This window comes from Oryzias latipes, chromosome 13 (genome assembly GCF_002234675.1).
Source record: "Oryzias latipes chromosome 13, ASM223467v1".
NCBI classification, from domain to species: Eukaryota; Metazoa; Chordata; class Actinopteri; order Beloniformes; family Adrianichthyidae; genus Oryzias; species Oryzias latipes.
This window is the reverse complement of record NC_019871.2, coordinates 29081781-29153869: the sequence shown is the minus strand read 5'-3', so window position 1 is coordinate 29153869 and position 72089 is coordinate 29081781.

The following is a 72089-nucleotide window of genomic DNA, read 5'->3' as shown; positions in this document are numbered from 1 at the left end:
ATAATTTTGTGTCAAATGAGAAAATGATAGTAATTTATGACACAGGGTTTCTAAAAAGTGAATTATGTCTTTTTTCATTAGCACAATGTTATCATAGTATCTAAGACATGTTCTTTTGATGAAAAGAACCATCCAGTGACTAATAATAAAATAAGTGGCATAAATGAGCTCACTGTATCTTGTTACTGCCCCAAAACTGCTGGCGGCTCACAGCCATAAACTCCAGCTGGCCTCTGGCCAAATGTGGACACACGTATTATTACCACGAGACTGTTGTAGTAAGTGAAGCTCACTACAAACTGTTTCTGCTGCTCTAAAACAGCAGAGGATCTGTCCTGGTTAGGCAGTTTCTCCCTCCAGCTACAAAGGTAATTGAATTGTAGTAATCTCTCAGTATGCTGACTTGTTTTAATAACTTCACTCGATTATGTTTAATAAGTGTGCCACAAATGCTCTTCTGTCAGACCAGGGAGAATGAAGACGGTCAAAAGGGATAATGAAAATGAGAAAAAAAAGGCATTTTCCTGGTTTTGCTCTAAGGAAACAGGTAATCACTGTAGACGATTACCTTGTCTGCACAGTGTAAAGGTCATCTTTGGGTTATGGGGATGAAAACTGTTAACTTTAGGCAGTTGTGTCGCTGCAAGTTTTTGCCGCTGTGATTGTAGCAGAGGGAGCAGGACAGTCGTGTCCTACAGGACTCAAGATAAGAGGCTTCTGAGTCTCATTAGAACTCCTTCTGGACAGTCAGACAACCACTTCTTCCTGCACAAAGTGCATGAGAAGCGCTATTTTATAAATAAAGTTTGATTTGATTTGATTTGATGTTCTGATCATTGTTTGGGAATTGACTTTGAACAAGTCTGTGGATGAGTGTCCCATGGAGTGTGGGACTGACGGGGGCTAACCGCTGAAACTGAGCAAAGAAGACATCCATGAACTTGGATAGGAGGGCATACTTCATGTCCAGTTCAGCTTTAAGGTGATGATTGTTGGTGATAAACTCTCATCCTGACTTACCTTGCTGCTCCTTCATCCACCATTTTGTTCACCATTCCAGAAAATGCTGTTGCGTTTGCCATCACCTGGCGAAATTACTAAACGAAAGGGCTTTATTGAAGTGTTGAGTATGGTAGCACAGGTAGCCAGAGCTGTCTGGATACACCACAAAAAGGTTGTTCTTAAACCTTCAGCCTTTGATCAGCCTGATACCAGCCACTTAGAGACAAGACAGTCCAGAGAGACCACCACAGAAGGCTTCGCTTCATGTCTGCCACATCTGGCTCAAGAGAGGAAGCAGTTAAGACTCTCAGTATTGCTCACTAAGATACTTTTGCATAATAAAAAGCTAATTAAGATTAGTAACCTTAATTCAAACCTATAATATACAAACTGAACAAGTGAAAAGAATGAAAACAAACATTTTTAAATAAAACAAGTTAACAGAGATTGTGTTAAAAATGTTCCTTACTTTCATATTAGTCTGTCAATCAGAAGGTTGGCACTGCACTGATGTAACCCTTGTGCTATCTTAGGCACTTTAACATTGGGAGTTGGGTCATCTAGACCCACTAGACAGTCCTCTGAACCCTTTTTTCTTCAATGATTTGTGATCTTCACTGGTGTCCATGGATTACATTAAATCTTTCCACCTTTATCCACCTTTGTCATGGTAGGAAGAACCCGTCAATGTAAGGGTGGGGTCATCTAAGATAGCACAAGGGTTACAGTAAATTTATCGTGCAGTCTCTTTACACCAATGATGTTTTTGCTTTAAAAAATGTAGAAATCCCAAGTCATCAGACGCTTGCTACATAATAACTGGGTTTTTGGAAGAAGTTTGTCCTGGGTCCCCTTTTGAGGTTCAGGCTTATCCTGTTCCACAGACATGGCAGTCAGAAAATTACGTTTGATGCGCCGTCCAATACCAGAGAAATTCCAGAAAGTGTAAAAATACCTTATTATCTTAATCGCCAAAACAATTGTTTTTATTATACACAGAAAATTATAGCTACTTTGGTAGAAACAGGCTACATGTTTAAAGCAACTGTTGTCTCTTCGGTCTACTAAAATGTTTCTTCATTTGTGGCTGTTGACTGGATAAGAAGATTATCCCAGAGTTCAAGGGTTTAAAGAGCAGGATGAGGTTAAGTTTAATCAATCTGAGCCAAGAGTTTGGTTTCACTGGCAGCTATGCGTTAGCTTTCACAGCTCAGTCAAGCTTAGCTATAGTGAAACAATTGACGGTGGAAGTGATCCCCACTGGGTCAGGGGTCACTGCTGAACAAACAAAAGATAAAGCAGGTTTACACCCATTATTAAAGTAATCAAAATGAGTGAAAAACTCTAAGAATGAAAAAAAGTGTTTATCATACAGAAAAGACTTGTAAAGGATGTCAAATAAAAAGACAATTTAGATGGTAAAAGAGTGCATATGACAAATTTGCAGTTTAGGAAGCAGATATTGGGAAAGATTGGCTGACAAGCTATAAACAGTGATGCACGAGAAATGAAAGAGTAAACTGATCGACAGTCAAAAGCCCATGTTAGAGACATCTCCAACAGCACCACTGTGAAAGATGTCTATTAGCATAATAGTGTGTTTTGTCAGAAAAATGACAGCTATTCCAGGTATTTACATGGCAGCCGTTGTGAGTGTGCATGCTTGTGTGGGTGCTTCTTTTCTAAGTGTTTTGTTGATGGGGGGGGGGGGGGGTACATGTGTGTATGGGTTCAGGGCACTTTTCTCCATCACCTTACTGGACAGGTGGCCTCCCCTAGCCCTGTGATTAGCATGTCAACATTTTAACGTGTCAATAGGTCCAGTGCCACAAGCATGTGCACTCATATAAATGTAAATTTAGAACCTCCCCTGTCCTTCCACCTTCACACACCTGCACCATGACAAAACTGACAGCTCAGGATTGATGTGGCTGCTGTCAGTCCTCTGAGACAGTTCAGAAACGTGCCAGGATTGCTTTAGACTCTGGCAAACAACCATAAAACGCCCAGAAAGAGCTGGGGGAGAAATGACAGGAACAATTTCAAATCAACAAAACTTTGTACTGAAGTGATCTAAGACATTTTGGAACCTACATTTTCTCTTTCATATTGTAATGATGTATGTCACTAAATGATTACTCAGAAGAAAATGACAAACCTCATTGGGATCCTGAAGGGACGATGCTGTCGGTCCAGAAAATGATTTAGGACAGAGTGAGACAAGTGGGAAACATGCAACACAAATAGAACTGTGTCGATTTTTTTTTGTTCCCCCTTTTTTCCTCTTTTGCTTGTTCCCTCAGCAGAGGGAAAATGTTTCTGATTTGAAATGACTGTAAAGTTTTTAAACGTGTTTTCCATCCATTCAGTTTTAATAACTGCATATTTCTGTTCTGGCTCACAGGTTTATTATAGAGCCTACCTCATTGGGTGAAGGCGGGGTATACTCTGGACATCTCGCCAGTCCATCATAAACTCATGCAGATAGAGACAACCAGACACACTTTTATACCAATGGAACACATTAGAATTACCAATCAACCTCTTAAGAATTTTCTTTTTTTTTTGACTGTAGGAGGAAGCTGGAGTACCTGAAAAAAAAAACCCATGCATGCACAAGGAGAACAAACTCCACGTAGAAATACCCAGCCGGGACTGAAACAAGGGCCTTCTCACTGTCAGGCAACAGTGCAAACCAATATGCCACCATACTCTTCATAGACTTGTTATAAATATGATTTTGTTTGTTACTGTAGAGAGAAATTAATGCCTTTATAGTTAGGCAGAAATGACAACAAAAGGTTTCTTCTGCTCCTAATAGTCATGACTTCATTTCCACAAAGGAACATGATGAAGCATTTTATGATTTTCTATAGATTTGTTAACAAGAGCTTTATTTCTATTATTGCAGTTTTTGTTGCCCTCTTTTGTACAGTGATGTCGTGAATTGATGATTTATTGCCGTAAAAACAAGTAGCATAATTGACACTTTAAAATTTTTCATTAGCATTTTCCATTTTTAAATAGCGGCCTAAAGTGTTTTCCTGCATAGTGAAAAGCTTCTTTTTCCCTTTTAAGTAAATTTTCCTTTTTTTAATCATAGTGCTGTGACATTATATTTAGGAAAAAAAATTGAGCTAACATTTAAGAATGTAGAAACAAAACCCAAAATTCTATGTATGTCTGCGTATGTGTGTGCACGTGTATGTTACTCGTGTCTCTTGCATGCACGTGTGTGTGTGTGTGTTTCTGAGTGTGTCACTCCAATTAAAAAACATGGGCAGGGAAGTAGAAAGTGCAGCTTTTCCCTCAGAGACCACAGTCAATGCAAACATGGAATGACACACTGATGTAGGCAATAGGTTCACTTCACTAATGCACAAACCACACACAAATACATGAAAATACACAAATGTACACACAAACAAAACAGTGAAAAACGACTTAAAACACAGAATCTTTTCAACAAAATTGCAAAAAGCCAATCAAGTCTTTTTTTGTTGATCTTTGAATCAGCTTTATTGAATTGATATTCATCAAAATAAGTAGTTGATTTCAGACTGAGATTTATTAACTAGGAAAATGTGCTGCTGAAAATAGAAATGATGAACAAATGACCTTATCTCCTTATGCTGCGACACTAAAATGTTTTTAAGAGTTAAACATTGAACCAAGTTGAATTCTTTTTGCTTCTCAGCTCCGAGTCAATATTGTTGGGAACAGATGGGATCAGCAAGCTGCATCAGCAGTTAGTGGTCTGTGCCCATGTGCATGTGACAGAGCTAGTTTCAATTCATGCTTGTCCCACACTTTTGAGATTCAAGTGGACTACATCTTCTGTTCAAACAGAAAGGGAGGAAAGAAAAGCAGCAAAACACAAAATGGAATTAAAGAGCTGCTCATAGGCCCTGATTCATTTATTGTTAACTCCTTCCAGTTCATTACCCTTAATCCCTGTTAGGACTGTGAGTAGAAGACCTGAATGGGTCCAGTGTGGCAGAGGAAATGGAGGGGGGCTATTGTGTGAGTATCAGGGATTAATTCTAGTCCCTGTGGCGTGTTTGTGTGTTGTGTGTAAAAGAAATGGAGGAAAGCGCAAGAGTCAGCTGGACACGGGTGTGAACCCTCCTCTCCTGCTGGGTGCCAGAGCTTTACATTGGGTGGGTGTCCCAAGCTTTCATCCTTATGTGTTTTTCTGTATTTATTTTCAGCCCCCACCCTCTGGCAGGCATAAGGCCACCTTTACTTCATGTGAATCAGTCAGGCAACGTGTCTCGCCTGGCCAGACACACACTCACAGGCAACACACAGGAGGGTCATTAATGGTCATGTTAATATAGATGTACATGCCAATAAGTCCTCTTCATCAGTAGACAAGAAGAAGAGATTGATTTTTTTTAAACATGCGCCTGCCTTCTTTAAATCCCAAGAGATTTTTTTCTTCAGAGCTATGCTCACTCCTCCAATTTTTGGATGAGTTTAGCTCTAGTCAATTCAATTCAATTTTATTTGTATGGCCCAAATTCACAACAACAGTCGTCTCAATGGGCTTCGTACCGGTAAACATACAATCAAAAAGGATCATAAATGCATAGAAATCAATAGGATAATACTAAACTTTAACTAAACAGACTAACCTAAACTGGCATCCCTGCCCTTAGACCCCCCTTTGCGGTAAGGAAAAACTCAGAAAAAAACGGATTCCGGAAAAAACAAAGAAACCTTGGCAAGACCTCCACATCCAGCATGTCCACCTCCAAGAGCGTCTGAGACCAGCCACTCGGACAGCTGCTGAAACAACCGGTTTGCATAACCACAGAATTTCTGCACAAACTGTCAGAAACCGTCTCAGGGAAGCTCATCTGCATGCTCTTCATCCTCATTGAGGTCTCGACCTCACTCCAGTTCGTCGTCGTAACCGACTTGAGTGGGCAAATGCTCACATGCAATGGCGTCTGGCACGTTGGAGAGGTGTTCTCTTCACGGATGAATCCCAGTTCACACTGTTCAGGGCAGATGGCAGACAGCGTGTGTGGCGTCGTGTGGGTGAGCGGTTTTCTGATGTCAATGTTGTGGATCGAGTAGCCCATGGTGGTGGTGGGATCATGGTATGGGCAGGCATATGTTATGGGCGAATAACACAGGTGCATTTCATTGATGGCATTTTGAATGCACAGAGATACCGTGACGAGATCCTGGGGCCCATTGTTGTGCCGTACATCCAACAACATCACCTCATGTTGCAGCATGATAATGCATGGCCCCATGTTGCAAGGATCTGTACACAATTATTGGAAGCTGAAAACATCCCAGTTCTTGCATGGCCAGCATACTCACCGCACATGTCACCCATTGAGCATGTTTGGGATGCTCTGGATCGGCGTATACGACAGCGTGTTCCAATTCCTGACGATATCCAGGAACTTCGCACAGTCATTGAAGAAGAGTGGACCAACATTCCACAGGCCACAATAGACAACCTGATCACCCTCTATGCGAAGGAGATGTGTCGTACTTCATGAGGCAAATGGTGGTCACACCAGATACTGACTGGTTGTCTGAGTCCCCTGACCCCCTCAATAAAACAAAAATGAAGATTTCAGAGTGGCCTTTTCTTGAGGCCAGTCTAAGGCACACCTGTGCAATAATCATGCTGTCTAATCAGCATCTTGATATGGCACACCTGCGAGGTGGGATGGATTGTCTTAGCAAAGGAGAAGTGCTCACTATCACAGATTTAGACAGATTTATGAACAATATTTCAGAGAACTGGTTATTTTGTGTATGTGGAAAATGTTTCACATCTTTGAGTTCATACCATAAAAAATGGGAGCAATAACAAAAGCGTTGCATTTATATCTTTGGTCAGTGTAAATGATAAGTAAATGAGAGTAGAAGTAGATGAGAAAAGAGGGCAGAACCCCAGAGCTCCATAGTTTCCCCAGCTTCAACTTCTAGCAGCCTACTAACATTTATTGTTATTGTTAAGTTTAATTTAAACAAATTAACAGTTAGGTAAATATTCTCTAAATACTAACTAGTCTGACAATAAGCCTGTCCAAAGAGGAATGTTTTCAGTCTAACTTTGAATGTAGAAACTGAGTCGGCCTCTCTTACATGATCTGGGAGTTTATTCCATAAAACAGGAGCTTGGTGGCTAAACGCTCTACCTCCAACCGTACTTTTACTAATTCTAGGAACCACAAGCATTCCTGCATTTTGCGAGCGAAGTGTTCTCATTGGATAGTAAGGCACTACGAGGTCTTTAATATAGGACGAGGCCACACCATGTAAGTCCTTATAGTTTAGCAGGAGGATTTTGAACTTGATTCTAGAATCAACTGGGAGCCAGTGAAGTGAAGCTAACACAGGAGTGATGTGATCTCTTCTGCTGGTTCAGCTAACAATCTAGCTGCTGCGTTCTGAACAAGCTGGAGACTTCTTAAGGAACTCTTAGGACACGCTGCTAACAAGGAGTTACAGTAATCCAGCCTCGACGTAACAAATGCATGGATGAGTTTTTCAGCATCACTCTTAGAAAGTATATTTCTGATCTTAGCAATATTCCGCAGGTGAAAAAAGGCAGTTCTGCACGCCTGAGATATGTGAGCCTTAAATGATAAATCCTGGTCAAGTAAAACCCCAAGGTTTCTAACTGTGGAATTGGGGGCTATACTTATGCCATTCAGGGAGACTATCTGAGCAGACAGAGCATCTCTGAGGTTTTTAGGACCAAGTATAATGATCTCAGTTTTTTCTGGGTTCAGGGGAAGGTAATTAATTGTCATCCAGGTCTTGTTGTCTCTGATGCAGGCATTCAGTTTTTCTATTCAACCCACAAAAAATGGCATCACATCAAAACTATTATTAACCAAAGAACCTGTCGTGATTAACTTGCTTTACTCGTCTGATCTTTGCTCTTTGCACCTGGCTCTAATTACTTAACTCCCTTCACCTGTGTGTTCCTTTACTCAAGTGTGTCCTGTTCACTAATCTAGTGTTGATTCTAAGTGCTGTGGGCCTTGATGCCACTGTGGTTCCTTGGCTCCTTTCCTTGATTTCTGACATGTTTTTCTGTCCTGACTTGAAATATTTCGCTTGCTTCAATGACCTCTGCATGGCGGATCTTAGATTTTGTTTTTTAAATTAAATTAAATCAGATTACATTTTTGCACTGGTTGCACTGCTGCGCCCAACTTTTTTCTTAGACCCACTAACTTGAAAGTCTCGACCACATTAAATTTAACTTAGCTCTTTCACATGGTTACTTTCCTGTTTAATTGTTGTCAATATCAACATTAAATGATTAATTTACAATCTGGTAAACAAAGGGCTTTATTTGAAACACAATTCTGCAATAATGATACACTGCATAAAAAGTTTGTGTTTAAAGTCCATCATTGAGCAGAAATTTAAACTTGGGGAAAAAAAATTGTGTAAACGTTTTGTGATTTTATTTGTCTTTTCTTTTTCAGTTTCTGTTTGTCCACGTGTTTAGTTTACACTTGATTATCTTGCAAGAAATAGAAGGAATGTGGAAAACTTCACCTGCACTGCTTAGTACCCGGAGTCACACTAGTGGAAGTTTTGGCTAAAGATGTCCTGGATCCATTTGAGGTCAGTGATTGGATCGTTCAAAATGAACCAAAATCAACTATGAAATGGATCAGCATCCACAAATTAGGATATGAACCGGATTGTTGTTAAATCGAATTGTTACACCACTAATATGTGCAGAAGTTCAATAGTAGTTAACACCTGAGCAGTAACTGTATAAGCGGTGCTCACTCAATATATTTTTTTACTTATTTATACATTTTTCCTCAAGACTAGCATCATAATCTAGTTTCATGTGAACAGAGGCACAAAGGGAAAAAATGGCAATACAAGTGACTGATTGCATCAGAGCTTCAGCTATATTTGCAAAAAACATTTCAATGGAAGGCTGAAAGCTTCCTGTTGTAAAGCAAGAGCGTTCTCAGTTGAAAGAATCAGGAAACGTTTTCACAATGTATTTGACACCAGGTTTATTTGTATTAAAAGTTATCTGATATGTTTTGCTGCCAATTCTATTGTACTTCCATGACTAACAGTTTTTTTTAAACGGGGCCGAGAAAATTTGCAATTATGTGTGTGCTGCTTTTAAAATTAAAAAACGACCATGTATAAATAATTGATCAGTTATTGTCCAAATAACTGTTCATTGGTCGAGTTTTATCAAATGTGACCTTTAAGAATAATAAAGCTTGTTTTACATTTTTAACACTTTGGACATGATAGGGTCACTTTAGTGTTATATTACATTTCAGCAAAGATGCGATAAAACTATTACTAAAACAAAGCACATCTTCATGCAAAATGTTATATGCTAACTTATGTGGGAAAAGTACAACACTAGCTTAAAATAAATAACACAACAAAATAAAAATTATATTTAAAAATTTTGAATGACATAGTTAAATACTAACATGACACTGTTGTAGACATAAATATAACTTTAAGAATTCTAACTTTAGTAAAAGCATAATCAATTTGAGGGGCACTGAGCTCTAAATATTGCTAAATGTGATGAGACAGTTGAACAAAATGGAACACAAGTTCTGTAATCAAAATTCTAAATTTCCTTGGACACCTATAGAAACTGCCCTGAGGCAAACAAAAGTAGTGTATAACTAAGGCCGTATTATTATAAATGTCTTTGAATCGCATTGAATCAAGTTGGATGATGTGACTATAGCCTCCAGATTACTGTCTATTACTTAGATGTTTTAGTGCCTTGTGCCTGTAATAGGAGTCCTCGTTTCCCAGTGTTGAAGGAGCATACCAGAAATCCCCAAGTTTCTAAATTGGAATTTCATCCCTCAGGTCCTTCTGCTCATATAAGAAAAGTTAGAATGCATTTGATCTGTCCTAATTTCAATTAATTAGTGACAATGGTTGCTCGGGGAGTCCCACAAGACAGAAAAAAATGGGTTAAAGAGAAGTTAACATCAGAAAAGTGATGGGAGAAGTGGCATCAATAAACTGTTAGAGGCTCATTAGCAGGCTAAATAGCTCTCCCAAAGTCACTACACTTTAACGTGAGACCAGTTTCCTAATTACTAACCATGGTCTCCATGCCATGGCTACCTCTGCCTCCTCCCTAAGTCGTTCTCTTTTCTCAGCCACAGTGGAATCCCACCGTTGACAACTGCTCTACACTATGAGAATAGAGAATCATAGTAAAAAGCAACTTCATTGTTCTCATGAACGTATAGGTATATGGGTGTGTAAAAACCCCAAAACAATGGCAGTACTTAAATCCCACAATCCATACCTATTGTTTGTCATGAGAACAGGCATGATGTGGTAGAAGTCAGTCTCATACATGTGTTAAAAAAATTCTAATGATATTTAAAAGATTTTGCATGTGGTTAATTTGTACAAAAAGTTAGAAAAATAAAGATAAAATTGAAAATCAATGTTGTTATTTTAGCTCAATGGGAAAAAAAACAAAAAACTTACTGTGTTCAAGATCCCTCTGGAAGTTAAGTTTTATATTTCTTTTTTTATTGCTTTTTTACCCAAATACTTTTATTAAGCACAGTTACATAACTAACATTTGCCACTACTGACAGGGGAGCGAGTGGAAAACAGTGGATTACCATAAACTAGGTAGGTTATTAACTCCAGCAATGCCAAAACAGCATGTAGATGAACAACACATACATTTTTATTATCTGTTTTGAAACAGAAAAGGTAAAATAGTTGTTGCAGTAGTAAGAAACTAGTTATCAGACAAGCACAGCATCACCATAATGTTGTTTTAACAGGAGAGATTTGGTAGTAACTGCAGCAGAGAGAGCATCATGAAGATGATTTAAAAAACCTCTGAAACATCTGTTGAAGCGGTGTTTTTCAACCAATTGTGAGCAAAGGTTCACTTTTTTCTTACCTAAAAAAAACCCAAAAAAAAACAAACACAAATGGCATATCAGTAACGGAAAATCAAGGAGAAAAAAAAGAAAAACTATGTAGTCTGCATTAAAGATCTACTAGGTTTCTTTTGTGCATTTTTGTAATAGTTTTGGCACAAAAGCTTGAAGTTAAAGCCTTTTTTCTTGGGGGGGATACAGGTTCAACAGTCTTTAATAACAATTTTGAACTAAAGCAGTTGTTTTTCCCACCTTATTGAAATGTAACTTCCTATAATCTCAAAAAAACCCAAACAAAATATATTTGTGTATTTTTTTCTCAGTGGATGTTGTGTACACAGGGTTTGTTTTACTTTAAAGATTTAAGGAAAGGAATGCAGTTGTATTGGGGTGATAAACACACTTCATTTTGTATTTTCCACATAATGGACCCACTGTGTAGATCAGTGTTTTTCAACCAGATTGTCAGGTTTTCCATGGTAAATTGTTCATTTTCAAGTATTTAAAAAAAATGTAAATATGCCACATTATAGTTGCAGGATTGTTTCCATCTGGAGTCCTTCAGCAGGTTAAGAAATGAAACAAAGTTTAAGAGACAGACAGTACACATACAATTATAAAACAGATAAAAGACAGTATACAAAATAATAGAAATAAAATACAGAATACAATTTGAACAGATATGTCATTTTAGGAATAAAGAAATTAGACAGAGTGTGGTTTGTGTGGGCATCCTATGGGCACTTATGTATCAGGTGATCATTCTTAGACCTACGAAATGAAAAGGAATAATTCCACATGGCACACCTCACCATCTCTCACAGCATGCTAGTGGCAGCGGCACACTTAGTAAAAAACACTGCTATAGGACAAAAAAACTAAGTTGCCATTAGAGCAACGACAAAACATAATGCAGATGGAGAAAAAAAAGTTAATTATAAAGCTAGGATCTGTTAACTTATTAATTAAACCACCAAATGTGCATTCTTTTTTCCAATTTTTTTCAGAACTAAAACCTAACATTTGTACATTTACTTAGTCTCAAAAAATCAGTGGGAGGAGCTGTTTTTATTAAATACATTTCGTGTCATAAAAACAGAAAAAAAGGTCTAGCCATGTGTGTTATTTTATTATCAGCTTGTAAAAAGGATAAACGGCATTAAAAATAAGATTGAATCAAATAATAACAATGGGGGGGGGGGGGGATCACGATTCCATTTTAAAAAAAATGATGACTCCTTCAGCCAGGGCTACTTAGCTGTTCATCAGTGGAGATAGACAGAAAGGTGGTGTGTGTTTGTAGAGTGGCAGTGGTTTCATGACGTCTTCTCTCATGCTGTCTGAATGGAGTCATAATTGGCAGGACTGTGTGAATAGGCAGCTGGCCAGGGAGCACCTGCACAATGAAGCCCACAGTGAGATAGTACTGAGAATGCTTTACTATTTCCACATTCAGACAAAAAAAAGGTAGAAAAAAGGGTTTCTGAAGCAAGGACATGAGAGTGGGGGCAGAAAGACGTGTCAGTCATGTAAACAAGAAAGTGAAGTGGAGTGGAAATCGACAAAACAGACAGGGATAGGAAAGGAGAGAGCAAGCAGATGAGAGAGAGAAAGTAATCACCAAAAATGATCTTTTTGTGATGGAGACAGAGCTCTAAGGATTGGTAAGCTATATTGAGAATGAACCCAAACCTGTCATTAAAGTGCTTGTCTGGACCACTGATGTGGGTGGATGGGTCAGGGTGAGTGGTTGTTAGGTGAAGTTGTGACAGCAAGAAGACCAAAAGTGGTCATTCCAACCTGTATTGAATTCTTGATAAGGCGGCTGGATGGCTCAGTCGGCTACATGTTGGACTGGCACACGGGAAATAGGGTTCAGTTCACAGGGTGTGCAATAAGGTTCATCCAGTGTGAGTCCTTGGACAAGACCCTTCACCCTACTGCCCCAGTATGGGGCTCAAGTCTGGGTCCCCCTGTATGGGTCCCCAGCCTGGATAAAACAGGATTGTGTCAGGGATTGTGTCAGGAAGGACATCCGGTGTAAAACTCTCTGTGCGAATCAGTGAAAGCTGTGGTGACCCCTGAACAGACATCCTAAAAGGTTGAAGGGTTAAATAAAAAATAAAAGGGTGACCTTTGTACTAATTTATTTGGGTATTTAAAAAACAAACATGGGTGTTTTCGGTTCAGATGTTTTCCTGATTTTCATTCTCATTTTTTTAAGGACTCCAAACAGCCTGGGCACTGACCTCCTCTGCTCATTAAAACTATAGGATGAGCTGCAATCAAAAGTTGAAAAGCCCCAATGTGTCCGTAACATAGACATGATCCGTTTTATTTATGTGCTTTGTCATGATATCGCCAGTCTTTTCTTCCTACTTTATCCACAAACATTACAGAGCAAAACGTTGGGGAAGTATTGAATATTGACCAGTATTCTCTTGTTTTTATTTGTGAGCCAATCCTGATGACAAGTGACATGTCTGGATGTTCCCTGCTTTTGTCCTGATTCAGCTGCAAGCGACCTGAGAAAACGTATTACCCAGTCCAAACTCAACTCAACCCAGTGCTGGATCTAATTATGGTTTGGACATCTTACACATGTTTTTTAAATTCATTTTAGCAAGTTCATAGTCAGGCATTTGCATTATATGTAATAATTACATAAAGTGTTTAAAAAGCAGCTCAATGCTTCTGTATCCCCACCTGAATACAGTTTAGTTTGCATAAAATGTCCTTTCACGTACGTTTAAACGTACTGTTTATACCAATCTGTGATGTTAAAAGAAGCCCAAATCCACAAAGGATTTCTGTTTATTCAGTTCAGCATTTTGAAAAACTTTTTTGGCCACTAGATGTTGCTGTGGTTAAGTGTTGTAAGTGTTCTACAAGGTCAAATCTTTTTTGGAAAAATTGCTGCCAAATGATTTGATCTCCTGATCAATCGAGTTATGCCATCACTACAGTGACCCAATTCCGATTTTTTCCTCTCATGTGGCACAGATCGGATATGACCGGTGAACGTGTAAGCAGGACAAAAGCGCATGGATTCCGATTTTCTCAGATCGGATTCAGGCCTCTTTCGTATGTGGAAATAAATAAGATACGAATCGGATACGTGCATTTGCGTGTGCCATGTAAGCAGACAAATCGGATATTCCCAGTAAATACGAGTCGTACGTCAGTGACGTCAACTCAGGACACCACCAACTGAGATCACATGACTTATTAAGGTGCTTTTGTGCGCTGATTTTGCTGTTCGAGGACAGCTGGAGCCCCTTCAGTGTGTTACCTTTCAGCCTCAGGCTTCAGACCGTAGTCGGAAACCGCTGTTATTTCCGGTCCGGTCCCGATCGGGACGCAAACGGTAACTAATCAAGCTGGACACCGTTGCTCTGGAACAGGCTAGAAGCCGTTTATTTCTTTGCTTGGATCAAACTGTTAGTACAGCACAACGTCTGCAAACACTTCTCGTTCAAAACTCAGAGAGTACATAAGCCGGCCGATCAGTCCTCCTTTTTCCTCTCCCGCGCATCCCCTCTCGTGCACCTGCCTTATCCTGGAGCGCCCAAGGCAACGCCTCTTTCCGTCGCTGCATTGCCTCCATGACAACCGCAGTCACACAAAAGAAACACAACAAAAAGGGGAGGGGGGGGGGGGGGGGGGGGGCAAGCATTGCTTGTATTTTTTTCGAAATGCTAAACGTTTGCCGTTTGGACCAACACGCATATTCTAAATGTGCTTTTATTACTGTTATGATTATTATTAAGGGCCTGCTCGCTCATATTTTTTTAAATCCGTGCGGTCAGTGCTCAGGTCTGCGGAAGGCGGAAATGCTGCTACATAGTCCTCAGACCGTCTACGTTTGATAGTTTCAGCATTGTATAGTGTAAATGCAAAACTCGAATACGGGTCACTTTTAACCCTTTTGCTATCCATGGCACTTTAACATTGGGAGTTGGGTCATCTACACCCACTACACAGTGCGCTGAACCTTTTTTATTCAATGATTTGTGATCTTCACTGGTGTCCATGGACTACATGAAATCTTTCCACCTTTGTCATGGTAGGGACAACACCTCAAAGTAAGGGTGGGGTCATCTAAGATAGCACAAGGATTACAAAATGACGTAAGCGGGTCATAAAAAAAAATCGAATTTAGTCAGAAAATCGGATTTGGGCATCAAGAAATGTAAATGCAGCCAGAGAGGGCATAGAGCATGCCAGACAACCTGCAGATCTCTAAGGTGCCTCTACTAACTCTGAAAGGAACACTTTAGTATTGCGAACCTTGCGACCACTTGGTGTATAAAATCTGGATCTTGCACCATTCAGCATGCCAAACAGCCCAGAGACTTCAGAAACATCTCGATTTAAATGAACTATTTATCAACTTACCACAGGATGTCTGGTCCTGATCAAGCGGTAACTCTAGCAGGCGGGGGGAGAAGCCAAACAGGAAGTAACAAAACGTTGCAGTACCACAACTGACCAGAGAGGCTGGTGCTTAGAGTGAGCACTTTTCCATTGACTCCCATAAACCCCTTTAATGCCTTAAACCGTTTACTTATCTGGTAGTAGTAAACGGTTTTTCTAAGTTTGTCCTTTTTTTTAAAACACAGCATCTATTTTTGCTTAATGAGTAGGCGCAGTGATATGATTGACAGATGATGATCACTATGGATTCTGGGAACAGAACTCCCTTGTTTAACGCGTTTTATCAGTTTTAGCTTTAGCTTCAACGTTGTATTTTGGTTTGTGTTCTGCTGTAAACACGCTCTCCAGGAGTCCTTTGTATAGAAGTTTTTTTGAGTCAAAATTTAAACTAAAATGCAATTCTCAATTAACAATTAAATTTGAAATGTGATCATGCAATTTAAAAATGCATTTTTCTATTCACAATTCAAAATGCAATTCAGGCTTGGATATGAAAATACATGTTGCAATTTCGAATTCATTATTCAAATTTACAATTCAATGACAATTTAAAAAAACAAAATTTTAAATAAAGACAAAATTAATTCTATTTTTTTTGGCATAATTCAAAGAACATTGCATTTTGCAAATTACAATTCAATGTTAAAAAAATGACATTTCAATACATGGTTTGCTTTAAATGCATTTTAAAGTCACTTTAAAGACATTGCATTGTAAAATGCCATGCTGTTTTTCTGTGAAAATTTAAAGGAAATTGCAAAACAACCCTCCCTGGTGTAATGCATTTTTATTTGCATAGCATCACACTTTTCTGTGTCAAAATTCAAATTGAAATGGAAACTGTCAGACTCCCATCATCTAATACCTTCATAAATTCACTAAATCACGCCTCCAACTTCCTATTTGAGATCTGTCTATAGAACAGAGTGTAAATCCAATCGCAGAGGATGGAAGAGCTTTCCTTCTCTCAGCTCCAAACACATCTGTTGTAGAAACCAAACCCTTTTCCTATCTCCTACGCGTCACATCATGACAATTTTTTGTGAATGGTGAATGTCGTATTCACTATCTGGTGAGCAGTCGTGGTGCAGTGAAGATATGAATCATAAATTCTATTTCAATTCATTCCTATTTGATTAAAAATGTTAGTCACAAAACCTTCTCACATGACTAATTACAACATTAGTTATAATAAGTTATAACTAATTACATTTTCATGTAAACATGAATTATAATTCAGCAAAAATACAAATAGCTCTGAAAATCCTAAAGCTACAGTCACCAAACTTCCCACACGACTAATTATTAACTATTTTTACTAGCTAATAGTTGCACTCTTTTGACTTGATTGTTGAAGCTACTTCACAGAATGCTCTGTTTCACTGTTAAATAATAAAAGAAGGTAAAAAAATAGGGACCCACCTACATCTGTTTATAGCATTTGTTTTCCTTTTTTAAAATGTTTTACAAAAGTATTGCATTGGGACTCCGGTTCAGCTGATCTTTAAAATCAAATGACTTGTAATTGAATCAGGGCCAAGAAATTCTCATCGAGACCAACCTAACAACCACCCGCCTGTGACAGGACATTGAGCCTGAAAGAGGGGACTTAAACACATTTCAGATTTCAGGAGGAAAGATGTCCCAAAGGTATTGCGAAATTTAAGTCAAGTAAAGCAAACAGTCTCAGGGGCGTTCATTCCATTGATACTTTGAAGGGTAGTGTAGAGATACTGCTGCTGGAAACGCCGATACAACTGTAAGTTAGTCTGCTTGGATACTTGAGGTAGTCCACTGCATAACTCTTTCAACAGACTGGCGTTCCTGCTTCATTCACTAGTGTAGAGTCACTCACTATTGTCCTGTCAAACAAAAGGATCCCTTTCATCTGGTCATGGTATTTTCTAAAACAAAACAAAAAAAGAAGGCAGAGACCATTTGTGCTAGAGACATTGTGTAGCTGAGAAAGTCAGCTAAAGACGTCCTACATTATAATCTTTTGGGTTCAAGGGGTTCAATATGTAGTTCATCCCCTGTGAACCTGCATGACGTTTCCAACACCACAAGATTTCTCTCCAAGATTTAATAAACATGGAAAAAAATGTGTGACATTAAGTGTGTACTGATAGCAGAAAAAATATTAACCTTTGACCTAACCACTCCTGAAGACATGCAAAATCCCTTTTGGTATCCAAAAAAATTCCATAAAAATGTCATTATCTCTTTAAAACTAAACTTTAAAACTGAATTAAGATACCATTATGCACTCTAAAGAGCAAATTTTTGTCTTGAAAATTACAAGAACGTACTAAATTAAACCAAAAGAAAACATTTTTGCAGCACTCAACACATGACTGGATTTGGCTCTTGATGGTTTCGGTCTTTAAGTCTTCAAGTTTCAAGAGACAGTTGTAGATGGATTAAAGACTGTAGCTCACCATTTCTAGTTTGACTTTTCTAACAAGATGTGTTTCTTTTACACCTGACTCAATCCACACTTTTTCTCTGACTCAGATGTGAACTTAACCGTCCTCAAACAAGTGGTTTGTGACCATCAGGTGGGTGAAATGTGCTGCGGAATCTGGTCCACAACAAAACATTGTAGGGCTAACTTTGTGGATAATAGCAATCAAATGGACTTTTGAATAATATGTCAACTTTTAACTTTTCATTAATTCATACATGACTTCACATGTTTTAAGAATTTGAAACGGGCCAAAAGAGTGGATCCACATTTTCTGTTACTGAGCCCTGAAGTGTGTGCCCTTTGTTGGAAAAGAATGCATTTTGGGCGAAAGAGGTTGGAAAAATGACACTCCATTTCATAGAATGGTCAAAGCCATTATGGAAACTCCAGGAGGTGGAGAGATTGAATTGACACATTAAAGGTTGTACTCATACCGTTTGTGGCCATTGAAGACACGCATCCCAGCTTACACGCATAACGACTGAAATGTACTCTAAAACTTGATGAGAAGAAAGAAAAGCAACGCAGACAGTGGAATTGTTTTATCTTTCACCAAAGCAAACACTTTCAAATCATGTTCTAAATAACATTTTACTTTGAAAACATATTAACTCTCTCATATGAATCTTTACTCTTCAGTGGGTAAAACAGGAAATATCTGGTATAAAAAAAGACATTTTTTTTTAAAATGATCAAACAAAAGCAACATCTCTATTTACAATGATACTTTCTTCTGATGGTTGTAAATAGATGATGAATGCCAGCAAGTGTTGACATCTGTTTCCTGATAGAAAATCTCACCTTATATATCACAGCAGTGCAATAAACCTAATGGAAACAATTGAACATCTGTAAGCTTCATCTGTGCTGTTGATACTAATAGAGACAGCCGGAGAACTACTTTTAACAATTCAAAATATATATTTTTTGTAAATATGTATACATCTGTCAAAAGTTTTTTTTTTTTGCTTTATAGTATTGTTGCATCTTTGTGTGTGTAAAACGTGTGGGAAATAGGTGTGCAGACAGTAAACCATGCCAGCTGCTTCTGTTTATCTCTTGCCATCTGGATAACTGAACAATTACTTTCACAACCAAACAAAAGGACTGAGCATTTATCAGAATGGGCCACTTCCCAAATTTCAGTGCATTTTATCTGCCTGTTTTCTTTGCATTGGAGACCTATCAGCTGTTATGATTATGAAGGGGGTATTGTCAATGTTTTTCAATCTTTTATTGTCCAGTTTTGGTGAGACTGTGTTAATTGTAGCCTCTTTTTGTGTGCAGCCATGTCCTCTGGAAATTGTAGCCTCAGTTTTCCTGTTCTTAGCTGACAGGGGTGGCACCTGGTGTGGTCTACTGCTGCTGTGGTCCGTCTGCCTCAAGGTTGGACGTGTTGTGCGTTCAGAGAAGTTCTCTTTCTCTCTTTCTCTCCAATCACCTTTCTTCCTCAAACTGATGCTGGATCTGAACTGTGGCAGAACGACATGACTATGTCTACGTGCCTGAATGTATTGAGTTGCTGCCATGCAATTGGATGATTACAAATTTGCATTAATGACCAGGTGGACAGGTGTGCCTAATATAGTAACCAGTAAATGTATAAATCTTTTTAAAAAAACAAAAGGAAATATAGCTAAAAAAAAAAGCAAAAGACATCATAAATACTTGTAAGTTTTCAAGAATCACAGGAAACTTAAATTTTTGTTTAAGTAAGAATGTGGAGGCTATTTTGCTGTCCCTAAATAGAGTTCAGTCCTAACTGCTGTTCACGTTAACAGGCGCCAGCTGACAAAATGTTTGTTTGTTTATTTATTTTATTGTGCCCTACACAACAAATGAGCAAACGGATGAGAGTTGAACGCCTCTTGTGTTGGACAGATTTTACTATTAAAACAGTAATACGTCTTCTGATAGCCAATGAGTGTGTTTGTGTAAACCCCCTTATGTATTTTTATTCTTAAATTATTCTTTATTTATTTTTTAATTATATATCTTCTTTTATTATAGAGGGAAGAGAGGGGGGTTGTGTGAAAAGGTGGGTGGGGGGCTGAAATAGAATAAAAAAAGAGAGGGGCTGTGAGTGCATAGCTGCTAATTTGAGTAAGGTTATGATTTTGAACGTCACAACATGTATGCTAGATCAGCTAAAAAAAAGTTACATCCAAGAACGAAATTATGACACTAAGGTAATTTTTTGTAACTGACCATGGGTCATACTGCAAATATCTGATGCCTCCATCAATACACTGTGGGTTAGAAGCGAGGGAAATAGCAGGCGAGAGCAGTGTGACAGTGTGCACTTACAAGTAGGGTTGGAGATGCAAGGACACTGCCGAAGTGTACCACGTGTTCATTAGGGGGACCAGATCCTACCCAGCTTGATCGGCCAGACCAGGAGAGAGGGGAAAGGAGACCCCCCCCGGACCCAGAGCATCCCCGGCGAAAAGACCCACGCAACCCAAGCGAGGGAGATCGCCCACGCCCCCAGCCAGCTGTAGAGGACTCCGGCACCACGGTGCACAGGTATCCCCGAGGTCAGGGCCCCAAGGCGACAAAGGAGGCATGCTCAGCCATACTAGATGGCAGCCATTGGGGCCACTGGACACAGAGACGTGGGCCAATGCGGAAGCGGGGACCCAGAAGCCGCCAAACACCCAGCCGGAATCTCGTCACCTCAGGCCAGAGCAGAACATCTATTCCGTGAAGCTCTCTGCATACTGCATACAAAAACAATTGTGAATAAAATCTGTGACCTCTTTGCTTCAGCATCTGCTCACCCTCTCCGTCAGTTTACGTGGCCTACCAAATATGGGATATCTCCCATAAAGAAAAAAAAACATTTTTGTCAAGTAATAGACAAATTCAATTCAATTTCAATTCAATTTTATTTACATAGCCCAAATTCACAACAGCAGTCGTCTCAGTGGGCTTCGTAAGTCTTGTAAGGTAAACATACAATCAAAAAGGATCATCAATGCATAGAAATCAATAAGAGAATAGTAACCTTTAACTAAACAGACTAACCTAAACTGGCATCCCTGCCCTTAGACCCTCCTTCGCGGTAAGGAAAAACTCCTGAAAGAGACGGAATCCGTAAAAACCGAAGAAACAACTACAATATTACAACTACAACTACATATTAACTGTTTCTGCTCATGGGTTGTAAAGCATCTTTGTGTGCCATTTAAAGCGCTAAACAAATAAAATGTATTATTGTTATTATATTTAAAGTCCAGCAAATGATCTTCATCCAGATAAAGTTGGGGGATGGCTGGTGGCGCGAGACGAGCCGGAGACAGGATCCACAGCCTGGTGTAGGGCCAGTAGTAGTAAAGGCGAGCCAGAGACGAGGTACACGGTCAGGTACAGGAACACGGATGAGCCATCTGGAATCTGGAAGCACTCCCATTCCCCAGGAGGGAAGTACATGAATCGCACTGCACCAAACGGTGGGAACTAAATGATGAATAATGATCAAGAATAGAGAAGAGAGGGAGAGTAGAAGTATATGAGAATAGAGGACAGAACCCCAGTCCACCAGGGTCACCCAAGCTAAAAAATTCTAGCAGCCGAGTAAAAACTTTATTGTTATTGTTGAGTTTAATTTAAACAAATTAACAGTAAGGTAAATATTCTCTAAATACTAACTAGTCTGACAATAAGCCTGTCCAAAGAGGAATGTTTTCAGTCTAACTTTGAATGTAGAAACTGTGTCGGCCTCTCTTACAAGATCTGGGAGTTTATTGCATAAAACAGGGGCTTGGTGGCTAAACGCTCTACCTCCAACTGTGCTTTTACAATTTCTAGGAACCACAAGCAGTCCTGCATTTTGTGAGCGAAGTGTTCTGTTTGGATGGTAAGGTACTATGAGATCTTTAATATAGGACGGGGCCATTCCATGTAAGGCCTTATAGTTTAGCAGGAGGATTTTGAACTTGATTCTAGAATCAACTGGGAGCCAGTGAAGTGAAACTAACACAGGAGTGATGTGATCTCTTCTGCTAGTTCCTGCTAACAATCTAGCTGCTGCGTTCTGAACAAACTGCAAACTTCTCAAAGAACTCTTTGGACACGCTCCTAACAAAGAGTTACAATAATCCAGCCTAGACGTAACAAACGTATGGATGAGTTTTTCAGCATCACTTTTAGTGAGTATTTCTCTGATCTTAGCTATAAGTGTAGGTGAAAATAGGCAGTTCTACACACCTGAGATATGTGAGTCTAAAATGATAAATCCTGGTCAAATAAAACCCCAAGGTTTCTAACTGTAGAATTGGGGGCTATACTTACACCATCCAGGGAGTCTATCTGGTCAGGCAGAGCATCTCTGAGGTTTTTAGGACCTATTATAATGACCACAGTTTTTTCTGGGTTCAAGAGGAGGTAATTAATTGTCATCCAGGTCTTGATGTCTCTGATGAAGGCATTCAGTTTCTCTATATGGTCACTCTGGTAAGGTTTAATAGATAAAAACAACTGTGTATCATCGGCATAACAATGAAAATCAATGCTGTGTTTCCTCATTATTTTTCCTAGGGGTAGCATATAAAGCGTTAACAGGATGGGCCCTAAAACTGAGCCCTGTGGGACTCCGAAGCTATTTGTGAATTCACCAAATTAAGCTCTGATTCGTTATCCTCAATTTACTTCTTTGTCGACTCTGAGTAAAACAACAAATTCACACAAACTCACACTTGAACCACATGTTAAAATGCTTAAAATGGAAGAATTGTTTTTTTTTTCTTTTTGAAGGTGCAAACAATAAAACTAAATGCAGTACTGAGTACAAAGAAATCATGACTGAAGCAGTCATGTACAATTTAATCTTGTCTGTTTAATTTATCCGTTTAATGCATTTGTTTATGCTATGCTTTATTATTCTTCTTTGTGTCCTCCCTCCCCTCCCTCACACACTCTTCTCCCTTTTATATTTTTTTTCAGATGGCTTCCCTTGCCCCTTCTCTCTACATTATGTAGATAACCTGGGGATGCCATGTATTTTGAGCAGGTCAAATGGAGGTCACAATCACCCACGATGACAGAATGTCAATCTCATTTTGTTATAATAGTGTGTATAAGTGTGTGTGTGTGTGTGTGCGTGCATGTGTGTGTGTGTGTGTGTGTGTGTGAGATGGGTGGGAGTTCTCTAAAATAACCTAGTTGTACAAGTGCATATGCTTATGGTTGGTGACAGTGACTGGTCTGTAAAGGATAATGATTCTATGGGAATGTGTGGGGTTAAAGAAACGGTCTGATAGTAAAACTTTGTAGAGAAAGTGACAAGGTTTTGTCATAGAAAAACACTGATCCATGTATTTCTTTAAATGAAATCTTGTATCTCACAAAGACTGTGAAAAAAAATGTCACCTAAAAATAGGTTAAAATGACTCAGCCTGACCTCCAATGACAACAGCAAAGACAGAGCTCAAAGTTCTCCGTTACTTCCTCTGTTTTTCTTACCCAAGTTTGATGAGGTTTTCCCCAATTACTGGTATTTGCTCTCTTGTGACACACTGGATCACATTATCCATCTTTGTTTGTAAAAAAAAAAAAACAAACAACCTTTTTCCTCTTCTTCTTTGACAACAGTCAGACACTTTCTATCAGCACCATGCAGTTTAACAGCAGTTGAGACAGTCATTGTTAACTGGGCCATGACCTATCAAGTATATAGTTCTGCTTGTGATTTGCACAATTGAGTACACGTTGGATGCAATTCCTAACAAAACTCTCTGCATCTATTAGAACTTTTGCCCATAAAAGCGCTGAACTGAAGCTCTCTCCAGTTGAGAGAAACTACAACAGGTAACAGCGAGATGCTAGCAGTCAAATTGGCTCTGGAGGGGTGGTGTCCTTTGTTGGAAGTGGCTAAACAAGCGTTTCTGCTGTGGACTGACCTTAAAAACCTGCAATGCTCGATGGGCTTTTTTCTTTGACAGGTGTAACTTCACCATCTCCTACCGTTGGGGGAGCAAGATTAAGGCTTCGGTTCCTAATGCGGCCACTTATTTGTCTTTTTCCGACCTCGTCCTTGCCTAAATCAATTTCTGCGCAGTGAAATGTGATGAAACATTCAACAAATCCTCCTAGCTATAGCTCACCATGAGTTAACATGCAACACGTACGAATTGTGATACATACAAGGGAATTACCTAGTACAGTTTAGCTCAGAGATGAAGGTAAATGTTTGAAGATCACACATAGAGCCAAAATAGGTTGCTGACGAGAATGTGTTTAAAATTTACATACAATACATATATACAAGATAAAGATTTTTCGAATCCTGGTTGTGTTTTTTTCTTGTTTTTGTCTTTAGTTTTTAAAGACAGAAGATAAGCTAAGCCCAACAAATGAGTCTGTATAAATTCCTATTTACTTTGAAAAAGGCAACTCCGGAAGATTTTACTTGTGTGTATGGGGTTGGAATAATCCTTACGCAATGGTGGTGTGAAAATAGAATCCAATGTGAGATCAGGGCTCCTTTTAGCTCACCATCTATAGAGTTTTTTTCTCTTTTCTTCCAGTAGTTGAAGCCCTGTCAAGCGACGTGGCCTTTACAAACAGGACCAATAATACATTTATAATCTCTCTTTGGTCAAAAGAAAGCAATACATTCACATAACCTCCTAAAAATCATAGGCGTATGTTTCCGTACAGAAACAACAAACAAAGGCATATTCATTGAGAAAATCACAAGAGGCAATTTCTCAATTTCTTAGTTGTACAAAATTGTCTAGTTTGAAATTCATGAACATGATCAATGGTTTATTTTTCTTTTTTCTTTTCTTTTTTGTAATAATTTGTTTTCATTTTTTTTCTTTCTTTTCTTGCGTAGTCAAAATTTTCAAAATCTGAGACACAATTTAGCAAAGTAGTTTACAACCATTGCAACCAGGTTCAGACTTAACAAAACTGCCATTGCAACCAGCATAAGGTTAAACTACTTCATCTAAATGAAATATATTTATTTAATCAATCATTTTTTCAAAGCTCAATAAAACCAGGTTAATGTGCAAAACAAAGTTGGACTCTACATATTGTAATTATATATATATATATATATATATATATATTTTTTTTTTTAGGAGGCTTAGTGGACAAGGGTCACTTTCGACCATACGTACAAGGAAATTGGGATCCGACAAGGTTTTAGGACGGTAAATTACTGTGTGTCCAGTTTCTGATTTTAGTTTTTAAATGTATTTCTCTGATCGCTGATTGCATGTCAACTTTTACTCTCTGTGATCATAACATTTTTTTCCCCGATCTTCACTTTCTTGCTTTATTTAATTATCATTTTATTGCCTTTTTGCTCTTATATGAATGTCTTTCTTGTATTTCAATTCTGCATTTTGACCTGATTTATCCATTTCCTGCTAATGTTTAGTCCTGTGGCAGATTCTGGCCTTCCTATTGAGTCTATTTGTTTCTGTCATGCTTTCTTGCCTCCACTTCATCTAGCTTGGACCAGGTATATTCTCTCACTGTTTTTGTTCGCAAGTCTTTATCTGTCTTAAAGTAGACCTGCTTTTGGACAAAAGAAGCTGTGTGTGAGAATGTGCTGCCCCTGATGGCAGTAATGCCTATTCTTTGTTGTAATTTACTGAAATGAAAAGAACATACAAAAGACTGGCGAGCTAAACCATAAGCCATTGTCACAACCGTCCTTACAGGTAGACATGGGCTGTCTTTGGGTGAAAAATAGTAAAAATCTGTACAGACTGCACGTAGTTGGGTCGCTGGAAATTTCAAGATCAAGGCAACCCGGTAAGCCTCCAAAGTGAAAATGTTCATGCACAGTTTTTCTACCGGCATGTTGTGGCGTCAGGCTGTAGTGAACACTTAAGCAACATGTAAGGGTAAGTAAGAATGAATTAGGTGAGACGCAGGGGTATCGAATATATTTTTCCTCTTTTCAACTTCCCTTAACCGGCGCACTGTGCAGGAAATTTGTTAGTGTCGTTCAAGTGAAAGGTACTTGTCACGGTGCCTGTCAGTCACCTCCCCCCTCCCAGTGCTCCTGCTCTACTGATTGGAACCAGCTGACCTGCATCTCCTCATCATCCTGCTTGCATTCTTAAGGGTTCTACTCACCAGTATCCAGCGCCAGTTTGTTATACTCACTCCGGTGCCTATGTCTGGCCTTTTAGTATTTAATACCAAGCTAAGTTACTTTACTCACCCCGCTTTCTAAGGCAAGGCAAGGCAAGGCAAGGCAAGGCAAGGCAAGGCAAGGCAAGGCAAGGCAAGGCAAGGCAAGGCAAGGCACGTTTGTTTGTATAGCACAATTTGTACACAAAGTAATTCAATGTGCTTCACAAAACAGAAAAATGCATTAAAATCACAATACATCATGGAAATAATCAACGTAAAATTTACTTTAAAAGAAAAGAAAAAATTTGAAAATTGATTTAAAAAAGAAAGGAACGAAAGGAAAGGTCCTCTTACCATTGGTCACGCTGGTTCCCTCATCCAGAGCTTCACTCCTCGCTCCAAGCTGGTCCCGCCGTCCTCGGCGCCCACGCCTCACCTCAAGTTGGCTCCGCCGTCCTCGGCATCCGCGCCTTGCCTCAAGTTGGCTCCGCCGTCCTCAGCGTCCGCGCCTTGCCTCAAGTTGGCTCCGCCGTCCTCGGCGTCCACGCCTCGCTCCTCTGGATCCACGGTCGGCTGCGCTTCCGCGCCGCACCTCTCAGGCTACGTTCCACCAGCCCTCGCCGCCCCCGGCTCCTGGGACGTCACATCTTCACCCGAAGATTATTCTGATCACGTTCTTCAAAAGACTCTGTTCAACCCCTGGAGAAATAAACCACTTTCAAGCTAATCCTTGTCGAGAGTTTACTTCCGGGTTTCAGCAACTGGGTCTGTCACGTCTACGACGTCATGACAGTACTAGCTGTTAGCAAGAAATTAAAAAATCAGTGTAGTTTATATGGGCATTCAACGGGCATCTTACAGACACTTACATTTTACCTCCACACCCCGTGCACAAAGCATTCGGTCGCTGTCGGTAAGGAACCACAGCGCACCAACCTGACGACTGGAGTGCAGCACAATGGACTCGTACAACAGCATCCTTTATATGCAAAAGAAATTGCAAGACACACCTGAGATCCTCTTAAGATGCAGCCCCTCCTCTCAACAACCCTCAACAGGCCTGATAACCCCAAAAGACAGCAGCACCCATACGGGGGTCAACCCCTATGAGTATGTTACACCCCTGAGTAGACGGGAGAAAGAATCCCAGAGGTCACAAAACAACGAGTAAATATAGTTGTAAAATACAGCTAAACTGCTGACACATGCTGCATCAAGCCTGGGCACAAGATGGCAGAGTGCACAATCAATTGAGGCAAAATTATTACAAGATTCCATCACAAGGAAAACTGCTAAGCTGTTCTAAATTCCACTCCAAACTGACTCAAAGCAAATCATCATATGTTTCAACAATGTTCTCTGGACAAGGTCTGCATCAGGTGCTGGGGGACCAGAGCACCCTGATAGAAGGTGGGCTACTGGAACAAGACGGAAATGGACTAGATGTGAGAACAAGGTTCTGTTGGAATGCTACTACTCCAGCAATTCCACCCAGAGAGGTTACATGGAGAGAACGTGGAATGAATGGTTGCTTCGAAATCCACAATCAAGGCTAATTTCCAAGCAACTTGTAGCTAAATATTCTAACATACACTAACATACACATACCTATCACAACTTGAGATTGAAGCAGTACAACACAATTGCAATACCACAGGAGAGCTAGAACACCAAGTCAGAGAGGAAGCTATACAACACTCCCCCCCTGAGCTTGGGTACACAGCCCCAGCAACCACAGATACGCTGAGTGAGGCAGCAACTGACCTGAAAGACAAGATCATGTCTAGAATGAACACCAGACAACCCCGAGACTAACTACAACGGTTAAGTGATGTACCACTTGAAAGTCTCCGGTAAACTGTGAATGAAGCATTGAGGGCAATCCCTACCACAACAATCACAGAAAACAATGAATTGGTTTACACTTTAGCAGCAGTGATCCTTGAGATGCTTGGCTACAAGAGAAAACAATACCCACCATGGAAGCAACGGTTGGAGGCCAAAATTAAGGCATCTCGGAGGGATGTGATTCAACTGACAGAGGCCCAAAGAGGTGCAATGAAAAAGCAAGTACTGAAGGCATACAGCCAGATGCCCATACCTGAAGCACTGGAAACTGCCAAACAAAGGCTCCTGGCCTTGAGCAGCTGCCTAAAGAGGTACACAAGAGACAATGAAGCCAGATGGATAAACAGGCTATTCGGAACTCAACCTGTGAAAGTGTACGCTCAGTGGCAGAGTCAAAACTGCCAAGCAGACCCACCAACACAACACATGACAGCAATGCCCAGTGGCTGGTCTCTCTGAGAACAGAACATAGCAACCTCCCTGAACAGAATCCAGTAACCATCAGAGTGGCAGACATCCAAGAAAGAGTCTCAGGTATGAAAAACTGGACAGCACCGGGCCCTGACATGATACATGCCTACTGGCTAAAGAAACTCACTGCAATCCATGAGCGCCTGGCAGCACAAATGAACCAGCTGCTAAGAGATGGGACTCACCCCGAATGGCTAACGGAAGGGCGAACCATCCTGATCTAGAAGGATCCTTCAAAGGGTGCAGTCCCATCCAACAACCGGCCAATAACCTGTCTCTCCACAACACGGAAACTCATGTCAGGCATCATTGTAAGCAAGATATATTGGTACATGGATCAATACATGAGCAACACCGAAGGGCATTGGTAGAACAGACAGAACAGTCGCTCAAGACTGCAGGTCACAACACACCAACCTGTGCACAGCCTGGATTGATTACAAGAAAGCCTATGACTCAATGCCACATACATGGATCACTGATTGCTTGGAGCTGTACAACATCAACAGGACTCTAAGAGCCTTCATAGGAGACTCAATGACGCTGTGGAAAACCACCCTTGAAGCCAATGGGAAGCCACTTTTAGCAGTGTCCATCAAATGTGGGATATACCAAGGTGTTGCTCTGTCCCCACTGCTGTTCTGCACGAGTCTGAACCCCCTTAGCCAAATAATTAACAAGACTGGCTATGGATACCGACTCAGAAATGGGGCCAACATCAGTCACCTCCTCTACATGGATGACATCAAGCTTTATGCTAAAAGTGAGCGTGAGATTGAATCCCTGATCCACACCACCAGGATCAACAGTACTGACATTGGGATGTCATTCAGGGAAATGCACCGGATGGTGACAAAGAGAGGCAAGGTAGTCCACAAAGGAGAGGTCTCACTCCCAGAAGGAACAATTGCAGACATTGAGGACAGTTACAAGTACCTTGGAATTTCCTCAGGCAAATGGCAACCTGGAGCAGGTAACAAGTAAAGCTGCAACAGCTAAATACCTCCAATGAGTAAGGCAAGTCCTGAGAAGCCAGCTTGATGGCAAGAACAAGACCCGGGCAATAAACAGCTACGCACTGCCAGTTATCAGATTCCCTCCAGGAATAATTAGTTGGCCAAAGGAAGAGATACAGACCACAGATGTGAAGACACGAAATATCCTCATCGTACATGGAGGGTTCCATCCCAAATCCAGCACTCAGACTGTATGCTAGCCACAAGGAAAAAGGCCGAAGCCACTATCCAGGATGAAACTTCCAAGATCCATGAATACATCAAGCTCAAGGCCCCAATTGACAGTGTGCCTAGCGAATGTCTGAGGCAATGGAGAGCAGAGGCTACAGTGCTGGAGGACAGATCCTCATGGGATGACAAACCCCTGCATGGGATGTACCACCGGACCATAACTGAAGTGGCTGAGATCAAGAAGTCCTACCAATGGCTAGAAAGGGCTGGCCTACAGGACAGCACTGAAGCACTCATCCTGGCAGCTCAAAAACAAGCCCTGAGTACCAGAGCCATAGAGGCTCAGATCTACCACACTAGACAAGACCCAAGGTGTAGGCCAGGGGTGGGCAAACTGCGGCCCGCGGTCTTTGATCCGGCCGGCCTTCATGTTTGGTCCGGCATGCTGAACAATATCAGAGACCCAGGTTTTTTGTTTTTATCTGGCCACACGATCAAGACCTGCACAGAACGTGACATTTTCTTCCACCCTTCTGCAATCTGTGCTCCAACCTGAAACCGTCTAAAATCCCTGCCAAAAAGAACAGAAAACAGTCTTCCCTTTCTACCTCGCAGTTCATCTTTCCCGGTTTAGCTCATTCTTTTAACAGCGCACCCTGTTCTCTGTCCTGATTGGCTTGAGATCTTGTCAATCAATCTCCTCCGTGCCCTGTCTCCTGTACAGAAATGCGGCTGTGATTGCGATCAGATCTTTGTTTTCATTCTAAGATCCTGTTACTAATTTCAATGAAGGTTTGAGGTGTAGAAACTCTATAGTGAGGAGTTTTACTGCTATAAACGTCTGTAATCAGACTCTGTGGATTTCACCGATCACTGGTTATTTTTAGAACGTAACTCCTGTAATAAACGAGGGAACTCTGCACTGGTGAAAAGGTAATGCAAATATCTGCTTAGCTGCAGCAGGAAACATAGAAAATTAATTTTTTTCATTAATACTGGATGAGAAACAGACATGCAGGACACAGCTGCTCAGTTTGAATGCAAACTGTGAGATGTGTGAGGAGCTGCAGCCCTAAAAGTCTATTTATTGTTTTTGTTATGTTTTTTTCTTTTTTTTTTAACTTGTCCTGTCCAACAGCTAGGCAAACAGATGAGAGCTGAGGGCCTCTTGTGTTGGACATATTTTATTTTAACAAGAGGGGTTATTCATCTTCAGACAAACCAAAGGTATGTCTGAATAAACCCCTTTTGTAATTGAGGCCAAACTTTATTAATTTCAATCATGTTTGAAAATCTTTGGTGTTGGACCGGACGGAAAAGGAAAGAGGGGAAGAAGAGAGAGGGACGTTAGAGAGGGGGGGGGGGGGGGTAGGAGGGTGATAATAGGAGGGGAAGGGGGGTAAGACCATGAAGCAGCATAGAGCAGACAGGTTTACTGGTTGTTTATCGTTACGGTACGGTTCAAATGTAGTACAAAAAGGGCAGGGCCTGTTCACACACACTCAAATATTATCAACACACCTGCTAGCCGCAAAAATGTCCACATGTCAACATGCACACAAAACAGATAGTGTTCACGAACGCATACCTATGCCTTTAAACCAACTAGTGTGAAATCTTTCATTCATTCAATCATGCAAACTATTAGTGCAAAGGTGAGCTAACACCTGTGCTCAGGTGAGTGTTTATGTTCTTCTAAAATGGATGGTGGAATGTGAAAAGAAGGAGGAGGAGCGCCCAGCCACCCCCACACCCATACCCCCGCCGCAGCAGCAGCGGCAGCCGGAATTCCCCCAACGCCACACGGGAACAGGCAGGGAACAACCGCCCCCCGGGCGACCAAGACCGCCACCCAGGCCAGGGCCAGCAGGACCGCCGCGAGGCCCCCAGAGCCAGAGAGCAGGGAGGCGCAGAGGGAAAGAGAGCGCCGCCCCAGCCCAGCCAGGAAAGCAGCCCCCCGCCGCGCCGGAAGAGCCCAACGCAGGGCCCCACCGGAGAGGGACGCCCACAGCCCCAGACGAGCACCCCACCACCACCCAGGAGTTCCGGGCTTCCCCCCGCCCCATTGTTTTTTCTTTTTAATGTATTAGTATATTTTTTCCTGACTTTTTGTCTTTGAAAATCACAGTTATTCAGTCTTTTTTTTAATTTCATAAATAGTGCTGTTTATTGTATTAAATGGATCGTAAACTACTAAAACGTTAGTATAGGGCTTTATAATGAAAGAAAGATAAAATGAGTTTAAAGAAAAAGAGTTATTGTGCCCCTTACAAGAAAAAGTTTGTGGACCTGCTCTATCATCCATGTGGTGTTGGAAGATTTGTTGTTTTTCATTCTTCCTATCATTCAAACACTACATGAATGACAAGTTTTAACCTAAAAACTCTTAATTGCTCTGTTTTAAAATATAATTTTCAATCCAAATGTTTTCATCCAGATTCCATGTTATTTCTTTCTCACTCCACGAATCTGCTCCTAGTCCGACCCTTCTATCTAATTTTAGAACCCTATGTGGCCGGCGAGTCAAAATAATTGCCCACCCTTCGTGTCGGCTGTGCAAAGAGGCGCCTGAAACAATCCAGAACATAACTGCAGGGTGTAAGATGCTGGCAGGTAAAGCATACATGGAGCGCCACCATCAAGTAGCTGGAATAATATACAGAAACACGTGTGACACTTTATATTAAAATTCCTTAACAAGCTTTGTTAATGCATTAACAGGCATTATCATAGAATTTTTAGGGTGTTAGTAAGACATATATTAGTACAATAAGTCTAATAAGATTAATTAAATTACTTAGTTAACAGGGGTCTGCACGGTGGCGCAGTGGTTAGCGCTCTTGCGTCACAGCAAGAAGGCCCCTGGTTCAAGTCCCGGCTGGGGGACACGAAAAATACATCAATTGGGGACCTTTCTGTGTGGAGTTTGCATGTTCTCCCTGTGTATGCGTGGGTTCTCTCCGGGATCTCTGGCTTCCTCCCACTGTCCAAAAACATGCTTCATAGGTTAATTGGCAACTCTAAATTGTCCATAGGTGTGAGTGTGAGAGTGCATGGGTGTGTGATTGTGGACATTCTACCCTGCGACAGACTGGCGACCTGTCCAGGGCATCCCCTGCCTACGCCCAAGTAGCCGGGATAGGCTCCGGCAGCCCCGTGACCCCGAAAGGGACAAAGCGGTACAGAGAAAAATGAATACTTAGTTAACACATTTACAAGCATTATTATTTGGATGTTTTTAAAATGCTAATGATACATTTATTGGCATTATAGATGCCTAACAAATGTGTCAGTGTTAATAAGCTTCATAAGGTTTATTAACAATCTTTGTTAACAAATTAAGAGATATTATTATTGTTTATTAGCATTATAGATGCCTCACGCAAGCCTTAGTGTTAATAAGCTTAATAATTTTAATTTTTAACTTAAATTAATAGGCTTTATTGATGTGTAAGATGCTAATAAGATATTTATTAGCATTATAGTTGTCTTGCAAATACCTGAAAGTGTTAATAAGATTGATTAACATCTAAAGTCAGACCATTGTCTTCAAAGTCCATTTTACTAAACTGCTCACAAGCTTAACAAATGTAATGATTAACTTTGTTAACAGTTTATTAAATGTTTTGCAGCACCTCATCTAAAGTGTGGAATGCTTTTACCACAAACAACCACAAAGCTTGTAAAAAGAACTTTATAACAGTAAAAAAGACTAAACATACAAAAATCTGCGGAAGAGGATTAGGGCCTTGGAAGGCCTTGGAAAAAGAAAAAAAAAAGGGCATAGAAAATCCCGACTTTAATCTCAGAATTCTGACTTTAATCTCAGAACTAGGGAGGCCTGTGAGCTACTTCGTTCCGTTAGCTTTAGCAGCATCGTGGAGTCATCCATGCCGACAAAATAAATGAAAAATCAAGATCACTTGACAGCAGTGATAGCAACAAACAAAAAAAACTAAAGTAAGATCAAATGTATAAAAAATAGAACAGAATTAAATAAAACTTGTTTGATTCCATAACAGTTAAATTATATTGTTACCATAGCTCCAATAAAAACGACAGATAAATTAAAAAAAAACCCTAAATAAATGTGCTTAAAAATAATGACAAGAACAAGTGTCCAATGTCTAAGAGGCAATGTAGAGTCTAGCATCTGATGGGAAGAAATCTCAGCAAAAGGACGTCTTTTCTGCAAGGACGTCTTGCAAACTCCACAGGAAGGGATGTGAAGTCATTTCTGGATCCTCCAAAGCAATGACATCACTGTCAATCTGCACAAAAGAAAAATAAAGTAGTTTTAAAAAATGAGTTTTATTTGATGTCACAGGAAAGAAACAAGTCCTGTAGTATTTTCAGAAGCATAAATAAAAAAGTGATAAATGGAGCTTCTTTCTTGCTGTGTGCAAACATTTGATATAAATGTACTTGGTGGCCATTTATAAGCCCACTAAAACTGGACAACAGTGGTTAACCAGGTGAATCCAAACGGACTATGAAAATGCAGCTGAGAAAAAATAGTACAGAAAAGAGTCAATCATCTGATTCTGCAGAACTACGTACATATTGACGTAACACTCAAGCTTCCCGGTGCTTCAAAAAAACCCACCCTGTAAAAAAATAAAAAACTGTACCCTGTAAAATTTGTAGCGATGCCGATAGCTTCGCTAATGTGGGTGCTAATGTGCTTTGAAAATAGTAAACACATTGCTGCGGTTCTCTGTTCCACGAAGAAAAAAAACGGCAGTTGCCGTGGATATGTAACGCTACTCTGAGGTGTCACGTGCCTTCAACCTCCTGAGCTTTATTCAAACTCGCTGCAGATCCAACCTGCCTCTGTCCCTTATGGGCAAAGTAGCCACGGTTAAAATGAAAATCTTACCTAAAGTTAATTATCTCTTCTCAATGATTTCCACACAACCTCCACTAAAATGGTTCAAAACATTAGACTCATCCATATCAAGTTTTTTATGGAAAAATAAACCTGCAAGAATTAGTCTAAAAACTTTAAAATCTGCAAAAAGCTGTGGAGGATTAGAATTACCTAACTTCCACAAGTACTTTCTTGCAAATAGTTTACAGTACATCTTAAAATGGTAAAAAAATAATCCAGAAACCAAATCATGGTTAGACTTGGAACAGGCGTTATGTGGAAAGATCAACCTGTCAGATCTACCATTTATTAGCCAAACAGTTAAAAAACAGGATTGTTTCAAAAGTATTAATATAAACGCCACTTTAACAGCCTGGTGGGAATTTCTCAAAATATCAAAATCATCAATTCAACCGTGCAAAATGACACCCATCCGGAACAACCCAGACATCCTTATAAACAAAAAAATGATTCACTTCCCAGCTTGGCAAGCAAGAGGCGTGAAACAACTAGAGCACATAATTATTAATTATGGAAGATTCATAACTCCCCAGGAACTTCAAGACAAACATGGAATAAATAACTTTTTTAGAATATCAGCAACTTAAATCAATTATTACTAAAAAGTTTAAATACAGAGACAACGATTTAAAGCTATCAGATGTAGTTACCACTCTGATTAATTTCTCAATGAATAAAACTCCAAAATATACAAACTTTTATGTAATTTAGATAATAATATTTCCCTTCCAATAACAAAATGGGGTGCGGATTTTAGCATCAGCACAGATGAAAGCTTCTGGTCAGTACTTTGTCTGAACACCTTTAAACTGACAAAAAGTCCAAATCTGCAGCTAATCCATTTTAAAACTCTACACAGAATTTACTAAGTTGGACAGAGGATGTTCAAGATGGGTCTCAGTAATTCAGACATTTGCGAACACTGTTACAGTAACCTACCCGACAGTTACATTCACGCACTGTGGTTCTGCACTTCTGTCCAGGCTCTCTGGAAGCAGGTATGTGCCGATCTATCAGTCTGGCTTAAGGTTTCAATCACAGCTTCACCGTCACTTTGTGTGCTTGGTGACATGAGTGCCATCGATATAGAAGAAGGATTAGTATCTATCATTTTCATAGCTCTTTGTATTGCTAAAAAAACTATTTTAATAAATTGAAAAAAAGCAATAAAAATATAAATATAAGTCAACACAGAGATCCGCTGTTTGATCATATCAGCTTGGAAAAAATGTCAGCCCAAAGTTCAAGTAACTTTGAAAGAATTCAGTCTCTCTGGTCTCCCATAGCTAACTCCATTACTTAGGGGGTGGGGGCCCTGGTCGTCGCTGCTCCTTGCCCTTCTGCCATTGTTTGGGGTGGGGGTCGGGGCCTCCGGTGCCCGGCGGGGGGCGTTGGGGCCTCCGTTGTTCGGGGGGTTGGGTCCGGTGCCTGGGTGGGGCGGGCTGGGGCGCTGAGTGGTCCTCTGGGCTTGGGTTTTGGGGGTTCAAGGTGGGGGGGGTGGAGTGGTGGTCTGGCTGGGGGGGCTATCCCTTTGCCTGTGCTGGGGGGGTCGGCGGGGGGCCCTCCTCGGGGGGGGTCAGCGGCACTGGGTGGGCTGCCCATCTACACCTGGGATCGGCCCTTCCCTGGCTCTGGGACGGGACGGGACAACCCTCTTGGGACCCCCGGTTGCTCTGGGTGTTATCCGCTTTGGCTGCGGGGTCTGGGGGGGGGGGATGGGCTTGTCGGCCCTGTCCTGTGGGGGGGCGTTCTGGGGGGGAGGGGGCCAACTATTCTCCGCAGAGGCAAGCCCCGGTCAGTTGGCTGCCTCGGTCCCTTCCAGGCCTGACCAGAGCTCTTCTAGGGCCGGCGCTTGGGGGTGGAGGCCTGGACTTGCTCCGGGGGGGGGGCGGCGCTTTCTGGCTCCTTTCTCTCTGTGTGGGGTGGGTGGTGCTGGGCCTGGGGTGTCGGCGCCTCTAGGGATGGGGTCCCTGGGCTGGGGGGACTTAGACCCTATGCGGTGGGGGGGGGCTGTTCGACCACCGGGGGACAGTCTACCAGCTGTCCCCAACCTACCCCCTTCCTCATATAACCTCATATTAGGGTGAAGGGGTGGGGGGTTTAGCAGTGGTCCCCCTCCCATGGTTGCCGTATGGAGTGGGCCCGCCCTCTTTTTGTTTTATTTGCACCTTGGACATGTAGGGCCCTTGGTAGGTGGGGTGCTTGGACATCACTGCCAGCAAGCAGCAGATGTCCTCCTAGCACCCTACCCGCCAATTTTAACCGCACCTCAGACATTTAGGGCACCTTGGTGGGGAGGGTGAGGGGACATCACTGTGAGTAATCAGGAGATGTCCCCTCAGTACCCTACCCACCAATTTTAACTGCACCCCCCTTAGTACACACACCCCTCCCCCCTCAAAATATACATTCCAACATAAACACACACACATGCACACACACACCCTCACAAACACACATACACGCACACACATTTTGCACGGAAGGTGGGAACTAGGACCATCTGTCCCCTACCCCTTCCCTGGTGGGGGGTGCGGGCCCCTTTGCAACGGCGGCCGTGTCCCCTGGGTGCCGGTTATCTGGGCCCGGCGGTGCTCTCTCCGCGCGTGGGGGGGGTTCACATTACACCTGAGCCAGGGGTGTCCGTGTCCCTGGGGGTGGGTTATGGTCCTTGCCCTGAGCGCTTGGCCCCGCCAAATTTCCAACTGTGGCCGAGCCTGGTCGGGCCATAGATAGATAGATAGATGACTTTATTAATCCCACAATGGGGAAATTTCATTTATCTGTGGCAGCAACACGACATTCAGAAATAATCTATATAATATAACATCAATAAAGGACATCACATTGACAAATGACAAATGACATTTATATTAAATAATTAAAAATATTACTAAAATTATTATGAAAAATTATCAAAAATGAGATTCTTATTAAATAAAGAAATACATATTAAATATTAAATAAATACAGCTGCAAAAGTGTAAAAAACATGCGGTCTGCAAAACATGTAAACTGTAAAAAAATATTACAATTTTTTTTCAAAATACAGGAATAACTAATGAAGTTCACACCAAAAACAAAAACAAACAACTGTTCAGGAATAAAAAACAATTTAAAATTGAAAAACAACAACTACAACAAAAGAAAATAAATAAATAAATGAGTGAATGAAAAAACACCCTGGGACCGTGGAGTGTCACTGTAACACAGTGTTGTACAGTCTGATGGCTGTGGGGAGGAATGACCTGCGGTAGCGCTCCTTCTTACACTGCGGGTGCAACAGTCTTGTGCTGAAGGAGCCGGTCAGCGCCTCTACAGCTTGGTGTAGGGGGTGGGAGGGGTTATCCATGATGGATGTCAGCTTAGCTAACATCCTCCTGTCTGCCACCTCCTCGATGGACTCAAGTGTGCAGCCCAGGGTCTTCAGCTTAGGAGTGACCCAGGGCTTATTGTTGGAAAAACACTGCACTGATTTTGTTTGCACTGTGTTTTCCGCACAAAAATTCACATAGTCCGTGATGCAGTCAATAAGACTGTCAATATCCTCCCCGTGTGGACTGCAGAGAACGTCCCAGTCTGTGGTGCTAAAACAGTCCCTTAGTCACTCTGTTACCTCCTCAGTCCAGATCTTCACCGTTTTAATCTGTGGTTTCTGCTGTTTCACCATTGGAGTGTGAGCAGAGGAGAGATGGACCAGGTTGTGATCAGAGCGTCCTAAAGGGGGGAGGGGGGCAGAAGTATATGCATGTTTACAACACCCCTTGTGGGCCCCCTTTTTTTTCCCCGGGGTGCTCCCCTCCTGGGCGGGGGCGGCTTGCCCCTGCCTTGCTCCTCCCTGGACCATCCATGAGCCGGGTGGGTGGCTGCCTGGAGTGCGGAGCGGGTCTCCCTTGGGGGGTCCTGGCTCGTACCTGGGGTTGGGGCGGGGGGATGCCCAGAACTCCTGGGTGGTGATGGGGTGCTCGTCTGGGGCTGTGGGTGCCCTTCTCGGGTGGGGCCCTGCGTTGGGCTCTTCCAGCGAAGCGGGGGGGCTGCTCTCCTGGTTGGGCTAGAGCGGCGCTCTCTTTCCCCCCATGCCTCGCGGCGGTCCTGCTGGCCCTGGCCTGGGTGGCGGATTTGGTCGCCCGGGGGGCGGTTGTTCCCTGCCTGCTGCCGTGTGGCGTTGGGGGGTTCCGGCTGCCGCTGCTGCTGCGGCGGGGGTCTTGGTGTGGGGATGGCTGGGCACTCGCCTTCCTTCTTTTCACATTCCACCATTCATTTTAGAAGAACATAAACACTCACCTGAGCACAGGTGTTAGCTCATCTTTGCACTTATAGTTTGCATGATTGAATGAATTTAATATTTCACACTAGTTGGTTTAAAGGCATAAGTATGCGTGTGTGAACACTATCAGTTTTGTGTTCATGTTGACATGTGGACATTTTTGCAGCTAGCAGGTGTGTTGATAACATTTGAGTGTAAAACAAACATCTCTATGTAGTGTAAAACAAAGATCTCTCTAGAAAACTTTGGGTATTAAACTACCCCTAACGGAGCTCACAGATGGAAGCCGCCGAGGATGGTGGGGTGACGAACGTAGACCGCACACCTGGAACTTAAATAGGCCACTGACAGGTGAGTTGATCAAACTGAACCGCCCTCAGGGAGGAGAAACCAGGTAAGCAAACGCACTGCTCGAGTTGCCTGCCTGAAATACTCCAAAGGTTGTTCATATTGTCTGATTTTTAAAGACAATACAGCGTTGGATGGGTGGCTGTTAAAAAATGGCAACCAACTAAAAACCTCAAAGCATCAATTAAATGCATTAATAGAAAACATACATGTTCAATAAATAATCATTGAAAATATATAAAAACATGCACACAGCGAGAAACATAAAACAAATATAAAAGAAACAAGGGTGACAGATCGGACAAGGAGGGGCAGGCTATTAATATAGTTTAATGTATGCAGACATTGAGGCGGGTCTCAATGGAGGGCCTTGGGTCATATAGGGTTGGGGTGGGGGATGCTCAGGGCCTTGTGCTGGGCCCCCTGGTGCTTCAGACTGACGTTGCTTTACCCAGCGGTGGATTTCCTTTTCGCTCACCCGTTTGGGTGTCTGGGGGACCCTTTCAGCCACTGTTGCCTCAACTTCACCGGGGGTCTTGGAGTGGGGGGAAACGGGCTCTCTCCCTCTTTTTACATTCCATCATCCACCATGGTAGAACATTAACACTCACCTGAGCACAGGTGTCAACTGAGCTTTGTAATGTGTGATGGAATGAATTGCTTAACATGTGTTTGTTTGTATGCATGCAAGCATGTGTTTGTGAGCTGTAGTTGTATTGTGTACGTGTTGACATTTTGTGTGTGAAAATCTTTGTAGCCGGCAGGTATGTTTGTAACATTTTAGTGTATCTGTGGACAGGCCCCACCCCTTTGACTAACATCTACACATGACAGTGGCTGTGTCCGAATTACCGCCCTAAACCCTATATAGTGCACTATATAGTGCGGTCGCCATTTTGTAGTGCTGTCCGAATCTACAGTTCAAAAATCATGTGCACTAGAAATTTCCCAGAATTCTCTACGAAAAACCAGTGTGGATCGATGCTCACTCGATCGGCGAATATTGCCCAGAATGCACTGCGTTCATACCAGAATGCATTGCGTGTGACCCACAATACACTGCGTTTGAATTATTCAAAAATGGCGGACGGTTGCGCTAGAAAGAGGACTTAAATATGTAAGTATATTTAAAAGTATCTTGTATATGTTGTAAAATATATTTGTAAATACGTAAGATGACTTGTTTAATATGTTATATTCCTCAATCGACTATCTACATTGTTTTGAAGCTCATCAATTTCGGTAATGCTAAAGCTAACGCTAGCGCGAATTAGCATTGAAGGCTAAAAACAAACGCTGTTGATAGTACATCAAAAAGCAGTGAGTTCTAACCGTAGTCATAAGTTATTAACACATTTTTAAAATGTGTTTATATATGTAGGGACAGACGAGGATGAGGAAAATCTGATCCATATGTGGATGGAGAAAGATAACCTGTTTGTTATCAGGCAAGCTCGTGCCGGATGGGAGTAGAGAGACAGTTGATCAGATTTGTATTTATTTATCATTAAACTGTAATCGTTGTCATGTTGGGGTAAAGGTTGTTGTTGAAAGAGGAGAGGAGGAAAGAGCACGAAGGGACAAAGAGTGACAGGAGAGTCTGTTAAGCTTACCTCGAGTTTAAAATATTGTTCACAAAATGTAACGTCGTCGTTGTTTTTGCAATTTGTTTAATAAATGCATGAACAAAAATGAGTTATTTACATGTATTATTTAAATCTGAGCCATTTTTAACAATCTCAAAAGGATTTTCATATAAATATCAAATGTACATATTTACATTTTCGTTTTATATGTTAACATTTATTTTTATACATCTTAACAATAATCCTGGTCTTCTAGAGTCATGTGTGTCACAGTTGGAGCTAAAAGGAAAGCAGAGATCTGTCCTCGCAGACGGACGCCACTTTACCCGTCCTACTGGTTCCTGGTGTGGCTCAACATCTGTGGCTCCAAGCAGTCCCCTTCTCTGATGCACAGATTGTGCAGAACTGAACTGCAGGCAATGATTTTCATTGCAAAGGTTGGTTTTACTTCCAGTGCCCCCAGAAATATTGCTCTCCTCCTCATCTTCATAATGCCAAATGCTCTCTCTCCACCACAGAGCGTGCCTTGGCGTGGTGCTGGTTGTAACGGGGCTGAACCGCATTCCTCATGGGTTCCCTGTAGGGTGTCAGCAGCGTGATGGGATGATCAATGCAGGGATACCCACCATCACCCAAAATGATCATTCAGGTGGGTAATGTTTGATTTACATAAATTGGGCTTTTACGTAGAACCTGTGAACTGTGGACTGATCCATGATTCCCAACAAAAATATCTCTAAATTTGGCTTAGAGTCACATACAGCCTGCAGTTGAATGGAATAAAAAAGCTTACTGTTAAAATAACAAGCTGCATTTTCTTTTAGGGCCTTTATTCTTCAGTGGCAGCCCCCAATGCTCCCCACGACTTTTTGGAAGGTGGAAGACCAAGCAAGCTGCTATAAAACCTGAGGTGACTTATGGCAGTTCATTCCCACTGGATGCTGGGTGACCCTGCTCATCAGCTGGAGGATGCGGTCTGCCATCCTGTGGACAACGTCACTTACAGTGGACCGTGGCATGTCAAAGGCTCTGGTTACCACACTGTATGATGTGCCACACGCCAGCCAGAAAAGAAACACCAGGACCTCAGTCTCCTGTGCCCCCCCCAGAGTGTGAGGAACCCGAAGCTGCTCCACCAGATGCTCAATGGTCCTGCGGGTCAACCGATCTGCAGGTCTGCCTGTCTGGTTTTGTGTCGGACTGAGCGTCAGCGTGAAGGGCCACGACAGACACCTTTATGTTGGCAAAGCAGTAGAGACGTGGCAGACCCTGTAAAATAGAAAAATAATTATTTCATTGAGAAAATTAAATCTGATTTTTTTGAATGTTTCACTTTATTCTGATGTCTTACATTTTAGTTTATGACGTATTTATAAATGCTGGAAAATCTCATGGTTTTTTTGGCTGGGTTTTTGGATTTTTATATAAATATTTAAAAATTAAAGTATTTTTGTTTAAAACAAGTGATATGGTTTGACTCTGAATAAAAAATACTAAACTTTGATCTCACAAGTGTTTCATGTAGTTAGACTATACAGTTCATAATCCAGTGTTGAAAAATAATGTTAAGTCTTACCCAGCAGACTGTGTAACCTTGAGCACAATTAGTAACAAATGCTTAAATTGAACTAATGAAAAAACTTTAAGTTTAACTCACAGGTTGTTCATGTCTGGCCAGGGCATCCAGAGTAAATCTGAGACGTCTGCTTCTCCTTGCCGTCCTGTGATGGTGCATATCTGCTCGTTTTTGGTTTGATCCCATGAAAAACGGTTGTATTATTGCCAGGAACACGGACAGATTCATATATAAAGCTATTTTCAGTAAGGTAGAAGAGAAAACTACAGGAAAAAATGCCTCCTCGCAAGAGCCCGTAAATCGTTCAGCGGCACAAAAATAAATATTGCCATGGAGTAATAACATGGGGGTTTATTTATCAACAAATACATAAAATCACCACCAATGTGTTTATAATTTTATTATTTATAAATCAGCCACATTTTCCATGATCAGAACATAGCAGATTCATAAATAGTCTTCATAAAATGTTCATATTTATTATATTTTTAATTTGACAAATGGGTGTCATTCTCCGCGTTAAATAGAAGTAGTTCCCCTCCAGACCAGGTGGTGGCGGTAATGCGCCACTTTGTTTCCGTGCCAAGCGCCATTTGAAAACACCCGAAAGAGAAAACTAGTGAGCACGGGTGTTCGAATTGCTTTGAAAATTCAGAGAACTATATAGAGAACTATATAGTGCCGCACTATATAGGGTTTTAGTAGTTAGGGGTTAGGGCGGTAATTCGGACACAGCCAGTGATGATAAACCTCCCGTTGCTTCTTGACTCAGCCTCCTGCTACTTCTTCAACCCCCTTTTTCTCTCCTTCAGCGCCCACATTAATAACATCACCCAGTTCTCTTACTTCCACCTTTGTAACATCCACCTTTTCTTTATCCCTTCCTCTTTTGACCCTTTCTTTAGACCGATCTATAATGTAAGAAGTTACATTTACTTTTTAAAATTACAAAAATAAATAAATACTGTCTGTTATATCTTTTAAAATCTGAAAAGTGCCAGTAATTTGCCACATTTAAGTCATTTCTTCCCACTTAGTCTACCCGGTAACAACCTCTGTATTCACCTGACCACCATTTCATACTTATTCTGAACCTGGAGTTTTTTTCCCCCAACATGACAATTGCGGCATGGCAAAATACTACGTTGGAGCTCAAGTCCAAGACGTTCCTTTTCAGTGCTCAGTTGATTAAAATTAACGGCTTGTCACCTTGAATGTACTGCACTTTCAATAAAAGCTAATTTTCCATGTCCTTTTCTTAAGCCGTGTTCACACCAAACACAACTTGTGCGTCAGTGTCAATGTTAACTCGATGTACAGATGTGACCTGAGGTCCAACAGCAGTTAGGATTCTGTGGTTTAGTTTTTTTTTTTTGTTTTGTTCTTGTTCGTGTTTTTGGTTTCCTTATTGTCAGTCACACCAGTTTCAGGTTCATAATCCACAGCTGTCTTCAGTTCAGTTAATTACCCTCTGCCTATTTAAGTGTCTGGATTTCTATTCATCCTTGTCAGGTCATCTGCTCTTTTGTACTTTGTCAAATCCCCCACTATAAGTTTCTAGAGTCTCTGGTGTGACTGAAGTGGTCTGCAATCCTCTTGGAGAATTATCTCTTGACCAATCTTATGCCTTGTGACAGATTGGCACTGACTGTATTCAGACAAACCTTATCCAAGGCCTGAAGGCCACATTCTGAGCCCTGGATGTATATTGTAATGCTGCTTTAGTAAGTAGATGTAATGCTACTTTACTTTTGTTTAAAATCCTACCACATTAGTAAATGTTGTTTGTCTAGTGAATTGACACAGGTGGAGGTAGTGCTGCAAAAGTAATCTTCTTACTTGTTTACCTTAGAGAGGGGTTGTTACCATCATCCTGTATGTCAATTCCATTGTGCTTGGTATCATCCAGCCCAGCATGAGTTAATATTTATTGTTGAATATAGAAGGTAAGCAAAGCTTGACTTCTGTTTGTGTAGGACCTTTGAAAATACAAAATAAAATTTGCAAATGTATTGGTTTTCGAAAACCAAGGATTTATGGCAAATGCAGTATGTATGTTTTAATTTATCTCTGTGTGTTGTTAGTTTTATGATAAATACTAAAAACTGTAAATCTAAATGAAAATAATCATTTTAATATTAATTTCAGAACAAGTTCACTCTCCAGTGGCATGGCAATGGCAAACACCTTTTTTTTTTTTTTTAAATGAGATTGGCCTCTTTTTGATTTGATACATCAAAGATACCTGGGCCAAGAGGAGACACTAGCAACAGAGGCATTAAAGAGTAATTTACAGTCAGTTAAAATTTGTGTGGTGTCAAAATGTTCGAATATTATTATTTGTATTACTTAAAGGAAGTAAAACATAGTAGAAACATGAAATGTTTTGTATCTTTTTTGTGGTAGTGAAAGGATCCAGATGCAATAGCTTTATCTTAGCATTTGACAGGGAAACGGTGTCTGTTTCACTGTGAGATAACTTGGTTTATCACCCATGAACTCAAAAAAAATTTGTCCACTGAACCAAAAATATACACAGGTCACTGCAGTTTTTGTTATCCACTTACCAAGTTGAAAACAAAACCAGTTTGCTTCAGAGGTTGGAGGTGAAGGCAGGAAAAGACATTAGCCACTAGGAGACATAAAGCCAGCCTGTGAGACAAAGAACCAGGAGGAATGAGGCACAGAGAGGAATAAAAGAAGCAATACTATCTCATTCTTTCTCCCCCAAATTATTGCCAAATGGAAAAATAATGGAAGTGGCATCATTGGCCTCCTACCATGATGCTATTAGTATGCCGATGACATGGACCAGGGAGACCAACAGCATTTTTGTATTTTTGCAAGTATGCATATAATTTATTGTGGGGAACACAATTTACATGGGTAGTCAATGCCTGTTTTATGGCCTCTCAAATCGACGCATGAACTGAAGCATGTAATGGTGGGGAGCAGCAGGCAAATACATTCTAAATCTACCAAATGCATTTCTAGGAAAATACAACCATGAAATACTAAATAAATTAAGTTTGCATGTTACATGTATTGGTTTTTGATTTAGGAATCTAATCTAAGAAATTTGCTTCTGCTAAGTGGGTAGGTAATGCAGGTGTCTTTGCCGCCTTTAGGAACAAGCCTGTATATAAAGATAAAGTTTAAATGGGTAGTGAGATGGACTGGGTGGTAAGAATGAGCCAAAAATTGAAAAGTTATGAAAAGAGTGGGTTGTTTTATTTCCCCCAAAATGTAAAATCATCTTTAAGAAAGTTATTCAGTTGGGCCTTGAGAAGTTCTGCTCGAGCGGGCAGCTTGAACTTGTGTTGAAAACGAAAGTGTCACCGGTGGCATGTGGAGCTTTCGCTTCACATTGCGTTTGATCACGTGACTTTCCAAATGAAGCTTCATTTCAACGCTCGCGTATTGCAGACCATTCACACCAGCTTTAAATTCAAAGTGGGGTTATCAAAATGTCAGTTCTTATAGAGAGATATCACTCATCCTGTCTTTGTGGGTTTAAGAGAGTGGGGATGTGTCGGTCACAAATAAAACGGCTCTTAGGGTTTGGAGCCGCGACATTCGCAGCACAGGAACATGCACCACGCATGAGGAAAAGTGGCAGAGTACAGTGGCCGAGAGGTGCAAGACACTTTTACATTTAAGATACCACAACAACAAATCCCAGTGCAAATAAACAAATACTGAAACACAAAAGCAAATCACAGAAGAAATTACAGAGTCCTGAAACACAGAATCAAATTCGGGTACAAATGACCAAATCCAGAAACACAACAACGAAAGTAGAGACACGGCTTCTTACAGAAAAAGCCTTTCACTGTAATAAAATGGTCAAATTCGGTTTAATTATTTACAATGTTAAGCACTGCAATTGTATCTCATATAAAAGTTGCGTTTACCAAAGCAAATTCATAGTGCTTTTATTTTGGTAAGTTAAAATATAGAAAGGGCACAGTCAACATTGTCTGATTTAAAATTTGTATTTTTTTTTTCAGTGTAAGAAAAAACAAAGAATGAATGAGCCTTAACCATTAAGTTTCTATTGGGGAAATAAAATGCTGTTTATTTTTAGCATTAATGTAGCTTCTCTAGTGCTTTTAAACAGTTCAGGATCCTGAATGGTGCGTTAAAAATAAAGGGTGGGGGACACACACTGATTCTTTCCAGAAATAATAAAGTGCGATGATGAGGCAGCATGACAGAATGAAGGAAAGTTGCTTTAATGTGACAAAAAAAGGTGCTTTGTTTACATTTCTGCTCTGTTGCACCTTTGCAGCCACGCTTCTCACACACGGAAGTAAACTGGTAACGCTGATCAATACAATGTCAGCCTTTTTCAGAGCGTTGTACACATCCCTCTGATCCATCAGGTCCCTAAACTAGAATCCATTGCTTTGAGGTTCTGCAGAACTTTAGCCCGCTTTGCTAGCATGTTAGCAGATGCTAAGCGCATTAGCCTATCAGGTGCTGCCGTGCTTCACTGTCTATCTTATTTATCTGAGCCGCTAAAAAGCACAGCAATGCACGTTTTTATATCTTACTGGCAGCAACATGGCTCAGAGTTTCTGTTTGGTATACTAAATAGTTCATGTCTCATAACAACAGAACAAGCTGGCTGGCTCTGGCTGCAGTCAATGAGTTATATCACTAGAGGAGACACGCCCGCTTTAGAAGCCTGGCCGACGGTGGCGGAGCGTGACGCCATCTTGGTGAGGTCGACGACGCCCACATGACAATGATTTCTATTGCTTTTAGTGGTGTCTAAGTAGCTTTTATATACTATATATGTTTTTACAATTTATATATATTTATACATTTATGTAAATATATTATATTTATATATATAATATATATATAGATACATAATTTGTTGTTGTTAAAGAGGAGAAACAGTCAGCCTTAAAAGCTCAAACTTTAATGAAAAGGCATTTTTGCAGGACTTCTTACAAATAAAAAAATTATTACAAAGAATTTTAAAAAAATTATTTGTAAACATATAGGAGTTTTAGACCTCTTTGACATGTAATTTAAATTATTTAGAAAAACCCAACAATAAGTCAATAATAATAATAATAATAAATCAATAGTAAGTCAATACAAACAATAAATAATAGCAATACATACATAAGTCAATAAATAATAAAATATAAGTCTATTAATATTATTATTAATAATAATAATAACAACAATAATAATAATAATAAAATAAATATTCAAAAGAAGTCCAAAAGTGAACAATAGATTTACCCTAAAATAACAACAACAAAGAAAAACAATAGATTTATACTGATTCATATGAGTGATCAATTAGTGTAACACAGATGTTATGGTGTCGGGTTTCAAGCAAACAGTCTGGCCTCTCATCAAAATGTGTTTCCACAAAATGTTTTGAACAGTCAGACTGTATTACTAGTTGGTACCACAGTGATCCATCTGGGTTAGCTCTTTTTATTGCTAAGATCCACTTTTTCCTTAAGTCTGAATAGTGAAAAGTTCAGTCACTGAGTCAGAAATGTATAAATCTATATTACTATAATAGCCTAGTATGCTGTATACAGGTTTAGCAAAATAAAATGATAAAAAATAAAATAAAATAAAAATTCTCCGTACATCATGCAGCATGTTGATAATAGCCCTGCAGCATCATGCATGTCAACATGTGTTCTATTAATAAAGCCCCTGCAGCATTAAAAGAAAAAAATTATAATACTTATCTGTAAAATGATATACTTCTTCCTTCATGGACTCAGTTCTCTGATTTTGGCAGTTGAAACACAAACAATGAACTGGTATTATGCAAAAAATGTGTTCAAATGCATTCACTGCAGCAGTAACTTGACCTCACCAAGATGGCGGTGGTCTTCTCCCATGAGGAACCACGTGATGTCTCCTCTAGTGATATAACTCATTGGCTCCGTGTGCTCTGCTGCCAACTAGCGGTCGGAGGGTGAAGTGGACGACAAGAGTCAGACCCTGAAGGACGCTCAGAAATAATTAAATAAATATCGATCTGGCAGCATTTTGAATCGATACAAGTATTGCCAAATGACGTATTGCGATATATTGCCGAATCAATTTTTTCTTACACCCCTAGTCAGCACCAAGCACGTCAGTGTTTTCTTACTGAAAAATAGAACTGAGACGATCTTCTTGTGATTCTAGAGTGTAAGCAAATGATAATTACGTAACCCTAACAGATGTCACTACTATTAATGTGTCAAATGCTTCACAATTCAGAACAATTTCAATATAAATCTATTCATTTTGGTTCAGAAAGCTTTGGTTTCTCCATCACTAGTTGGGTCAATAAAAAAGAGGTCAACTGAGCATAACTCAAATGAAGCTACTAAACAGTAGTGATGGGACGAGCAAACCGGTGCTTCAGCACTGTGTCAACCTCAAAAAAGTGAAGCCCCATATTGGTGCGTGTATCACTCACGGTCATGTGACCGATACAAGGTGTTGTTTAGATGAGCTGCGCCAAATTGTGTTGCTACATTAAACCTGGTGTTGGGGATTTGTTAAATGGAGATGAAACTGTGTCCAACGTCTGACTTCATGGATTGTTCGAATAAGAAGTAAGTAAATAAGGTAAATACTTTTTCTCCTTTGTCCATTGTTTACTTTTTGACTGAAATGTTTGTCTATTCTTTTCTGTAAGAAGTTTGAATTGTTTGCAGATAAATGAACTTGTTGAAATTGTAAATGATAAATGAACTTTATTGTAGACCTAAGTGAAGTTTAAACTCCACAGAACTATCTTCAATATCAATAAGAGCACGTAATCAATAGTGAGGCACAATAGAGCTCAACATGGCAATGAAGGATATGCAAATTCTTATTTGAGTTTCTCACAAAAATTTTAAAAAGTAATTTATTACACACAAAAGTCTTGTGTGACTTTACAATATTGTTTGCAAAAATGAGAGTTCTTCAACAAGCTTTAAAACTAAAAATTTCTTTTTAGCTTCTAGTTCCTAACAAGCAGGCCTTGAGACCATATTGAAGATGACCATCAAAGACTGTCAGCCACTTATCACTGTTGGAAATGAGGCATTCAAGGAGTTCCTGACACCTATTACACCTCTATATGTTCTACCAAGAGAAATTACCTTGGAGCAGAGACACTTCTAAAAACCATTTTTCCTCATTGAAAATGTATGAATGAATCAAAATTTTGTCTGTTATTCTGTATGAATGAACACCGGAAAAAAAAGATATTACATGAACATAGGTTAACCGATTAAGTTTATGTTAGAAAAGTTTGACTATTTAACATTTAACATACTAATTCATTTTAGCATTTACACAGACAAGCTTTAAGAGTTTGCACAGTGGCGCAGTGGTTAGCGCTCTTGCCTCACAGCAAGAAGGCACCCGGTTCAAGTCCTGGCTGGGGGACCTGAAACAGAACATCAAGGGACCTTTCTGAATTTGCATGTTATCCCATTCATGAGTGGGTTTTCTCCGGGGTCTTTGGCTTCCTCCCACTTTCCAAAAACATAATTGGCAACTCTAAATTGTCCATAGATGTGAATGGGAGCGGATTGTGACCCTGCGACAGACACTGTTGTCCCCTGCCTTCGCCCATAAGTGGCCGGAATTGGCCCTGAAAGGGAAAAAACAGAAGAAGATGAATGAAAGGTTTAAAAAAATGGTAAACTTTTTTCATTGAGCACAAACATTACACAATGATAAGATTATATTTTTAGGAATTGACAGCAATCTAATTAAGATCAAACTCTTTCCCAGGCTGATGTTGGTTTAAAGTCCCACTCCGATCATCTTCTAATGTATTTTAAATCGTTTCCAGTCGTCTTCCAATTATGAATATGCTATTTTTTGCTAAAATAAAAAAAAACATTTTGTTTTCTAGGACATAGTTTCTGCAGAGTGGTAGTAGTTTATTAAATCCATCTCTGAGTTGTGGGCAGGACTGTTGGTGCAGTGAGCTAGCCTTTATGTCCCATCACGTTTTTGTTTACACTCTCTCTCTCGCTAGCTTACAGCTCCTCACACCTCCAACCTAACATTACTGTTGCAGTAAAAATGGCAAAAAATATCAGATATATTTCAGCCGTACTGTTTTGATCTAGATTCCAGCTTAGGCGAGGAAAACAAAGACATATATATATAAACCCTGCTTGCCTCCAGTGTGGCTCCACTGCTGTGTGGATGTGCATGAATGTCCTGGTGATGGTCAGAGGGGCCGTAGGCTAGAACTGGCAGCCACGCCTCTGTCAGTCTGCCCCAGGGCAGCTGTGGCTACATCAGTAGTTACCATCACCAAGTATGAATGAGGAGTGAATGAATAATGGACACAATGTAAGCGCTTTGAGTGACTTGAAAGGCACAGATAAATCCAATCCATTATTATTATTATATATGGACCCATTTGTCTGTAGGTGGATGATCGGAATGGAACAGAGCAAGGGGCTTGTGGCCTGCTGGTTGTAGTTTCTGTGTAACAACGCCAAGTTTTTTCAAACAGCATTTATGTCAAAATGCATAATTTTGACATTTCTTTCAAAATGCCGTGATGTTTGTTTCTTTTTATATCTCGTCCATCACAAAAAAATGCTACATAAACATGTAAAAACACCAAAAAACACTATTTGCATTCAAGTGAGGCTTTAACCCTTGTGCTATCCTAGGCACTTTAACATTGGGAGTTGGGTCATCTAGACCCACTAGACAGTGCTCTGAACCTTTTTTCTTCAATGATTTGTGATCCTCACTGGTGTCCATGGATTACATGAAATCTTTCCACCTTTATCCACCTTTGTCATGGTAGGGAGAACACGTCAATGGAAGGGTGGTGGTTTGCCATGAGTACTTTGTGGGATTTTCTTGGATGGCCATGGCTTGTGTGTGGGTTAGGATATGGGTATGTAAGATTTATTTCTTCTTTTGCCTCATGCTTTCAAGGTAGACACCTGGGGCCTCATTTATAAAACTTTGCGTAGGATGTGCGTCAGAAGTGGCGTACTGATGAAACATAGGACGTGCGTACGCACAGAAATATTCGGATTTATAAAACCGTGCGCACGCACATCTTACGCATCTTTCCCTTAATAAATCACAACCAATTCTAAATGCTGCGCAGCTTTTGCAGCTTCATGACACGCCTATAGTTGCCCATAAATAGTCCGTGAAACGCCCACAAATGAATATTCATTGATTGCGAAACCACGGCAAACACAGAGAGGAAATCAAAAAAACGTAACTTCACTCAATGTGAAGTAGAAGTTATCGTTGGCGAGGTGGAAAAGAGGAGAAAAGTGTTGTTTGGAGGGCACAGTGTGGGCATTACTAATGCCAAAAAGGCACGTGAGTGGCGAACGGTGGCAGACGCCAAATGCTGTAGCCTTACAACCTCGGACCATGGCCTAAATAAAAAAGAAATGGTCGGACATCAAAGTCGAGGCATAAAAAACGTCTGGCGCTGCATCGCCAGAGTGTGTCTGCCACGGGGGGGGGTGGGCACCGGAGCACCAGATGCACCGGGTGACACGCGTGGTTCCTCCGAGTGCTCCTCTGTAACGTCGGGCCCAAAAGCCCGCAGAGGTCCAACAGGACGGCTCGAGGAAGTCGGAACCGGCTCATAAGCCACTCGTCCTCGTTTGCCAGCAAGTCTTCTTGCTGTCTAAAGATGTGTTCACTCCGAATTCTTCCATTTGCCACATCTTCCAAGAGCGCAAGATCAGCCATTGTGCGTCATTACGCATTGTGATGGGGCATTTTATTTCCATCCATTTAATTACATCTGACAAGCTACAGATGTCGGTATTAATCCACGTGGAAATGGGAAATTGTTCAGCGCAAATGTAATTTCTTGTTGCTTTCTGAATGGTTGAGACATACGCCATACATTGTTTTATCAAGAATAAAACAAACTATAGGCATATGTATGAATACCATAATTCCATAGCTTATGAAGAAATGTTTTAATATGAAAACAACTTTCCCCAGTGGACAATTGGTACGTCTGTCCGTCCGTCCGCACGCCCGCACCTATATCTGCTCCGCCAGACGGACACATTGACGACAATATCAGTTTTGTACATTATTTTGTTCTGTTAACTATATTATTTATGAGGATGAATTGCACAACATGCCAATATTGCAGAACATATTTCACTTTTCTTTTTGCAAATAAGTGTTCATTTGAATTTCTGTTGTAATTTTCGTTTGCTTTTTTTTTGTTTGTTTCACTGCTGATCGATCCAACGGGTGTTGGTGTAGGCTGTTAATTGTAAGACTTTTTTTGTGAAGTCTTCATGTTATTTCTGAGAGGCAGTATTGTCATTTTCACTTTCACCTGTTTCTTCCATCTGCCGACGGTGTCGCCGTTTCTCATTTCGCCCGTTTTTGTGCGTACGCCTGGGTCAGAGCTTGCGTGAAGGACCGCACATTTTCCCGTCAAGTTTGCTTTTTATAAATATCAACTACTGCGTAGAGAGTGGCGCACGCAACGTTTATAAATGAGGCCCCAGGTGTGACTTAGACCAGTGGTCTCCAACCTTTAACACTAATATATCTTTGAGCTTATTCTAATACTAAACACCTTTGACATTAACATCAATTTACTCAGTTATTTGAGATGCTAAAAATATAAATACAGATTTGAAAACTTTATTAACTAAAAAAGAATTAATCAAAAATAATTTTTTATTAAAATAAATAGCATATTTCATTAAAGAAAAGGAGCTAGTATTTTTTACTGATTCAAGCCTTGAAGTTGATGTCAAACCCTAGTTGTAGTTGCCGATTTTTCCTGTCAGCAACCAGGATTTTTTAGTTCACAGTTCAAGCCAAGATGTCTGTCGTCCTTGAACATTCCAAAAATCTACTCCCAGACTTCCACTTCTTCATCTTATCCCAAAACTCCCATTCCTATTAACCAACACCCCAGCTTAGTGAACATGAGGTGGACAGCAATTCAGAGAGTAATCACAATGTATAATTTGTCTCTTAGTAATAGTCACATTAAAGACTCTTTACTTTTTATCTTTGTCTCTATCACACTGGGTTGGTCATCACGTCTTTCAATGGAATCAAATGAACCCAACCATATAAGCTAACACTACCATGTATTTAATACAGCCATGAAAGCAGCTTAAAAATATGTTGAGACAATAAAGACACCACACAGTGAAAGTCTGACCAGTGTTTCACAAAACCTTGAGAAACACCAAGATAACAAGGTAAATATAAGCAATATTGGTTTTGGTATTAGTGTAACAATTTCCCTGTTACAGGTGGCTAATTATTTATGTCTCGAGGGAGCTAACCTTTCAATGTAGGTAATCTAGTTTATACACTATCCTGTTATCATGCAATGAGTTACCATAAAGAAAAGAATAAATCATAGAAAAATTCAGCTGTCTCCCTTCTTAGTAGGTCACCGCTTAACCTTCCCGTCTTGCTTTTATATCATAATAGAAAGTGTAGGGTGGTGGGGAGGAGCAAGGTGGATGAAACATGTACCCTGAGGAATAGAGAGGTGAAATGTTTTATCTAAATGTGGGTGGGTAGTGGGGCCATGACCATTTGTAAAATCAAAACAAATGGGTTGTCATCCCCAAGAGGAAAGCTATTCCCATTTATTTGCAGTCACAGAGTCTCTAAACTTGTTGGTCATGTGGACTGTGTGTGTGTGTCTTTTAAAGGTGCTCTTGGGGAAGAGAGTAGCAACATTCTGATGAAAGCAGAGCAAAGCTTGAAGTAAAAGCCTAGAATTGGTTTTTAAAAATCCTCTTTGAAGTAATGATAAACTCTGGAGACAAACATGCAGTACAGTCACTTTTTTACTCTTTCTGGACCTTATCAACACAATCTAGTTCAAAAGCACATGAAATAGTTTGACAAACTTGCTTCGATGGTAATAAAAAAAAATTGCAGAATTCTGGTTGTTTCTTGGCTTGGTCAATTGTCTGATTGCTTAAAGCAATCCGAGTGTGTTGTCTAAAAATATTTTGCCATTATGCTTCTCCTTCTACAAGCCGCTATAAAAACATCTCTCAGACCTCTTAACTTTTATAGCTTAAATCGCTTTGTAATCCTTTTTTGCATTTTTCTTTTAATAGTTATCATTATTTATTTATTTTTTTATTTTATTTCCAGTGCTTCCTCAGTTGGGTCCTTTCCCTTTGGGTCGGCTACTGTTCAGCCACTGCAGCTCTAGATGGGGACCTTCATCTCTGCTTTGCTGTGGTGAGGCTTCGCTAGTAGTGTGCTTTTACTTTTGGTACCAAGAGCTATTATAGTTTATTTTATGAGAATATTTGTATTATTTTTTCCCAAAACGAAAGAATGGAACCAAGATTTTTCCCAAGATTTCTCAAAACCATGAGACACGTGTTTATTTTTTTTATTTTTTTTTATGGGAACCAATTGGCAGCTTTACGTCTTTTATTTACTGTTCAATGATAAAATCAGCAAATTTGCTGAAAGCAATCACTGCACGAGGAATCTGTGTATATCTCTAACTCAATATGTCTGTAATTGTAGATCCTCTAAAGCAGTGGTCTTCAACCTTTTTCAGGCCACACACCGGTTTAATATCAGACAATATCTTCATGGAACGGTCAGAACGAGTCTGCGTTTAATATTCTTAAGCTTTCTGTTTCTGACAAAAACATTTTTCATATTAAAATGCAACTACAAAAAAAAAAAATCTGAAAACATCAGTAGATTTTTTTTTTTCTAGATGACAAAGATTCAATGAAACAACGTTGTTGATTTGTAGAAGTGGTTCTGATTTGTGAATAATTTAACAAAAGCAACATGACAATTATTTCCATGGAACACCATCACAACACGAAGAACTCAACACAGTCTCTGATCATCTTTTAGGGTAAAAAGATTTATCATATTTTGTTTTTACATAAATCCTGATTCATTGTGGGTTTCTTTTAACAAAGCAGAACATTTTTTGTGCTCAAAACAGATGCCCACCTAATTCTCCCTTGAATTTTTATTCTCTGTTTGCAGGTGGTGTAAACTTAAAATTTGTGACAAAGATTTTCCCGTTTACGTCGAAGTGGATGCTAACAACCGGATGCTAACTTCAGCTGCATCCAACTTTTAAGTGTGATGGATAAATAAAGCAAATAAAATGACAAAAAAATTCATGAAACTTGTATTTTCTGAATTTAAAAATAAAGCAGCTTTATTTATCTTTGAAGTCGAAGACCCTCATTCGGTTTCCTCTCCTAAAGCATGATGAATTAGACTAGTGTGTTCTTCAAATCCAGATGTTCTACTGTTAACCTTTAAAATTCCATAAGCAATACTTTTTGCTTATAGCAATACTTAAACTTATACAAAACAAACCCCCCCAAAAAACATTATGCTTTCGCTCCTGCATGCTCGCTGTGTTTGCGCGCAGTGTTAAGGGGACGTTTTTGTCACTTGGGGGCCGCAACTTTTCTGGTTAATCTGATTGGCCGAGATTTGCATCTCAAATCCGGGGAGGTGACGGGGTGGGACTTTCATTCTTTAGAGCAGGGGATGTCTGACAGATGGTTTCTGAGCTGCTTGAGCTCTCTGCCTTTTATAATATTTTCTTTATACCATATAGTTTCATGACCATAAGGCGAACATAAAAGTTCTCCAAAATGTACGGAGCCCTAATGTGTTGTTGTGTGACTTCGGTACAGAGGACCTAGGAGAGAACAGCATGAGAACGGTGAGGAGGGAGGTGAGGACGTGAATGAAGGCCCCCCCCCCCCCATAGTACAAAGGTCCAGATATGTGCATAATTCAATATAACTTCATTTGGGAATCCCTGGAAATGCAAAGACATACTATTATGAAGCACAGTTTAAACTGCAATATATCAGCCATGCGGAGGGAAATGGGAATGGAGAAGCTGCCAGAGAATTCAAGATGAATGAATCCATGGTTCACAAGTGGAGAAAGCTGGAAAACAAACCCAGACAACGGGGAAAAGTGACCCTCCAGTCATACTTCTGCAGCTCACATACACCAGGAGGCTTAAAGCACTCAAAGCTTTTAAAGGCCTGTGTACAGACATCCTTAACATGTCTGTACACAGAACATTAAAGATAAGTCTTTAGTGATTGTGTCGGTCCTGAAAAAATAAACATCACAATGATGAACAATCTGGGACATGTGGCCCTCACTCCTGCAAATCTGAAATGTCTAGAAAAATTGGTACTGGTACACATCAACTCCTTGGTCAACAAATTAGAAGAACCCCTATCAGTTTGCCTACAGCCCCAACAGATCAGTTGAAGACACAGTGTCCCTGGTACTTTACTACACCTTTCAACATCTGGACACTAAGAACACCTATGCTTGGATATTCTTCCTGGATTACAGATCGGTCTTTAATACTATCAGGCAGTGGAAGCTGACTGCCAAACATGCCGATCTGAGAATCATATCACCCACCCAAAATTTGATTCTGGACTTCCTCACGGACAGATCACAGGTGGTGAGGATGAGAAAGAAGATCGCTGCAGAGCTGACAGTCAGCATGGAAACAGTGCAGGGATGCTGTTTCAGTCCAAAGCTCTTTTCACGGTACATCTATGACTGTGTCTCCCTAGATAACAACAACATCATCATGAAGTATTCCGACGACACAACTCTCCTCTCATCAGAAGAACGGACAAGCTCACACACAGAGACTTGGTGCACAACCTCACCATCAGCAGCAAGGACAATGATATTATTCTCAACAGAGAAGAAACTAAAGAACTTATTGTGGACTACAGAAAGAAATCCCTGCCATATCAGCTGCTTACCATCAATGAGACTGTGGTGGTGCAGACCTACTATCAAAAGTTGTTGGGTCTGCAGACCATCTCAGAGACTCAGCTGGGAAAAAAAAACAGCCTTTTCTGAAGCCCAGCAGAGAATGTACTTCATCTGTCTGCTGAAGAAGGCTGGGCTCAAGCGTTAGACCATCACCCAAGCCTACAGGGAGCTTGTAGAAAGCATCCTCACCAGCGGACTAACAGCTTGGTCTGGTAACACTTCCCTGAAGGAGAAGAAGATCATCCAAAGGGTGATTAATATGACAGAAACAATCAATGGCCGTAATCTTCCAACAAAAAGCAAAGCAGTGAAGATCCTCAGGAACAGACACCACCCTGCACATGCACTGCACTGATCCAGTGTGTGTACTCTGGCCACAACCTCAGACAGCGCAGGCCTGAAATCCACGCACACACTACATGGTTCCACAACAGCTTCTTGCGAGCTGCTTATGTCCTATGGCATAGGACATAACAGAGGGAAGACTGAAATACACAACACAGTAAACAAAATAAACATCCCTGCCACACAAAATGCTTATTCAGTTTATGTAATCTATTTATCCATATGAACAAAAAATTGTTGTTGATCAACTGGGACACTAAATGCAATGCCGACAACAGTACCAGTCGGGACACTATATGCAATTGGAACAACTACAATGTGTAACAAAATAAGACATAACAAATACTGTGTGCATTAATAAGCAGTTGGGACAGTGAGCAATAATGTGTGGTTCATGCCTGTCTCTTTTCAATTCACCATTTGTTACTTAGTTTTTCAAGTAATATTTTTCTCTTTTTATTCACTTTCTTCAAATCATTGCTTTTTTTGTAATCCACTGACATAACTTGGGAGCTGCCAAAAGAAATTTCAAATGTTCTTGTTTTTCTAATGTTCTTGTTTTTAACTGTTTTTTAACATGCACACATGGCAATAAGCACTTATCTTATCTTGGTTTATAGTTAACAATTGTTTTTATTTGGTAGTTAAATACTTTACATAGGGGCTCTGTTTTTATGTTAAATGACATAAGAAGGTTTATTTAATTAAAATCGGCCCAATCTGGATCAGGAAGACAGTAATTATTTTCTGTAAATTTTTCTGGCAAACACACATTTCTTAACTCCTCAAGCAGACACAGCTGAGATTTAAACAACAGATAATAATACTGTAGTTCAAACAACAAAATGCATTCCTTACCTTTCTTGCTTTACTGTCTGTCATTCACAACAAAAGGTCTCTTTCTTTGTCCCTCCACCTTCACCCTTTTCACTTCTCTCTTCCTGTGTTTTAATTTATGCTCTGGATAGAAGGCACTCAATACAACTCACTGTCTGCAACACAGCAGATAACTGGTAATGAGAAGAGGTCTCCCCTCGTTATCTCTTTGATTCTGTACCCCATTATCTGCATGCAGTCTGTAACAGTGTATTTACCTCACCAAGTCTGATAATACCCCAATAGGCATCGAGCACTGATGAGCTTTCTATACAGTGGGGCAAGCACAATACCACTATCAGGAAAGCAGACCTCTGGTTAAAAAAAAAAAAAAAAAAAAAAAAGATTGATGTAGTCACCCAGACAGGGCTAGCTTGTTCTGAATATCCAGCAAATTTACAACTAAACCTGACTTCTCCAATGCCTGATTCACTTCCCTCCCTTCTTTCTCTCTCTCTGAGCTGCTGCAGTTTCTTATCTTCCCCGTTTCCTCTTCTGCCTGTGAGATAACAGTAATTCTTCTCCATGCTGTACACCCCTACCCCACCCCCTGTCACTTGTAGACACCCACACAAATGTATACATGCTCACACACAAAGTCCATGTGCCTCTCACTAGGTTTTCAATTCCGGCTTATACACACATCTTCCTCGTACAGTTCTAAAACCATGCACACACTGTCTCAAAACATATTCTTTTACATTCCATAGTATCCCTGCGAAGGGCAAGCTCAATGCAGACTGAGAAATTGGAAACGTCTTTCCTTCTTCCTTACTTCTTTGGGAAAGACATGAGGTTACAATGCACTTGGATGACCTTTGTGTGTGTATATACACATATACACATATATATATATATATATATATATATATATTACGTATTTATATATATATATATATATATATATATATATATATATTACGTATTTATATATATATATATATATATATATATATATATATATATATATATATATATATATATATATATATATATATATATTACGTATATATATATATATATATATATATATATATATATATATTACGTATATATATATATATATATATATATTACGTATATATATATATATATATATATATTACGTATATATATATATATATTACGTATATATATATATATATATATATTACGTATATATATATATATATATATATATTACGTATATATATATATATATTACGTATATATATATATATATATATATTACGTATATATATATATATATATATATATTACGTATTTATATATATACGGATATAGCAAAATTAGAATTTCTATCTCTGTCACTCTAAGCTTATTTGGTCAGACTACTAACACTTGTAAAGAATTTTATCTTTAAATCTCTTTTTTCCAAAAGAGAGAATTATTCCACATGTGTTTTTGTACTTGTGAGTAAGAGTAAGAGATAAAGAAAAATTGGAGAAAAGAAGATGACCTGGACATTTCTACAATTTCTTACTTCTCTTTTTTTCTTCCATATCCTCTCACCAACCTCTTCCTTTAAACAAGAAAGCTGACGCAAATACTTGTAACATGCTTAAAGATTGAATCAGGTCATTTTCATTTTCGTTTGCTCACAGCCATTCTTTTGGGCCCTTTTTCTCCTTTTTTTCCTTCGAGGAAGCCTATTCACCCCCCCCCCCCCCCCCCCTCCATCCCCACTCTCTCCCTCTATTTTCTCCACCTTTTTGAAATTGAAGATGTGTAGAGGCTTGGGCTTTGGGGCCAGTCTATTTTGGAGCTGTAATAAAATTCATAGCCTGACACACAAACTCTCTCCATCTCTCTCTTTTCTCTCTCTCAAACACAACCACCCACACACACACATTCACACACTCCTGGACAGGAGAATCAAACAACAGTATAGGTTTTTTTTCATGTATTATGTTTAAACCATCCCTTATATTTGCAGCATTTCAGATATTTGTAACAGCCCAACAGTGGGCTGTGTATAATGATAGTAAACAATCAATTCAATGCATTACCAGTCCTTTACAGTCAGGTGGTCAAGGTGGGGTTTATGAAAAATGCTGGCATATACAATCAATATTGCTCTTCATGTAGAATATATATTATATAGATTCTAATTGTTAATAGAATAAAATCTGAATTGAACCTGTGCCATAATACCATAGTTTCAAAACAAATTAAATTGATTTTTGAAATTACCCATTAGATTAAGAGATGGTAGGTTTATTTTACTGTAATGTAAAAAAGGGGTACGTGGTAAAAAAAAAGTGCATCACAGCGGACGACGCACTTGTTGCTGCAAAAAATGGTCAATCCATCATTACAGTCCAATGTGTGGAAACACAAAATTTTGCAAAACATGGATGTAAACTGCCTTTAGAGATATTTTGCTTGAGGATGCTTCAAAGGTTCTCAATAGGGTTGTGGTCAGGAGAGGATGGGGGCAATATCCTCAGTTTATCTCCTTTACTGCCCATAGCAGCCAATGAAGCACAGGTATTCCTTGCAGCATGAGATGGTGCATTGTCATGCATCAAGATGATTTTGTTGCGGAAAGCACAGTTTTTTTTTTTCCACGGAAGAAAGTGGTTAGTCAGAAACTACTTTTTAGAGGCCATTTTCAGACCTTCGGGGACCCTAAATGAGCCAACCAGCTCTCTCCCCATGATTCCGGCTAAAAACATGACTCTGACACCTTCTTGCTAATGGTGCAGCCTTGTTGGGACATGGTGTTCATGCATCAACCACCCACTACTCTATCCATCTGGACTATCCAGGGTTGCACAACACTCATAAGTGAACAAGACTGTTTGACAATCAGTTTTCATGAATGTATGGGCTCACTGCAGCCATTTCTGCTTGTGAGTGTTTTTTGGGTTGGCCGAGTAGAAGGTTTATATAAAACTGCAAGCATCTGGAGGATCCTACACCTTGATGTTTGTGGGACTCCACAGACAACAGCAGCATCAAATACGTGCTTTGTAATGTAATGCTCTCATAATCCGAATTATTTGCCTGACAGAAACCTTCCTTATTCTGCCTTTATCTGCACAAATACATGCGTGCTCTGAAGTAGCCACAAATCTCTTAATAGCAAGATGATCACGCTTCAATATCCAAAAAATATCCAAGGTTTTCATACTTTTTCCAAGACATTATACTATTTCATGCTTTTCAGCCGCACCTTTATCCTCCCCATATTGCTTGAAAATGTTGGTTTCCTTAATAATGTGTAACCTCCTTCTTTAGTACTTTTTCCTGCATGCCATGGGTCAATATGAGTTTGCGCCGTTGACCGTAGATTATTCTACAGTCAATGGTGTGCAGTAAGCAGAAGAGGGAGGGGTAGTATTTCGCTACACTCACAGCGGCACAGGAACCAAGCCCTGAGCACCAGAGCGATAGAGGCTCAGATCTACCACACCAGACAAGACCCAAGGTGTAGTCTGTGCAAGAGGTTTTGTAGATTTAGTTTCCTATTATATTTTTATTGATTAGGGAACTAATCATATACAGTGAACCCTTGTTTTTCGCGGGGGTTACGTTCCGAAAAGAACCCGTGATAGGCAAAATCCGTGAAGTAGAAACCTTTTTTTTTGGCGGCCTGTGCTCTTTAAAGATGAAAGGAGGTTCAAACTAGGCACATGTGACAGTGTCTGAAGTCGGCGTGGAGAACGTTCTGCATGCCTGCAACATTGTCCAACATGACCGGTTTGTCAGTGGGTCAATAATGGTTTGGGGTAGCTTTTTTTTAAGGCTGCACAGGTCAATGTGTGCTCACCAGAGGTAGCCTGACTGCCATAAGGTACTGAGATGGGATCCTCAGACCCCCTGTGACACCATATGCTGGTGCAATTTACCCTGGGTTCCTCCTAAAACAAGACAATACTAGACCCCATGTGGCTGGAGTGTGTCAGCAGTTTCTGCTAAACAAAGGGTATTGATATATTGGACTGTCCTACCCGTTCCCCAGACCTGAATTCATTTGAGCAAATCTGGGACATCCTATCTATGTCCATCCACTAACGCTAGGTTTCACCACAGACTGTCCAGGAGTTGGTGATTGCTTATTTCCAGGTGTGGGAGGAGTGTGTTTTTCCACTTTGATCTTAAGTAATGATTTCACATGCAGACCTCCATAGGCTAATAAATTGAATTTCCCTTAAAACATTTTTTGTGGTTGTGTTGTTGGCACATGCATCTATGTAAAAAATGAAGCATTTAAAAAGAGCGTTTCCTAGGTGGTAAAAAATGTTTTATTGAGAACGCAAGTGGGAGGTTAGAACTTACAACCAGAGAAACAAAGTTGAAAGATTCATTAAGGGTGTCATCTATTTAACCTTTTGGGCATGTTTTCAGTTCAAACAGCCCCCTTCCTAACCCCCTTTGTTAAAGTCTCCTGCTTGACATTGGTCAATGGCTTCCCAGGAACATTTTGGAGTTGTGTGTTGGCAGTCCAGTGACAGGCAGGTGGCATGAAGGCAGCAGAGCAATAATTGAGTGATGGTAGGGTCTGAGGGTCTTCAAATTCTCCAAAATTTGTAAATTGACAACATTATAGTGTGTGCTCAAAATCTGAGTTGCGAATGACCAGTGGTGCAAGAAAGGCCCGCTTTTTAGAAATCACCAAGTTACAGGGCGGCCAGTGGTACTTAATGGCTGCCATCAGGAGACATTTACACCACGTCCGATCAGAGTTGCTGCTAGCCCGCGATCCAGCAGCCACCGTCCAGCCGTTGCCCAATTTTGTAATGACATCATCCCCGCCTGAATGATGGCCACCTGGCTGCTTCTGTCTACATTCATGACCACACCAATGATTTTCAAAAAATCAGGCGCGAGTTTATTTAGAAGATTCTGCCGATGCCTCGCACGGTGGCAGTTGTACATGTGACCTTAGCATAACTCAAAATGTGATGTCCAACACATGTGTATCAGCTAGAATTCTGACCCTCAAAGATCTGTTAGTCCTCCTTTAAATAATCCACTCCACTTATTATCCTAAATTAAAAGCACCTGCTTGAGGTGGTTAGCTGCATAAAGACACCTGTCCACGCCATAGAATCAGTAAGACTCCAACTATTAAAATGACCAAGACTAAGGAGCTGTCCAAAGAGAACAGAGAAAAAATTGCAGCTCTCCAAAAGGCGGGGAAGGGCTACGGGGCACTTGCCAAGCAGCTAGATGAAAAAAGATCCACTATTGGTGCAATTATTAGAAAATGGAAGAAGCAAAAAATGACAAATTGGGGCTAAAAGATCTCACCTAGTGGGGTCTCAATGATCCTAAGAAAGGTGGGGACTCAGCCCAGAACTACACAGAAGGAGCTGGTCAATCACCAGAAAAGAGCTGGGACCACTGTTTCCAAGGTTACTGTTGGTAATCTACTAGGACGTCTTGGTTTTAAATCATGCATGGCACGGACGGTTCCCCTGTTCAAAGAGTGTTCAATTACCTATTTGCCTCACTGTGAATCCAGTTGAAAATGCAAAAGGTTTGACGTCGGCGTGGAGAACGTTCTGCTGCCTGCAACATCATCCAACATGAGGTACTAAGGTAGTGAAGAGAACCAAGTTGTCTAGGTTGACAAAGAGAGTGTTTTGTGGTTTTTGAGAGGAGTTTAAACGTACTTTAAAATAGGGGAAGATGCTTAGTGTGTTTGTGTGTTGGTGTTTGTGTGTGTGTGTGAAAGACAAGGAAGTCTGTTGTGACTTAATACTGTGCAGGATACAGTATTAATGCAGAGTGCAAACTGACAGAAATGACTTTGATGCTTGTTAATTGCCAAGGTACTCCACCCAAGAGGGCTCTCACTGGAAACGGTGGTGTTCTATCTAGAAACAAGTATAGATGAAACTATTACTGTAATCTCTGTGTGGAACAAGGGTCCTTCATGTGGAGAGGAGCGCTGATAAGTGGTACTTAGGATTCTGCTACAACAAAGAGAAAAATAAGCAAGTAAGAATTAGTTGCAAAAGTAGATGATGGGATGCCAAAGTCCAACAGACAGTGAGAAACAAAAAAAAAACCAGGACACAAAAGACTGACATGTCATGTTTAACTTTTTTGTTTAAAAAAAATGTAGAAATTAGACCATTACTATAAACATATTCTGACAATGTGGTAATATAACCAAATCTGGTTTGCCTACTTAGGGACAGTTCATAAATATGTTAAAGAGTTTTACATTTAGGAAACTATAAACTTACAAAATAAATATTTTTCAAATAAAGACAATACACATGATTATTATTAATTAGTCTATGTCAATATTTGTTCCTATATTTTGTAAATATGAGCAGTTAATTCTATTTTATTTTTTAATTTATTTTTTTCTCTAGCAACTAAGTCAACAGATGAGAGCTCAGTCCTTCAACTTGGGCAGATGTTACTGTTGCAATAGGGGCTATGTAGCTTCAGACACACAATGTGTAGAACTGTATAGACCCCTTTTGTATTTGAGGATACACTTTGTGATTATTATTATGTGGATTTATGTGTTGGCCAGACTGAAGACAGATGAAGAGTGGGACACTAGAAATAGGGGACAAGGGTACAAGTTAGGAAAAAGGGGGTAAAAAGGTTTTTTGAAACTTTCCCATGTAGATGATTACCAAGGGGGCTGTGCCTGTCCACCAGTGTTGGGAGTAACGCAATTTAAGTATAATGGTGTTACTAACTGTATTATGAGTTAGGTAATGGAGTTTTCTAACTCAGTAATCTAACCTTTATCATCACTACAACCCTGTTATAGTTACTTAGTATGATGGGGTTTAATCAGCCTGTTAGGTACCGGGGCCAGGGCGGCTTGTTTTGTTTCAGTTCACTTCCGGTTTTATTTTGACATTTCCGGTTACTGGTTCCTCATCACACTTGTTGTCTTTACGTTCATTCATTGTTCGCACCTGGTTACGCACCTGTTTCCTAGTCACTGTTGTGTATATATTCTGTGTTGTCCGGCACTTATCGCCGGATCGTTTTGATTACTACTTCGAGTTCGAGTTTGATTAGAATTAAATCTTTGGTAAACCTACCTTCTGGCGTCCTGCGCTTGTGTCCAAACACCCACCCTGACACAGCCTTGAACGCTTCTCTTTTTAAAGTTTTTTCAAGTGCCTAAAAACCACTAGTGTCTTTTGTGTAACACACGGGGGGCAGGGGATTGTGAAAAACACATTCCAGAATATCACTGGACAAGGAGTCAAGTGGGCAGGTGCATGCTGACGCTCTTCAGCTTCCTGGATCAAAACCATTTACTGTATTAGAGAATTGCAATGAGTGACCCCTCCCCCTTTGCATACCAAATAGTAAATACACGCCGGCCAAAATTGAAAAATTAAACAGCTATTACTCGGTCATTCTAATTGTCAGAGTTACCAATCTAGTTCTGCCATCATTTTTTTAACATTTTCTTTACAATCCTATTTTTTTTCATCTTATTTCTTTATTACAAGTTATTCACCAATCATCCCTCATAAAAAGCATGTGGTGCCCGCTGCCCCCAACACGAAGGTGTCTCTGGGCTTTTTGGATCACTGACATCAATCTCAGGCATCTGTGATAATTATTTTTCCAGGTGAGTTCAATTAAAGGAAAAACTACTAAAGGAGGACGTTCCACAATATTAGGCAAACCAACGTTTTCAAGTAGTATGGGAAAGAAAAAGTGTTTTTCTCTGTCTGTGGGCATAAAATGAAAGAAACTGATGAAAGAAACCATCTTCCCCTGACCTCAACCATATTTGAGAACCATTGGAGCATCCTCAAGCAAAATATCTCTGAGGGTGGGAGGCAGTTCACATCCAAACAGCTGCTCTGGGAGGCTATTCTGACATCCTACAAAGAAATTCAAGCAGGAACTCTCCAAAAACTCGCAGGTTCACATGATATGAGATTTGTGAAGCTGCTACAAAATAAGGTTTCTTATATTCAAATGTAACTTGACCTATTTAGATGTTTTTGATTGAAATAGCTTTTTGATTTGAGGGTGCAGCAGTAGGGTGGTTGACCTCTGATGAGAGGATTACAGGTTCATTTCCTACCTTGCCCGCCCATGTGTTAAAGTGTCCTTGGGCAAGACACTGAACCACCCTATGCCTCTGGTGGAAGGTTGGCGCCAGTGTTCGGCAGTGAAGCAGCCATAGTTGTGTGAATGTGTGAATGGGTCTGTGACTGTAAAACGCTTTGGGCCTTCAAATAAGGTAGAAAAACGCTATACAAGTAAGCGCCCTATACCATCTGATTTCAGTAAACATGACCACCAGATGCAGCAAATTGACATGACAATTTTCAGTTCTTTAGGATCTATGAAGAGTTGTGAAACTCTGTTGTGTGTAATATTGTGGAACAGTGACTTTGAAGGTTGTATTTTTCAAAAAATACTGTTATCTTTAGTTTTTTTTAAATAACATTTAATATTTACTCTTATGGTTAGTAACTTTAAAAAAATATCTTTGTCACTGCATTTAGTATTTAGAAAAATCATAGAAAAATAGCATTTGCATAATAGTTGGAACACGATGTAGCGTGCAAGATTAACTTAAAATAGGGCAGAAAATACAGTGTTTTAATCCTTTCAAAACTGATATTCTCAGATTTTAAACCTGCTACCTTTTTTCTCATGAGTTTAAAAAAAAAGGGAAAAAACTTCAATGTTAAGGTCATCACCTAAATTAGTCCTGTTCAGCAAAAAAAATAAAAATTGAATAAAAATAAAGGGGAGAACTTGTACTTCCGGTTTCGGCTGAGGACTTCTGGTTCTGGCTAATGATGTCTGTCTCTGTGCCATCTTTTTGTGTGCAGCCATGTCCACTTGAAATTGTAGCCTCATTATTCTGTTCTTAGCTAGCAGCAGTGGAACCCTATGTGGTCTTCTGCTGCTGTATCCCATCTGCCTCAAAGTTGGACGTGTTGTGCGTTCAGAGATGCTCTTCTGCAGACATTGGTTATAACCAGTGGTTCATTGAGTTCCTGCTGTCTTTCTATCAGCTGGAACCAGTCTGGCTGTTATCCTCTGACCTTTGGCATCAACAAGGCATTTCTTCCCACAGAGCTGCCGCTCACTGGATTTTTTCTCTTCTTCAGATCTTTCTCTGTAAACCCTAGAAATGGTTGTGGGTGAAAATCCCAGTAGATTGTCCCCCAAGTTTCTGAAATACTCAGTCCAGCCCGTCTGGCACCAACAACCATTCAAAGTCACTTTAGTCACCTTTCTTCCTTGGTTCGAACAATAGTAGATCATCTTGACCATGTCTGCCTACATACATCGAATTGCTGCTATGTGATTGGCTGGTTAGAAATCTACGTTACCAAGCAGTTGGACAGGTGTGCCTGATACTTGCCCCAGGAGTATAATACGACGACTGCAGCCACAGAACCTGTCTTCCTCTTCAATCTTACGGCCTATACTTTCCTTCCTCGTGAACAATACCCCAAGGTACTTTACCACCAAAATATATTACTACCATATATTTTTGGACTCTAGTAAATCGCAGCAGCCAAAAAATACATAGTACAGAAGAATAAATGTATTCTCAATTAAAAAAAAAAGTTTAAATCACATATTCGCACCTGAGTGTAGGTTGCATCCCCGCCGAACTATACAAAAACAATGTGACTTGTTCAACAGAAAATATGGTATTCTAAGTGGGAGCTCTATTCCTACTCTGACACAAACCAGAAAATAACAAATGTTAAAGTTTCACCAAAAACCATAGAAAGCACTTTGCAGTTTTTAATTCTTTGTGTGCAAAAATCCATTCCCAGAATTAAATGTACATTTACTTTGGTTTCAGAAAACATATTTTTATTGATTTAATAAGGACAAAAATACAGATCATTACATTGAAACAATCGGATATCTGCATCACAGTTTTTATGGCCATGGCTTAATGACAACATCTGTCCATAGAGTAGCTTTCACTGAAATGGCAAAATAACAGTAAAAAGAGAATACCAGCAATAAAAAATAAATAAAGAATGACTAAACAAAGCACTAAACTGTACTCATTTGCATGCTTTACATGATCATATAGGATATCTTAGGCAATGTGGGTGCACTGTTGATGTCTTATGAACCAAGATTTAATTTGTTTTTGAAATTTGGACAGTTTTGTTAAACATTTTATATTATAGGAATACTGAGCTAAAGATGCTTTATGGAACAGAACATTGCAGTCTTCACTAGCTGCTCTTGTTGATTGGGACGTTTCTAGTCTATTAACAAAATGAGAGAGTGGCTGAAGTGCAAGTCCAGTCAAAAGTTAAAAAAAACAACTTCAACTTTAAGACCCTGAGTTTACAGCCTCTCATTGGGCTTTAAGATAGTTTTATTGGTCAGAGACAAGACAGTGAGACAAGTAAGATAAAATCAGTGATGGTAACGTTACTTAATCCAAAAAGTAACTGTTAGTAACTGAAATCCTTTAAGTGACTTGCAGGCAGGAAAAGGAATAACATTTCCAAAATAGTAAAATAATTACGGTATTTCAAAATTACGATTTTCTGATAAGATTCTACAAATCAATGAAAATGAATAAAATAGGTATTTGCTTTTATACTGTATTATCATCAACATTTAATACAGAGTATGTATTTTATTCCCAACAAAAGCAAACATTTGAATGACATAAACTCAGTTAAACTCTGCTGTCTACTTTGAAGTTTAGATGACTGGTGCAGTACACATCTGTACTTTACTTTTGGATGTTTCTCCTGGATAGAATGTACAAGCTTCATGCATGTTCTTACCTCCAACCTGATTTAAATTGAAGTAGACCTTATATCACCATCTAAAATATCCAAAAGGAATGAACATTATAGAACACATAAAAGCTCAAAAAGTTGATTTTGCATCATAAAGGCCCTTCAAGTGTGCACACATAATAAATTAGAGTAATATTCCAATCACCCCACTAATGCATGTCAGACTTAAGGTGTGTAAATCCCAAAGTTATTGCGGACCTTTAAACTGTTGTTTGTTAAATTGGAAAGAAACATACACTTTTATAGTATTCTATGTCCTGCACATATACTATCCGATTCTATGGTGTAAACGTTAAGTTTAATGGTTTATTTTGAAAAGTACTTTTAATACTTTTTAGGAAGAAATCAAATAAAATGAAAAACTGGAGTAAAGAAAAGATTGGGTCTACAACATTTCTTTTCAAAGTGTCACTTGATAAACGGATGAATTCCATTTTAACATAATGTACGCTGTGCAGAAGAGTCTGACAGTAAGAAGAAAAGACTGTAGAATACTGAGCCAAAAATTTGGTCAAACTTTAGAGTAGGAATAGTGAAAAAATCACCATGGGTACAGAGACAGTGAGAGTCATGGTGTAGAAATGAAGGTTTGTTGAAGAGGATGGTGGTGGGGTTTAGTGTGAAAGGGGTTAATAGCAAAGTGGAGGTTCAGAGCTGATCGAAATGCAGAGCGTGTCCACCCTAGCTCTGTGCTCAGTGATGAGTTGGAGCTGTGATCTGGCGCACACTATAAAGGAGCTCATTGAAAATAATTCAGAGTGACGGCTGCGCAAGAAGAGAAACGGGAGGAGTATGTGGTGATGGGGAAGGGGGAAAATAGGAGGGAAGAGAAGGTGGTGTGGCTGTGATGGAAGCTAGATGGAAAGTGAAAAGGGACTAAGGGGAAGAAAGAGAGGTGAAATGGAAAGACCGAATAGGTATGGCCAGGAAGCAACTACAAATAGGATAAAAGAAGTCTGAATTATGGAACAATATAAAAGTAGAAATGATGATTATATTGGGGAAAAAATAGTTGTGTATGATCAGAGATATGTATGCAACATTTAGAATGCAACACACCTATTGCTATTACAGCTCAAGACATAAATATTTAAAGAAAATATTTCAATGTTTTCATCCATTTTTGAGCTAAGATAACCCTAACCCGAGGCAAACCAACAGCCGAAAAAAAAGAAGAAGAAAAAAGTAACAGTAACGATGTTGTCTGTATTAACAATATACAGTTAATCAGATAACTTGATCACACCTTAGACATGTAGGGCCCTTGGTAGGGGGGGTGCTTGGACATCACTGCCAGCAAGCAGCGGATGTCCTCCTAGCACCCTACCTGCCAATTTTAACCGCACCTTAGACATTTAGGGCCCCTTGGTGGGGAGGGTGAGGGGACATCACTGTGAGTAATCAGGAGATGTCCCCTCAGTGCCCTACCCGCCAATTTTAACTGCACCCCCCTTAGTAATCACACCCCTCCCCCCTCAAGATATACATTCAAACATAAACACACACACATGCACACACATTTGCAAGGAAGGTGGGACCTAGGACCATCTGTCCCCTAACCCTTCCCTGGTGGGGGGTACGGGGTCCTTAGGAACGGCGGCCGTGTCCCCTGGGTGCCGGTTTCCTGGGCCCGGCGGTGCTCTCTCTGCACGGGTGAGGGGGGGAAGGGGGGGTTCACATTACACCTGAGCCGGGGGTGTCCGTGTCCCTGGGGGGTGGGTTCGGGTCCTTGGCCCTGGGTGCTGTCTCCAACTGTGGCCGACCCTGGTCGGGCCAAGTTAACAACACCCCTGGTGGGCCCCCTTTCTCCCCGGGGCACTCCCCTCCTGGGCGGGGGCGGCTGGCCCCTGCCTTGCTCCTCCCTGGACCGACCGTGGGCCGGGTGGGTGGCTGCGTGGAGTGTGGGGAGGGTCTCCATTGGGGGGTCCTGGCTCGTACCTGGGGTTGGGGCAGGGGGATGCCCGGAACTCCTGGGGGGTGGTGGGCTGCTCGTCTGGGGCTGTGGGCGCCCTTCTCGGGTGGGGCCCTGCGTTGGGCTCTCCCGGCGCGGCGGGGGGCTGCCCTCCTGGTTGGGCTGGGGCGGCGCTCCCTTTCCCTCCATGCCTCCCTGCTCTCTGGCTCTGGGGGCCTCGCGGCGTTCCTGCTGGCCCTGGCCTGGGTGGCGGGCTTGGTCGCCCGGGGGGCGATTGTTCCCTGCCTGCTGCCGTGTGGCGTTGGGGGTTCCGGCTGCCGCTGCTGATGCGGCGGGGGTCTTGGTGTGGGGATGGCTGGGCACTCTCCTTCCTTCTTTTCACATTCCACCGTCCATTTTAGAAAAACATAAACACTCACCTGAGCACAGGTGTTAGCTCACCTTTGCACTAACAGTTTGCATGATTGAATGACTGAAATATTTCACACTAGTTGGTTTAAAGGCATAAGTATGCGTGTGCGAACACTATATGTTTTGTGTACATGTTGACATGTGGACGTTTTTTTTTTTCTTTCAGCCAGCAGGTGTGTTGATAACATTTCAGTGTTTGTGTGGACAGGCCCCGTCCTTTTTGTACTACATTTGAACCTTACCGTAATGATAAACAACCATTAAACTTGTTGCTTTATGCTGCTCCATGGTCTTATCCCCCCCCCCCCCCTCTTATTATCACCCTCTTCCCCCCCCCTCTCTCTCTAGCATCCCTTTCTCTTCTTCACTTCTTTCCTTTTCCGTCCGGTCCAACACTAAAGATTTTCAAACATGATTGAAATTAATAGAGTTTGGCCTCAATTACAAAAGGGGTTTATTCAGACATACCTTTGGTTTTTCTGAAGATTAAAAACACCTCTTGTTAAAGGAAAATATGTCCAACACAAGAGGCCATTAGCTCTCATCTGCCTGCCCAGCTGTTGGACAGGACAAGTTAAAAAAAAAAAAGAAAAGATAACTTGATTGCATGGGGAAATTTTTAGCAGAGCTCCGATCATCAAATTTAAACAAATAAAGAAAGTTATGTTACAAACACAGTGCAAATTAGCAGTGAGTGAAATGAAAGATAATCCTGTCAGGTGTTGATGCCTGCTTTTAGTCAATCTGTGGCCCCAGTTCAACAATTAGCTGTCCGGCATAAGATTGAGGAGGTAAAAAGTAGAAATAATGATAAAAATAGAGGATCCTTTAATACTGTCCTGATGAAAATATGGAAAAATGTCTTAAAGGGTTAGGTTTAGGGGTTAGGGAC